Source organism: Anoplopoma fimbria, chromosome 17 (genome assembly GCF_027596085.1).
Source record: "Anoplopoma fimbria isolate UVic2021 breed Golden Eagle Sablefish chromosome 17, Afim_UVic_2022, whole genome shotgun sequence".
Classification (NCBI taxonomy): domain Eukaryota; kingdom Metazoa; phylum Chordata; class Actinopteri; order Perciformes; family Anoplopomatidae; genus Anoplopoma; species Anoplopoma fimbria.
The window spans coordinates 1,693,982-1,756,335 of NC_072465.1; the positions used below are offsets into that span (position 1 = coordinate 1,693,982).

The 62,354-nt window shown below is 38.0% G+C and overlaps 2 protein-coding genes and 2 non-coding genes across 5 annotated transcripts; 1 reads left to right on the forward strand and 3 right to left on the reverse strand.

Moving 5' to 3' along the window:
* Positions 1-3,519: 3,519 nt before the first annotated feature.
* trnar-acg (transfer RNA arginine (anticodon ACG)) lies at positions 3,520-3,592 on the reverse strand. The gene has a single exon. It is a non-coding gene; the product is annotated as a tRNA-Arg (tRNA).
* Positions 3,593-5,423: 1,831 nt separating this feature from the next.
* trnar-acg (transfer RNA arginine (anticodon ACG)) lies at positions 5,424-5,496 on the reverse strand. Its single transcript has one exon. It is a non-coding gene; the product is annotated as a tRNA-Arg (tRNA).
* A 526-nt stretch (positions 5,497-6,022) lies between these two features.
* Positions 6,023-17,694, forward strand: ccdc3b (coiled-coil domain containing 3b). The gene is made up of 3 exons (XM_054617374.1): positions 6,023-6,530; positions 11,881-12,055; positions 15,950-17,694. Exons 1-3 carry the CDS (start codon positions 6,166-6,168, stop codon positions 16,241-16,243), a joined length of 834 nt encoding a protein of 277 aa, XP_054473349.1. The 5' UTR covers positions 6,023-6,165; the 3' UTR covers positions 16,244-17,694.
* Positions 17,695-25,747: 8,053 nt separating this feature from the next.
* Positions 25,748-58,521, reverse strand: camk1b (calcium/calmodulin-dependent protein kinase Ib). 2 transcript variants are annotated; one of them, XM_054616289.1, is made up of 12 exons: positions 58,454-58,521; positions 52,492-52,605; positions 37,725-37,856; positions 33,870-33,944; positions 32,472-32,610; positions 32,242-32,368; positions 31,822-31,897; positions 31,528-31,640; positions 30,369-30,447; positions 30,062-30,149; positions 28,882-28,981; positions 25,748-28,656 (listed from the first exon to the last, which is right to left on the reverse strand). In XM_054616289.1, the coding sequence occupies exons 2-12, from the start codon at positions 52,575-52,577 to the stop codon at positions 28,559-28,561; spliced, it is 1,113 nt and encodes a 370-aa protein (XP_054472264.1). In that variant the 5' UTR covers positions 52,578-52,605; positions 58,454-58,521; the 3' UTR covers positions 25,748-28,558. The 2 variants fall into 2 exon arrangements, with proteins under 2 accessions (XP_054472264.1, XP_054472262.1); XM_054616287.1 differs by lacking the exon at positions 58,454-58,521 and adding an exon at positions 56,430-56,454.
* Between the last annotated feature and the right edge of the window lie 3,833 nt (positions 58,522-62,354).

The following is a 62,354-nucleotide window of genomic DNA, read 5'->3' on the forward strand; positions in this document are numbered from 1 at the left end:
TCATGCTGGTCACTTGATACCTGCAGCAGGTGCACTAAGTAAAAAAAGTGGATGTAAATGGCCTCCTTTTACTCTCTCTTCTCATGGCAAGCCTGGTATGTAGGAACACAGTAATGGTGAACGCCTCAGTGACTGGCCTGATTGAGTTACAGCTTATGCCTGACGAACAGAGGAGTGCTTCTCCAGCCTTGAGTCGAGGTTCTGGATGTGGTCATTAATCGTACTTTCGTGTGGATAGAATATCCCTCTGTGCAGAGAGTGATGGCCCCCTTTCAATCAAAATCTTCCTGTTGACATAATCTATAGTTACTGACACTACACTTGTTGTGAAGATGTGATCCTGTAGAGAGAGTAATTCTGTGAAGAATACAAGTCCGGATGCATATTGGTAGAATAGATATCCGCACACTTAAATCTATGCAGAGAACACACAGACTGGATGCTCATTAAAAAAAATCAAACTTGTGCTTTGAAATGTTATTTTATGCTAAAAAGCTTGACTTGAATATGTTTAACGAGGAACTTTGAGAGATAAAAAATGTACAAAAAGAACGCAAAGTATCTAATAACATCGATTATTAGATAAAAGCAAACTAAGACTGTTTGTATGTAAAATCAATGTATTTTCAGTTACATGTTTGAAACCCTCTATTGGAATTAAATGTAAAAGAAAGTACCATTTACTGAAAACTTACATAATTTACCTCGTCTGCTTCCATCAGTTCTCCAGCCTCGCCGACCTCTCTGCTGCAGCCTCCAGGAAAACACTCGGACTCACGCTTCTCTCTTGTTTTTTGAAGGAAGTCCGTCGCTGTGGATTTTCTCAGCAGCGCTGTCACATAAACAGGTGACACAGATGCATTAATTCCCCAAAGGATAGCAGAGAAGTTGCATTATCTCTTGAACAACGAGGTCATGCTGTGTCATAAAAACATCTCACCTCCCTCGCAGATGTAGGGGATCGTGAGCATCACAGTCAGCAGTGTTGCAGCCATGTCTTCATGCAGACTCTTCGTCTCTCACACACCTTTGAGTTTTGAGCCCACATGAAGCTCATGGCACTCTGTGTTTGTCACCTGATAAATCCCCACGCCCACCAGCTTTATCCCAAAGGGACACCAGCCAAAGGACGGACTTGTACTGAGCAGTGGGGGCTGGAGGGAACAATGTGTGAGTGTGTGAAGAACACATTTTAACTACATGTACTGTGTTTGAAGGCCTTGTGAGAGTGATGACAAAAAACGTTTGTGTGTTTGGAGAGGGCAGAGTTCCTGGACAGATTTTAGTCTGTCATTTTTTTCTAATTTTGGAGAGGATTAAAAATGTAGGGACTTTGTATTTGCTGTGCTTACTAACTTTTCTTGATGGGCTTTGATTCATTGTGACTCACTAACACGGCGTCCAGACAATATAAAAAAAGTGTAACCTTTTACAAGACCAACAGTGCCTGCACTCGTGTTGAAGGTTCTGCAAAATCATGCTTTCTATATGAATGATGGTAGAGAAACAAATGATTAAAAGTTAAGTGCATTTGAAAGGATTGACAAGAATATATCTTAATAATAGAGACCAACTGCACTGTAACGCTCAAGGCATTAAGGCATTGATGCTTGGTGATGCTGCCACCTAGAGGTGTATTTGTTTCATATCAATTGTACTATGACTGAATGGGAGCCATTTTTGTACAGTCACGATGAGGCTGCCGTGACATTTACTGATGTATTCAAACCTACATGATAAAAGCCCATTTCCTCTTCAGCTTAGTGAGTCACGTTCCACGATCTAATACATTATGCTATGAAAAAGTAATTACAAAAGTCGTCTTTACAGTGTAGTATTTCTCCTTTAACTGATGTGACAGATTTGAGTACTTCTTCCACCACTGGCCTACTACACAGTTTTATGTCATTTTAATTAGTGACATAGATATTTCTTATCTAGACATGTTAAATGTTCATAAGGAGTTAAAACAAGAACGAGCGAGATTCGATATGACCATCTGAGGGTGAACTCCAGGCTTGTTGATATGTTAGAGAGACCAATGTGCTATAATGAAAGTAATACTAGTGGGGAGGCCTCTAGCCCTTTTGATGAAGGCAGAGGACTGGTAACATCGTTCTATTACGGCAGGATGTTTGGTCATCATATATTGCTGCTGTTATTATAAGTAGTCTTATTATATGAATCATTTATGTCATATACATTGAATGTGTTGTATCTCTGTTATGCTGCTCATTCTGTACACATGACATCTATTGCATTCTGTCCATCCTGGGAGAAGGATCCCTCCTCTGTCGTTCTCCCAGAGGTTTCTTCCTTTTTTCTCCCTGTTAAAGGGGTTTTTTTAGGGGAGTTTTTCCTGTGCATGTGAGGGAAGGACAGAGGATGTGAGGGTCTAAGGACAGAGGATGTGAGGGAAGGACAGAGGAGGTGAGGGTCTAAGGACAGAGGATGTGAGGGTCTAAGGACAGAGGATGTGAGGGTGTGAGGGTCTAAGGACAGAGGATGTGAGGGTGAGGATGAGGGTGTAAGGACAGAGGATGTGAGGGTGTAAGGACAGAGGATGTGAGGGTCTAAGGACAGAGGATGTGAGGGTGTAAGGACAGAGGATGAGGGTGTAAGGACAGGGATGTGTAAGGACAGAGGATGTGAGGGTCTAAGGACAGAGGATGTGAGGGTCTAAGGACAGAGGATGTGAGGGTGTAAGGACAGAGGATGTGAGGGTGTAAGGACAGAGGATGTGAGGGTCTAAGGACAGAGGATGTGAGGGTCTAAGGACAGAGGATGTGAGGGTCTAAGGACAGAGGATGTGGACAGAGGATGTGAGGGTCTAAGGACAGAGGATGTGAGGGTCTAAGGACAGAGGATGTGAGGGTGTAAGGACAGAGGATGTGAGGGTCTAAGGACAGAGGAGGTGAGGGTCTAAGGACAGAGGATGTGAGGGTCTAAGGACAGAGGATGTGAGGGTCTAAGGACAGAGGATGAGGGTGTAAGGACAGAGGATGTGAGGGTTAAGGACAGAGGATGTGAGGGAAGGACAGAGGATGTAAGGAAGGACAGAGGATGTGAGGGTGTAAGGACAGAGGATGTGAGGACAGAATGTAAGGACAGAGGATGGATGTGATTGAATATTCAAGAACTTGACAAACAAAATTGTGAGCAATATGGTCTAAGGACAGAGGATGTGGGGTGTAAGGACAGAGGATGTGAGGGTGTAAGGACAGAGGATGTGAGGGTCTAAGGACAGAGGATGTCGGATTAATGTGTTCATGTGCACAGATTGTAAAGCCCTCTGAGGCAAATTTGTAATTTGTGATTCTGGGCTATACAAAATAAACTGAATTGAATTGAATATTCAATAACTTGACAAACAAAATTGTGAGCAATATGATGTGTTTGATAGGTGAGAAAATAACCTCCTAAATATGTAGGAATGACAGCTCCTTATGACTTTTCTAGGAACAAAATGATAAAAGGTAGTGACAGAATGGTCATCGTAGCAATAAAAAAAAAAAATGACGAACCAGCCAGGAGTCGAACCTGGAATCTTCTGATCCGTAGTCAGACGCGTTATCCATTGCGCCACTGGTCCCTGGGAAGGCAAAGTGCGATTATTCCCAGAGTTCTTGACTGTCAGGAGCCTAATGACATGGTACACACAACATATAGCCCACAGTTTATTACCAAATTATTGAATATATGAGGAAATCCACATGGATTAATGTGTTCATAGAACGATGGTGTCAGTCCTCTGCCTTCATGCAAAAGGCTATGCAACAATAAAGAAAAACAGTCAATAGAGGTCCCCTCAAAGTGAATAAGAACTTACTTGATTGGACTACATTATAGTGCATTAGTCTGCGTATGATACCATGAATTGTCATCTAGAAATATGAATGTCATCAACTCAAATGAAATAGAAATGTTAATCTCAATAACTTTTATTTTATTTATGCCTTTCATTATTTTTCAATTAGTTACAAATTATTTTTATTATTGGTATCATCATCATCATGTTGTTGTTGTTGTTGTTGTTGTTGATGAAAAAGAGGAAACCGGTTTGGAAGTTTCTTTGTTGTTGATTTCTTAACTGTGTTATTTATGTTTGCACTTTACTTTTCTTAACATTACATTTTATTGCACCTTTTAGTTTATTTATGCCTTAAGTCATTTATGTTACACTTTATTATTATCATTATTATTGATGTAATTGTTATTGTTGTTGGTGTTCTATATTATATAAAACTAACCTCTCTGTGTTGATAACTTCATCATCTTCTTCCTATTTCCTATTATCTATTATTTTTTAGTTATTACAACAACTTCACTATATCTACTCAAGACAGGATTATCTGAACTCAAACTATTTAGATAAATAATAATAATCCTCATATTTGTCACATTTGCTGTTTGCATAATCATCACACAAGGTCCTTAGTTTTGGTCTGCAGGCTTTTTAAACAGTAACTTAGTACATTTACCCAAGTACTGTACGAAGGTACAATTCCCCGGTACATGTTTTTTACTTGTGTAATTACATTTTATTCTACTTTATTCTTTCTAGTCCAATGCACTTCAGAGGCAAATATTATAATTTTTACTCCACTCCATTTTTTGATGTGTTTAGTTACTTTAAAGATTCAGACTAAATAATACAATATATAAAAATAAACTTTCCACCAATGCTTTAACATAGGCCTACTTAACATTTCTAGTTTATTTGAGTTGATGACATTCATATTTCTAGATGACAATTCATGGTATCATACGCAGACTAATGCACTATAATGTAGTCCAATCAAGTAAGTTCTTATAAGATAAGATAAGATAAGATAAGATAAGATAATCTTTATTAGTCCCGCAGTCCCGCAGGGGAAATTTGCAGACTTACAACAGCATAGAGTAAAGTGCACACAAGAGACATAGTAGAAGAAGACAAGATAAAAATAAGAAATAAAAAATGAAAAATAAAAATAAAATTATAAAAAGTATTATAAATAAGCAATAAAAAAAAACAGTAGAAAAAACAACAATAACTGAAATATTATATTTACAGACAGAGAAAAAAACAACAACTATTTTAACTTTTTTAACTATTATTGCACAGTGTAATGTGTAATTATTACACATTACATTACACATTAATTATTATTGTTATTCACTTTGAGGGGACCTCTATTGACTGTGTTTTTCTTTATTGTTGCATAGCCTTTTGCATGAAGGCAGAGGACTGACACCATCGTCCTATGAACACATTAATCCATGTGGATTTCCTCATATATTCAATAATTTGGTACTAAACTGTGGGCTATATGTTGTGTTTTATAGTTGAGAAAACAATCTTGATCAGCTGTAGTATTTATTGACGGTTTACTATGACTTCTCTAAACGAAAGAAGTAGTGATTCAGCAATGATGAAAAGTCGAGCCAGCCAGGAGTCGAACCTAGAATCTTCTGATCCGTAGTCAGACGCGTTATCCATTGCGCCACTGGCCCTGTCTGTGTGATCGATAACACCACTGTCATGACTCACAGGTGTCCTTAGAATAGCTTTTACATAAATGTAGTTGTTTTTGCAAACTGTCTGGTTTCTATCAGAGGCTCTGGAATATATCAGCCTGCCATAGCTTAATAATAAACATTAATAAACATGATGCACATTTTTCTGTTTTACACATTTGCCTGCAGAAAACAGGGAAAACAGGGAAAACCCCCCAAAACATCTTAAGCAAAATGAACTCAACCACAAAGCCTGTGTCCATATTGCCACTAGAGGGTACCAAAGATTTATTCAGAAGTTATTGCTTGCTGTAGAGCCTTTAAGATGTTTATTTGTTGCATTAAATGCCACATAATCTCACAAATTTGGAGCTGGGGGATTTGATGTTTGAGAAAGTTTTCTTTTGATAAAGTCACCCACATGCATATACTCTTTCTTCTCTCAGAGGCAGGTTTGTGAAGGGGATGCTGGTTTATGAATGGGCTGATCCACTGATTGCAGGTATTGTAGCTGGAGGAGGGAGCAAGGAGCAGAGCAGTCACCAACTATGTTGTGTATCACCTTTGTTTAAACTCACCTACTGTGAGGACCAGTTTAATCAGCATCGGTGGAAGTATGTGCAGGGAGTGAACTTTTTTTTTCTTTGTCGTGATTTCATCCAGATCATGTGGATTATATTGGCGTTTCTTCTGGCAGGGACAGGTCCTGATGGGAGCTGGGGATGTCAGCTTCCTCGGGACTGGAGACAGCAGACAGAAGCGTGCCGTGCTGAGCTGGCACAGATCATAGTATTTGCCAAAGTGTTGGCTCTGCACAAGGAGTATTACAACGTCTATGACAACTACCTGCCCGTCCAGCCGTCCGACACAGAGCTGCTGTTCTCGGCAGAGATTGAGCTGCTGTGCGACCAGGCTTGGGGCAGCATGCTGGAGGTCCCTGCCGGCTCCAGGTTCAATGTCACCGGCCTGGGCTACTTCCCCTGCTTCTCCTACAGTGTCACCAAGAACAACAACTATTACTTCTTTCTAAGGTGAGTCTCCCGTATGTTCTCTATTGATTTGATCATTTATTGTCTCAGATGCATTAAGGTCTGAGTGGAGAGTATAGTATGTATATATATATATATAGATAACTATATATATATATATATATATATATATATATATATATATATATATATATATATATATATATATATATATATATATATATATATATATATATATATATATATATTATACACAGACAATAAATACACATATATACAACTACACAGACAATAAATATACATACTATACAACTACACAGACAATAAATACACATACTATACAACTACACAGACAATAAATACACACACTATACAACTACACAGACAATAATATACATATATATACATACTATATAACATATATCTCTCTCTCTCTCTCTCTCTCTCTCTCTCTCTCTCTATATATATATATATATATATATATATATATATATATATATATATATATATATATATATATATATATATATATATATATATATATATATATATATATATATATATATATATATATATATATTGTATAGTATGTGTATTTATTGTCTGTGTCTGTGTAGTTGTATAGTATAGTATGTATTTATTGTCTGTGTAGTTGTATAGTATGTGTATTTATTGTCTGTGTAGTATTGTATGTATATTGTATAGTAGTGTATTTATTGTCTGTGTAGTTGTATAGTATGTGTATTTATTGTCTGTGTAGTTGTATAGTATGTGTATTTATTGTCTGTGTAGTTGTATAGTATGTGTATTTATTGTCTGTGTAGTTGTATAGTATGTGTATTTATTGTCTGTGTAGTTGTATAGTATGTGTATTTATTGTCTGTGTAGTTGTATAGTATGTGTATTTATTGTCTGTGTAGTTGTATAGTATGTGTATTTATTGTCTGTGTAGTTGTATAGTATGTGTATTTATTGTCTGTGTCTGTGTAGTTGAGCTGCTGCAACACTTGAATTTCCCCATGGGGATCAATAAAGGAATATAATATATATATATATATAAAACAAACTTTTTACATATTAATTCCCAACAAAAGAAACTGTTCATTTAGACTAGTTAGGCTTTGATTAGTAGGGTATAGTTTTGGTAAAAGGGAGGCCTCTGACTGGTCAAATCTTGGTAGATTCTTGGTAGCTATAGAAAACGCGATTGACTCTCACTTCATGGCTTTTAGCTAATTCTTGCTAGTGACAGCCAATCACCTTTCCGTTCACTCCCATAAATCTACCAAGAATTGACCAATCAACGTCTTCGAGCTCATGGAGATAGGCGGTGGTTGCCGAGAATGGCCGAACAGTATTTAACTGAATGCCATGCATCATTGATTATTATATGGTTAAGATAAAACTTTATTGATCCCTTGGTTGAATTCACCAGCTGCCTGGCAGTATATATAGTAAAGGAAGAGTTCCGTCTTTACCAGCTGCAGAATTAAAGTGATAGTTATATATATTATATATACATATTAAACTGAATGGGCCAATGTCCAGAATGAGTTATTTTACTTTTTGTACTTTAAGTACATTTTGAAGCTACTACTCATTTAAATAGAATACAGAACTTTTATTTGTAAGAGAATATTTGTGAGTTTCCCACAAATGCATCATTGTGGCGGCTGTGGCGTAGTGGAGAGCAAGGTAGTTCTCCAATCAGAGGGTCCGGTGGTTCGATACCCGGCTTTGGCAGTCGATGTGTCCTTGGGCAAGACACTTAACCCCAAGTTGCTCCTGAAGGCTTGCCATCGGTGTGGACTGGATGATGAATGTTAGTTAGAGTCTGATGGTGGCACCTTGATGGTAGCCTGTCATCAGTGTGTGAATGGGTGAATGATATGTAACATACTACTGACTGTAAGTCGCTTTGGATAAAAGCGTCTGCTAAATGACTGTAATGTAATGTAATAATCAGGGTAAGGTTTCAAGAATATGAATATTATCCTGTAGGCTGAACGTTTTTAAACGTGCGTCTATGTGACTGATGCCCAGAGATATCATGACATGGATGACCCTCTTACACCCTCTTGTCCATCTGTGTTTGTCTTTGCTAGTCAATATTTTCTGTTTAAGAGAAAATATAAAGTTTGCAGATATGTCTCTTGATGTTTGAGAATCAGGCATTTATAAACCCATTTACCTTTACCCAGCAAAGATGACCTTCTAAGTTAATGATTTGATAATGACAGATTATGAAGGGGAAACTACATACAATATCTCAATCTCTATCAACGCTACATAAATGCACATACATCATCAGTCCTTCCAGCACACAAGAACTATCCAGTGATTAGTTAATTCAACTTATGCATCCAATCAGATTCATCATCATTTGTATTAAAGGATTGGCATTGTTGCTGTTATTCAATAATGAACAGTTGAAAGGAGACAGAAAATAAGGAGAGAGAGAGGTGGAATGACACCGGTTGAACCGGGTTGATGTTACCATCATAGTATAGCATATGTGTCTTAGCCAATTGTCCACCAAGACACCGTAGTAATGTATTGTTTATGAGTGTAAAATCCATAAACTCCTCCTGGCCATTCTTACCAATGAAAACTAGTAGCTCTTCAGACCTGTGCAGAGATCTGTCAAGGAACTAAAGACTCTCTGAGGATTCAATCAATCGTTGGCCAGTAAGGAAACATTCAGCAGCCAAAAGTGGAAGATTTGAACCATCCCACATGTTTTAATCAGCATCTGTCCATGTGATACCATATTGATGTCAGGTTAATAATATATTTAATAACCTGCCAAACGTTCCACTCAGATTTCAAAAAAGTATGTGGCAGGTTAATTCTTAAGTGTCTGTGTTGGACAGAAACAACACTGTTACTCAGGAAACGTTGCATTCCAGCCAGTGTAATTACAGAGCCAGACATTTCCCAAAAGCTTGAAGGTAAACCCGGTCGGTATAGGACCACCAATTGTCCTTCTGAAACACGCCAGTTTGCCACTCCATGAAGGGGACGTGTGCTGACAGGCCTTACCAATATTTCTCTCTACTCTGCTTTTTCTCTCAAACAGATGAAGAGTTAGATATTCAGAGGGGGGGGGGGTACTGAAAAGCATTCCTGAAGTTTAATGTTTGGGCTGTCCCACATGAGGGTCTGCCGCAGGGCCAACATCAATAGTATTCTTTATAGCATATGTCACACTTCATATGAGCAGAATCACTCTCACATTGTGTGATCGTGTATTGTCTGATGATGGCTAAATTACTTTGATGATGATATCACTGGCTTTAGTTAAGTACACCTCCAGGGATGACGTTACGGTCCCCTGTTGTGATGTATCCGGACATAATCCCCATAATCAGCCAGGGAGACCACCATCGGAAAACTTCCTGAAGCTAAAGTCACAACCAAGTTGTGTTTAAGTGCAGACCTGATGATGATTAAGAAGAAATGATTGCTCCAGTTAACCAAAGCAGCAATCTTTTGCCAGAGGTTAGCAGGGATATAATGGAGAGAGCCATTCCCCAAAAACCCTCATGCTCATTTTCCTTTCCAGGAGCCCACAAGCATGTAGTCCTATGGGAAACAAGACGTGGTTCAGATGGGTATTAAATACTGTTTGTGTCCAACTTGAGGTTTTAGGAAACTATTAAGATATTAACAAACTAGGCCATTGGTCACATTAAGTAAAGGCAGACTAGTCAGCTTCAAGCTTCAAAATTCATGACAGGGTATTTACTGACGTATTTCATACGGTAAAACAAACTAAATCTCTTGAGCTTGTTCTTACCACATACCTTATTTGAGGTATCTAAACAAAACAAAGACTAATTCCTGCAGCACACTGTTAGCGAGCTTTAGAGGTGCTAGTAGGCAGATGCTGTTACTTTTGGGCAGAGCCAGGCTAGCCGTTTCCCCTGTTTCCAGTCTTTATGCTAAACTAAGCTAATCAGTCTGCTAGTTTTAGCTTCATATTTAAGCAGTATTTTTTTTGAAGGATGGTGACGGCATAAGCTGCCCTACTCTGCCTCTTATTGGCTTCCTCATATACCAACTCTAACCAATTTCACTGCTCCTTACCGTATATGGGAATAATATAAATCTTCTCATCTATGTCTGATGAAAAAAGCAAATAAGAGTATTTCCTTAAATATTGGAACATTTACTCATTTAACTTTTCATTGAGCTACTGGTATTGAACCGTGTAGAGATGTATCACTATTCATATTAGACTTTCATGAAAATTGAAAGAAATTACATACAACAAGTTGTCTTTGCATGTCTCCACTCCACTGTGGCATTCTCACTAATGTGAGATTCCTTGTAATAAAACTAAAATGTGTTGTTGTGGCAACTTTGCAGTCCCAGATGCTGTGTGAGCGAGCCAAAACTAAAAAGTTCTCATCGCAGTATCCAGTAAACGCCTATTTCCTGTTGTAAAAGCCCCAACAACACTTATCTCAGACCAAAATAGTTTTGCCAATCAATCATGAGCATTACTTCCCAGGACAGGACAAATCTGAGGCTAGCATGGAGAAAAATGCAGCACTGGATCTCCCTCAGGACCTTTAAATGAAATAGACTGACTGCTTGAGCCATGAGTTCAGTGTAAAAAACTTGGCCTATATCTCCCAACTTCCATAAACTGTCACAGTCAAGGTTTTGTTATATGTTGAGGATATGTGTGTATGTACCAACAATTCAATTATTTCAATAAATTGTAAAATATACAATTTCACTATTATGTTTAATTATGTTTACATCATTGTAGAGTCAAGACCAGTTCCTCTTGATCCACAATTTCTTCTGACCTCCTGGTCACTGTGCTTGCACCTGACCTTTGACCTCTTCTGTTGAAGCAAAACATCAGCTTTCTTTGTGCTCACTCAACATGCACACTCACCCACACAAACACACAGTCTCTGAGGGACAACCAAACTTTAGATGTCCCTCAAGGGATGCAAGATGGAATCCAGATGTACAGAAACCCGCTGCTTCAGGACTTCCCCCCTCACACACTTCATGTCGTAGGAAAAGATATGAAACGTGCACAGTAAATCCCTTTGGCTTGTAGTTTGCTGGCTTGACTCATCCACATAATGCTTGAATTTGCATAAAAGTAAACCAAGCAAACAATTCTCCAAATATATTTTCTTTTCTCTTTCTTTACTATTGACATATGTTTGTCAACTTCATAGGATAAATAGGAAAAACCTGTCCTTTGCTTCAATTGGAAATCCTGATGATATGAAGATTCAGTATGACATATTCTCGTCCCTGAAGACTTCTGTTTGTGTGTATCTGCATCTGCTTCTATTACCATATGTTAATTTCTTCCTTTGTTCTCAACCACATGAATACAATCCTCCTTTTATTCATGCAGGATGGATGAGAACTACAATATTATCCCTCATGGAGTGAATTTCCAGGACCCCATCTTCCCTGACACCGTGGAGAACCACCGCATATTTGCCAGCCTTTTCCAGTTTGCCAACTGCACGTCTGGTACCCAGGTCCACAGCTACACCCCGGAGTGGGAGGCTCAGGAGGACAGCCGGGTATGTAGCCCATCAGAACCACCACCACAAACCAGCTCAGAGTGTTGTTTGCCTCTTTTGAAGAGGAGATAATGATAAGGACATCTACTTTGATTCAGTTGCTGCGGATTAATGATGCTTACACAAATGGTTTGGGAGAAGAGGGGAGTGAGCCACAATAGCCCAAAGTACTGTGGCGCACACATAAAAGGATTCAATATTACATCCTGTTGTTTTCAAAGGAGAAATTCCCTTGAACAGGTTAGATACGTCTTAATACATGGAAAACCAAACACATTTACTGAGGTTTTGGCTACGCAGAGAAGCCACAATGTTTGAAGGCAAAATCTACTTTAAACAGCATTGTTTTTGCCAGCTCTTTGGCAAACCATTTTGTTATTTAATGTATATTCTTATGACCAGAGACGACAGCTCTAATGTATAATTGAGTGATATCATGTGGTGACATATCCAGTGCAACTACAATGTTCTTTGATAACTCACAAAACACTAAAGTCAGGTTCTGGTGTCAGTCCATCAGAATTAAATATGAAGTGCTGTTTAACACGGATGTTCAACAATGAAGAAAGTTTAAATTCATCACAGAATAAAGAGTCATCTTTATAAACCAGAACACAATTGTAGCCACAAGACATGATGAATATTGAGTAAAGATGATGACATAGATCGCTTTTCTTCGGACTGGGAAAAACAACTTTCCACTTCTTCAATTTATATGATCAATGCAATAATTATATGTCCCTCCTCTGAGGATTACTGAAAAGAAATCAGAAAACAGGCCATGGGTAAAGATAATGAAAACATGGTTTATATTTCCATTAACTGCAGACTTTTGGGTCAGGTCTGTGATTATAATTACAGAGCAACATTTAGATATCATTGCTGCTTTCTTACATCATTCTTGTTATTAGATTTCCTCCTCGCAAAATACAAACAGACTTTGTTTTTATAAGAACTTAGCAACCATTGTTTAGACAACCAACCTACACTCACATCAGAACAGATGATGCCATTCGCATTCTGTAATCCAGTGTCATCCAAAGTAAATCAGAAAGCATGCAGTCTTCTTAACGGTTACGCCAAGTAGTATCAGCCAAAGAAAACATTATTTTAACCATTTTCCCACACTGCTATGGTCCCAACACTATTGCTGAAATATTAGCTTGAAATTACTACAAACACTGTCCTGACCTGATGGATATCAAGGCAAGACTGATTGCTGCACCTGAAAATTTCAGCTTCAGTGAACATGGTCCAACTAAAATGTGTCTCCTTTTCCTCTGATGTCAATCACTGCTCCTCTGAGATGGCACTTAGTGAAGGCTTCAGTCTTGCATTAAATATATGTACATGCATAGTTTTTTTTAAAATAAATGTCTGTCAGGAAGTTAGGTTTAGGCAACAAAACCACTTAGTTAGTTTTAGAAAATAGCATGGTTGATGTTAACTAGGATGAAAACCTGATGGGTATCGAGGGTGTGCCACAGGGATCCACTTTGGGGCCTGTCAAAAACTTGGGATTTTGAGTTTCGAAAGACGTTGTTGTTTACCAGGCAGGGGTGATCTAACAAAAGTGGTTTGTAACAAAGTTCATGCTGGAAAATGAAGGAAACAATGTTTTGGGAGCGTGAAACATACCCTTCTGTGTGGTACAATGCAACATGTTCTCACTTTCCACTTCTGTTTTCAACAACGTGGTTAGGTTCAGGCAACACAACTACTTGGTAGTGTTTAGGAAATTATCATGGTTTCACCCCAACCTCCTCCCTATGTGAACTGTATTGCTCTTTATTCTGTGCAACATAACCCTCCTGTCTTAACTAAGGCCACATGGAGTGTCATAGTTTGATGCGTGAGCCCACTGACTAAGCTGCCTTACTGGATAAGTTGGGGCTGAGAACGGGACCGTTTCTGATCCAGTTTTATCAACCACTAAAATATAGCAATTTTTCTTTTCATACACTGCTCTACAAAATGTATGTTGTTTTTGAGGTCCAGAGGTATATGCACATCTCCTTTCACACAATACAGTATCTTACGTAAACTGTAACAGAAACCTGACTTTTTGTACTGAAACATAAAAACAATGCTTCCCCATGAGTTGTAGAAAGCATTAAGGAGATATGATTCATATATATATGTGACTGTGTCCATCTAGAAGTTCTTAGACTATTTTAAAACTATCACTCTTAATTTTATGACCGGAGGCAATTTTAATACAAAACCCTTGTTGGAGACTCGCCATGTCATATTTCTTATTTGCTGCTCTGAAACTCTGGCCCATACCTGACCTGATGATTGATTAATGCTTATGAAACAATATATCAGAACTAATGTAGGAAAGAGATATTTTCTTGTCACTGCTGTGATCTACATATATAACTGCTTTAATTGACTCTGATACATTTATGATGCTTTATCGTCTGCTATTCTGTCTGTTTAGGACTATGTCTGTAGTTATTATTCTATGCCTCCATGCAACTGTAATTAGCTTATATATCAAGCTCTATTCCAGACATGTGGTAAAAAAAAATGTTTATTATAAACCCTACATTTCCCAAGGGTATAATACAACTGTGCCCTTCTTGTCTCTCGGCTTGAATGTAAGATTGATAAAACATAAAAGCTTTTTCATGAACAAAATATGTCTTCCACACAGAAGCAGGTTTATATTGTATGTGTCTCAGTTTCGACTCCAGACTTTTTCAAGGGCAATAACCTAAGTATTTTTCCACACTGCAGCTTAGCCTGAAACACTATAAATCTGGACATATGAACTAACTGAAGGCATCTTATGTTTGAGTGAAAGTCATACCTGGGTGCACAGAAAGACAGTGATGTGCCATTTTACACATCCTGCTTTACATAACTGGATTCTTCTGCTCCTGAACTTCATCTTTCGCACTATAAAGTTTCATACCCCTTTCAAATCCCTCATGGGACATAAGTAAGAGCACATGGTAGAAATCCACAGCTAATATTACAGCAGGTAATGCACTGAGCAGTGATGTGGGCTGGCAGCCAGCCGCACATTTTTAACATTTCCTCAAAACCTTCAGTGGTTGTTATCTGATGGCAGGGAATATACATCAGCATTTCACGCTGGTCCCATGTGGAAGCATTAGGATCTGCGGAGGAAATCCACACTCAGGCAGACAGGCATGCAGTCAGAGGCAGCTGGAGCTCATTTTGTCACAGAGAAACAGGTCCGTGCCTTTGGATCCTCTGTCGCAAATTCACATGCATGTTGCATGTTGTCTTTGGCTTATGTGAATTGACTACATAAAGATGAGGGCATACAATATGGTAACACTTAAAGTGTTTCCATGAATATTTCCATAGCAAGAGAAGTATGATTTCAAACATACTTAATAATTAATCTCCCTTTCCCCTTCCATTTTCTTTCCTATTTAGGCTACAAGCAGCCAAAAACTTTCTCTCACCTTCTTTGACTCACTCATACACAAACAATAGAATATGCTGAAAAGCTTATGAGCTGTTGGCACCTGGGTTGTAAGCCCAAAGAGCATGCCAGAGTATTCTCTCATATGACTTATTCGAAGGATCAGGTGCTGCATCATAAATGTTACAAAAACATACTAAACCTGACACTATTATTTAGTTACAGGATAAAACTCTGTATATAATTTCATTCAAAAGGCAGAGTGAGATGAAAATCTGTTCGAAATCTCACAGTACATAATCTGATACTGGCCTTCCTCAAGCAAGTAACCTGAAAGTAATCGATCAATGATTTGACAGTTCAGTGTTCAAATGGGTCAGAGTTAATCACGTTCGCCCACTGTGCCCTTGATCAAATGCCCCTCTCACTTTTCAAGACAATTATTTTACTGTAAAAAAAATATATAATAAACAAACCTCTTCTATTCCCAGTTGTTGTGCTCCGCCGTGCAGAAGGCTCTGTTTGAGGAGGAGGAGAGGGTCTGGACTCTTTCCCAGAAGGTGCGCTCTTTGGAGAAAGCCAACGACCACCTGAGGGAAAAGGTGAAGACCATGAAACGTCTGCTACGTCAGGCCCAAAGAGCGACAACGAAGGAGCAGCAGACCCTCAGCCTCAAACAGCTCCACGAGTCAAAGATGCCCCAAACCCACCCCGATCAGGACACTACCCTGGACCAGAGGAACCAGCCACTGAAAAAGGTCCTCTCCAGGACACTTAAAAACTAAACTAAAAATCACCGTGCTAGTCAATTTCAAGTAACACAATTTAATTACATTTTCCACGTCTTCAACCCAATTACTATACTTATTTCAGGACACATAGGGCTTTCACTTGACCGAGTTTGTGTCCCTAGATTAACTAAAGTGAAGGATTATTAGAGATAAAGGATTTAAATGGTTTCACCGGGGTAAGAGATCTTCATCTAAATCTCCTCAACTCTTATTTCACCCCATTATGACAATTTTTCTGAATAACTTTTACCTTTGTCTTTTGTTAGCTTAATTCAGTGGCAGATGCCCTGTTGAATAATATGTGGAAAATGTTAAAGCATTGTTTCTTTCTGTGCTGGACACATTATGAATTGCATGAATATAAGAATTAGTTTGTTACTTCAGAAATACAATCATCAAATTATCCAAATCAACCTGCATCTTTTGTGGGTCCACTCTTGGACATGAAGGGATATGAACATGTCTTTGTCATTATGCTCTGACTGTGTAAATACACATTTAATTAGCTGTGCCAAAGTTTCCAAATATGCAGAACCGAACATTATGTGACATCATTCTTTTTCTACCTTTGCCTGCTTTTCATTTACTTGTATCTATTTATACGCAAAAAACAATACAATTCTTTAAAATCAGTGAATTGTTTCCCAAGAGTGCCTTTTTCCCCGAAGTCTTCCTTTATGTAAATCTGTTCAAACACATTGTACTGAATGAAAGTGTAATTTTTGTATTTGAAATCAGAGTGCTGAGCACTCATTAAGTCCAGCCAGTAAGCCTGGCATGGTACAGGATTGGCTTTTTCTGTGTCAGAAATTAAAGTTTGGCATTTGTTATATTTTATGTATTTGCTTTTACTATACTTTTTGCTTTCCATAAACTACATATGGTTTGCTTTGCCAATGGCATAATCATTTGTATAACAGCTACTGTATTTTTTAGTATAAATAAATGAACTTTTACCAATCATCTCATGTGGTTGTTTATAGTCATCACAGGTGATGTTGTCTTCATAATATGCATCTGTACTGTATGTTACTTTTGAACATATTCACTTTCTGGATATAACATGTTATACATCCACATATAAGAACCTCCTCCAGTCATTATAACATCTAATTCAATTAAGCTCTCAACTTATAAATAACACAATAAAAACAAATATTGTGTAAAGTTGTAGAAGTAACTTCCTGTGCAGAACCGGGATCCCTGGGAAAAGTGATGAAACTCTTGTAGTTGCTGCCTAGAAATGCTGATAATAGTCTGGGTGTATTAAAGACTTCTGTTTTTATGCTTGTATCTGTTGCCTCTTTGATCTTCCCAGGCCTGTCCGATCAGCTACAGTTTCACATAACAATTTGGACCAGTTTCTTGGTTGAGGTGCAAACAGCAATGTAACATTATTTTCTCTTTTCATCCAAAACATTTTTTCCATATAAATATGTCTAGCCAAACACCATAACAAAATGTATTAAATTAAAGGTTTCTAACCTCACTTGTAATGTTTCCTGCTTTCCATGTATTCAAGTCCGAAATGATGAATGCTTTTTGGCATGCACCATGTGTTTGGTGTGATTCAGTGCTAATAAATCAAGTTTTCAAAGAACTGCTGCACATTTGAAAGCAACATAAATCCTTAAGATGAATTGGCCTTATTTTGACCTCTTCTTCTTAAGCTTTTGTCCAGTTTTACATCCGGTGCAGTTTCGGAGAAAACACAGGACCATTTGAGACACAAAATCATCTTGGCAGATGAAAATTTCAACACAAGCTGAACTAAATTTCTTCCATATGGTGGTGTTGTATAAAAAGCTGGGGAAAGAGAGCCAGGGCTTGCATGGCAGGGGGAAAAAAAAAAAAAAAAAGACACATTTCAAACATGTTTTATGTCAGGAGCTCTCTCTGGATTGTTCTGCAGTAAAGCGGACATTCACAAGAGTTCCTCTCGCGCATCATTTGACCTCTCGAGCCAAGACAGAAAGTGTTGCAGAGAACAGCTTCTCGTCTTGTCTCCCCGTTTGCTGTTTCTAGTCCCCGTGAAACCTTTTCATCAGACAAGCTTGCCTGCAGCCAACTGTCAAAGTCCCATGGACCTGGGCCAAAGATGATATACACACACTGCTTTCTCAACATAAACCACCATGCACAGCCAATCTGCAAAACAGATGTCAGGCAGTACGACGGCACAGTGGTGGTCCCTTCCAGGACCTGACTATCTGTGGACATGGTTTATTTATCTAGCCTTGTTTTGTGTTTTCAAATGCTGTTACTTTCTCTGGCTACTCTGGTTTCATTTTTATTTTTGTACTGATAATCCCAGAGCATCTGATTAGTTAATACAGTAAAAAAAAACAGTATTTACACTTCAGTATTTCACTCTGTCTGTCATTCATCGCCCTGCATGAAGAAATCCACCAGAGAGTTTTCTAACTTGAGCTCTCTAACCTGGTACTGACTCCATTGTTTCTGTATAGGTAATTACTAAGGTCTGCACTTCGAGTACGTCATTCCTGTTACATGAAAAAAAAAGACTAAGACTCTACAGCCATGCAAGTGGCTCTACACAGTGGTGCGTTGAGCTAAATTATAATGATTCTGCTTCTTTCTTTTTCCGATAATCAATTTTTGTTTATTCTTTTGAAGATTATTTTTTGGGGCATATTTGGGGGAAGTTTTTTGGGGATACATGACATAATTCTTATCAAAAATAAGAAATGTAATATGACGTTGCAGCCCTGTGTGCAAGTCAGCAATATACCGTTTTTCTCTGAGTCAGTTTTCTCACAACTCTGTAATCTGCTTCACAAAGTTACCCAGCACCTCAGTGAACATGGCTTCGATTTTTGTGGAAACGCTTCCTCAGCGTCTCTTCACACTTGACCAGCCGTACTCTGGCGAGGAGGATGTGATTTTTCCCTGTTGCCTGTCCACGTCTGTATCAATAAGGATGACTGATGTGTGTGTGTTTTCCCTCAGAGAACTCTGCTGTTCCAGACAAACTAAAATCACAATACCTTTCAGCCTCAGCCCCATGCTGTAAACTCAATCTTGAGACTACAGAGAGGGAAATGCAGTATTTGTGGAGCCAAATAGATTGAGGTCAGTATTTTACTTCAAGGCAAGAATAATGACCATAACACCGGATTCGATTTCACAGCCCAGTCATGGCATGCAAAAGGTCACGGTTCACACTTAAGAATTTGGATTTCCCTGTTGTTTTTCAATCTGGGACACGATTTGTCATGTCCATAGTTTCTGACTTAAGGCTCCGACACTCAAATGTTTTTTGTCAGTAGTACTAAGTGTGTTTACATTTAGTTTAGTTCTTCTATCATAAAGGTAAACCGCTGTTCTTACTTTTACAAACAACCTACTTATTTTACCTCCCTCGCCCTCCTCTTCCCCTCCCCCCTTACTTTCTCCCTTCATCCTTCACTAGTAATTATTCCTTTCCTCATCTGGGTTGCTGACAAAGTCCACAAGACAAGCAGGAGGAATTTGACGTCATGTGTTTGATGTTAACGCTGCCAAGCTGTTTTTATATCTAATGGTTAGACCCTGGGATGTTGGGTTTATGTTGCTGTATTTTCCACCCTGACTGTTTACAGCTTTTTTGAGGGATTGTGCAGGATTAGTATTTTTTCTGCATTTGAAAAAAGAGTATCATACAGTGAGGTGACAGTTGAAATTTGTGAATCCACTAGTTGTTTGGGCTACTGGTGATTGGTGTTGCTATCTTTATAAGCACTGAGGTGTTGCATGCATCTCAGATGTGAGTACAGTATATGTCAGTGCTACAGATCTGATCATTAGTATCATTAGCTGAGTTAAAGCTGATGGTGTAGCCAGAGGAGTCTTGAACATCAGATAGAAAGATTTGGTGAGGTAGCTTAACGACTTAAAGAGAGTAAAACTGCTGCAGAATATCGGTCAAATGTAAATTTGTATTGTGTCCAAAAAGTCTGTTCTTGCAGGTTTGAGGTACAGTATGAGTTTGTTGGTGGATATATAATCAAAAGCAAATTATTGCATGTGAAGCAGATAGAGATAGAGAAAAAATGTTAGACAAAAAGAAAATACTTTTTGGTCAACCAGGTGATAGAAAGAAGACATTTTTAGCTTTAAGGGAGCCTTTCCCAGCATATATTGGGCGAGAGAAGGGGTACACTGCACGGGTTGGCAGTGTATCACAGACAACCATTCACACCTACAGAAAATGGCACAAATTAACCACACCTGCATGTCTGGACTGCTTGAGGATACTAGAGTACCCAGGGGAAAGTTTTTTTTATATATTTTTGTTGTTGGTATTTAAAAAAAAAGTGTTTTGAAGTCGATCTATTTGACATGAGTCACCGGGCAGGTTACAGCAGATTTCATTTGCAGCTCAGTTGATCAACAGCACTGTTTGCACCTTGATACAAACCTTTTCCATTTAATTTGATCATAAATTGCTGCCTGAGGAAAGGTTTCAAAAAGCATGCAGTCTTAACATGCACAGTGTGTAAACGATTGGTAGATATGGCTTCACTAAACCAAAAATGTTTGGTGTTTTTTCTCAAGCTGGTTTCTCTAGAGAATGGGAAGGACAGACCTGGAGCAGAATTTGTTAAGTGGTAAAAAATCTTAAAAATAGAGGGTTTAGGGGCCAAGACATATAGGAGGGGGGGATTTAAGCTTGTAGTATATAAACAAGAATGAAAATCAGTTAAAATGAAAACAGATATAGAAATACTAGTGAAAGTAGCTGCTGTGTTAGACTAGTGACCGGATTAGGGTGAATGAACAAATAAATGAATGAATGAATGAAACTGAATTATTACAAAGTCGTTCACATGGACACTCTTAATAATATGTCTCAGAATTCCACTCTGCATCGTGTCTGATGATTGCTTTGATCCTTTGTCAACACAAAAATCTGTCAAATCCCATTCTAGATGTTCAAAGGTGTGGAAACAACAGTCTTTCATGATTTTTCCTCTCCAACCATCGTGCTCTTTTCATGTTTTTTTTCTGACAGTGATTTTCCTTTTCATCTACCGAGGTTGAAGACTACGTGGTCTGAGGGACAGACTCGGGGTTAACTCCCACTACAGGCCAGTATCAGATGTATGACTAATGCAAGTAACATGGACGTCAAGTATCTTGAGATGTTTGACCCTAATTGCAGGCTATATTTTCCAAAAGTGGAAAATTAGTGGCTCTGCTAGTACTGCCAGATACCCTCCATCCTGCTCTTCATCCTGTTTATTATTACCAACTGTGGTTTGCACAGTCATGCAGGACTTTGAGGGTCTGAAACTTTTCATAAACTGCGTTGTTTGGCTCCAGGAACTGCTGCACTCTGAGGATTTTGGATTTGAACAAACTTTGAAGAGCCTTTGAAACATTTTCACTTCATCTCTTCCACTCAGAGTTGCTAAAATGAGTCTCTCACAGCAAGTGAATTGTTCACAAACTGCACGTCACTCATCTCCAGCGTAAAACGAGGGTGGGTGATCTCACTGTGTAGTTAAGTCTCTTTCCCTCCGCTGTGCTCCAGCACCTCAGGGACTTTGACTTGCTCAAACTCAAACAGCCTGCTTCTACTCAGGAACAATGTGAGGCCAAAGGGCCGAGGAGAAATGGAACTGGAAAATCTTTTTACATTAATGATTTTTGTCTGTTTTTCTGTGTTTCGGTCCAAAGTAAATGCTCTGAGCTATCTGACGCTGCATCCAAAACAAATAAAAACATCTCAGTGATTAGGTGTAGAGGGAAATATGACTGTTTGGTATTTTGTTCATAAAGCCACTCTAAATCTTCCAAAACATCTTGCAATTTGTTGGTAAAGGACTTTGTGCCATTGTGCGTGTGTGTTGGCCTGCTCAACACACAGTCTGTGTGTTAATCTGAGTCTGTGAGAGAGTTTAGTCTTATCAAAAGTCAATCAAAGCTTTATTTACTTGTAAACACACTTTTTGGGTTTAGAATCAAAATACACATAAAAGGTCCTCTTCTAGTTTCTATGTCATATTGCACCATACACTGCAAAGTGTCTAGACGATGAGTGGATGTCCTCCTGTGTCTGTGAAAATAAACAGCACATCAGAATAGACGTGACATATCATTGAATTTGTTGTTATCTCCACCAGGAAGGTTATGTTTTCATTTGTTTTTCACTCAGAGTTTGACTAAATTGGCTATTGAGTTGAGCCATGTGCCAAAGACAAATTTGATTGGATTTAGATTCTTTATGAAATAATGGTGAGGAAAAATAATAACTGTTTGAATTGCAGTGTTTTCTATTCCCTCAAATTAAACTTTTCCCAAAGGGCCTCACAGAAGAACAGTCCAGTACAGATTTACCATATTTTACTTAGATAACTTCTGACTGGAAAAAGAGCAAAGAAAGAGTGAAAAGCTCAAACAACTAGTGAAAACTGTCAACATCTATGACAGTACAAATGTTGAAGGACATCATGGATATAATACATAAACCTCCTGAGAGCACTGACAGACAGAAGCACAATAGGTTCCTGCTGACAGATGGGAGGGCAGAGTGTGTGCTCGCTCTTTCACTGTGCAAACTACACATTTCATTTTAAACCTTAACTCAACACTTTGACATAAGGTGAAACAGGTAACCTTGAATAATGCCGGGTTATAAAGAGATTTAAAGAGAGTATAAACAGCATTTAGTTGGTCATCTTGAGAGTCATGTCATCATGTAGTTGACATTGTGGTTTAAAATGAAATGTGTTGACAACTGTTGGATGTATTGCCGTGAGATTTTGTACAGACATTCATGTCCCCATTAGGATGAATTATAATAACTTTGGTATGAGCTACAGCTAAAGTTTGGTGCTAATGTTAACATGCTAACACACAAAACCAAGATTTTGAACATGGCAGACATTTAACCTGGTTAGCATGTTAGCAATCGCATTGTGAACATGTTAGCATGTTGACGTTAGCATTTAGTTTTAAGCCTTACGAGTATGGCTGAGTATGGCTTACTCAGGTATAAATGGCTGAATAAAGGGTATCTGCAAATAATAAATAACAAAAAGACAGTACCTGTTTACCCACTCAAACATTAAGCAATATGCTAGCGATTTTGTTACTTTCAATTGTAACAGCCAAATTCATGATTCTCGCCACACTAGGAATTTGCTCACAGTGCTGGTTAGCAGAAGGTATAAAGCGCTGACACGACTCAGATAAATCAAATATGTAATTGATGAAGTTGTGAGTCAGTCACAGGCCTTTTGGCTTGGCTTGTTTCTCTGTATCAAGTCTCTATTTCACATTCCATGCAAGCATGGGCAATGGCGCTCCATGATGGGAGGAGGATGTGGAGTAAGCACAGTCTTCATCAATGTGCTGCTCCTCTCATCTTGTAGAGGAAATTAAACCCAGGCATGAAGATATGTGTGTTAGCTTTTAAAATGTCTTCTTGTCCCATCCTTCATTTAGTTGTACGTTACTACACGTTGCCAAGTCTCACTTTTGGCCATGTTTTACATAATTCTTTCCACTCTTCCATCTAAACAGGGTCTGAATCCTCCAGCGCTCTCTAGGTTGTGATCCATGCAATTTCTCTCCCATCATTTTGAATCAGTCCCTTGTTCCTGGTTTGACCGCATCATTTTTACTCTGTCTACTGTCTCCTGAATGAGGTTGACCATCAGCTCCTTGGTCTCCTCCATCGCAAACGCTACATAGAGCCAAACCACAAGTCTCAATTACCCAGCATTCCTTGGAGACGAGAGGGGCCTCATGTAGCAGACTATGAAATTAACATTCATCACAAACCTCGCAAGCCACATAACTATTTCATGAGAGCAACATTTGCAGAATTTCAACATTAAGAAAAGTATCACTGCTATTGTATTATTATTCTAACTTTTCTTGCTGGTTTCTTGGTTCTGACAAATGATTTAAGTAACTTAGAAAAAAAACTATCATCATACTATTCTGCCTACAAAGCCAACACTATATTTGTTCAAAAATTTGACATTTATTTTACCACATCAAATGTTTATGATTTCATATAAATATTTATTTTCATGAAAACATGTTAAATGCGCAGTCACAGCTATTAACTACACAGCTAAGCAAGTTTAAAATAAAGGAGCTAGCCACAGCTAGCTTAGCTTAGTTTACAAAAGGCCCCCAAAGCACTTGAAAAATATGCAACTCACTGTGTACTACCTACTGTGTACCTTTACTTCAGAAGAAAGTATTTTAGGCTACTAAATTTACCTGACAGGAATATGTTGGGTCTACTAGTTACGTTGCAGATCCAGATTTGACTCACAAAAAAAATAACAATTATAATATGTGGAATCATTAGTCATCAAACTATCCAGCATCATATTGGAACTGAAAGCTCCACCTTTAACAGAAGCTAAGTTTAAGTACATTGTGCTGATAATACCTCGCTTTCATGCTTCACTTCAAGTGAACATTTGAATGTAGGACTTTTAAATATTTTTTATACCTCTGCTTTTCAAAACATTCCCAATTAGAGAAAGGGTGTCAAATAGTCTGGAGCCCCCGATTCTCCAAACTGCCCCTAAAAAACACACCCAAGTAGGGGTTTCTCACGGCCAGAAGCACCAGTGCAATACTCAGCTATGTACTTTCTAAATAGGCGTATCAGTCACTTGTTTTACATAACCATCACAATTATAAAGTAGTGCATATATTAATGCATTTATTTATTAAGCGGGGAATTTGGCTGGCGAAAACTTTACAACTGTTTAGTATCAAGTCATACACCAACACGCCCAAGTAATGGCTTATACTCACTTTCAATGGTTTACGTTAGTTATACAGTATTCATGTAATGTACTGTATAAGTTTAATATATCCAGCAGTTAAACACAGTTGATGAGCTGCTGTCTGCCAGCTGAGATGACATGCAGGACTCTGTGCAGCAGGGTGGGCGGACCTTCACTGTGGTTGCCTGTTAATTAAAAGTTTATTAATATTGAACGTGTGGCGTGTCCAACTTTTACTAAATTTGATAAAGCCCTCCCCAGCAATACACACACAGACATGATTTGACATTTTGGTAAACTAACATCTTGGTCATTTTTACTGGCATTCACGACTTGGTGTGACACTTTTAAAGCACATATGTTTTAAATTGTTTCATTTGTATTAATTGGTCAATAATTTATTCATTATTTCTTTCTTTATTAATTTGTTTAAAGGTAATAATTAAGAGTAAGAGGAAAACAATTTTTCTCCTTATTCTCTAAGATTTTTCAGAGGGTCTATGTAAATTACTTTTTGTTGAAAATAATAAATATATGAGGTATTATTTCATAAAGACATGAATGAAATCCTACAGATCTGTATTAGTAGCATTATTTCCTGCCCGTGCAAAAAAACCAAATTTGCTTACTGTAAAACATGTATGTGACATGAAATATAAGCTTAAAAATGTCTTCCTTTCTTTAAAAATGAACAAACAAATGGTCTCAGACAGATTATTGATGCATAGACAGGGATTTTAATGTATGTTTCACTTACAAATTGGTTTCAAGCACAAGTCACTTGCTTTCACACTGTGCAGTAGTCACTTTTCACAACCCATGATGCATTGCATCTGTGTATAAAGTAGGTACTGTAACATTTCTTAAAAGGCAACATATTTATGGTACAAATACTCATACAACAAATTCTTATCACACATTGGTTATTCTCTACAAGCGGTAAATGAGCAAGGAGAAAACTTAACACAAATCACTTGTTTATTCTTTGAAATTCATTTTTGGTTTAAGGTTTGTGTAAAAACTTAATTTATTTTGAGTACTCTTGCAATTGAGTGTGCTGAACCAAAAAGAGCTGGAACATGTACATCTTTAATTAATTATCACCAGTAGGCAAATTACAGGAGCTAAATCACACTGCTGGAGATTAATAACAGTGTATGTGGCTATATGTCAAAATAAGCAGAGTTGTTTTTATGATCAGAAGATAAATTGTGATATTGTCAGTCTGCCAACTTTAATACGACTGCAGACAACCGCCTCCACGCCTCAGCTTTCCTGTGCTTGTTTAGGTCTTCCTCTGTCACAGTAATTTATAAAGTACAAACACTTCACACGGAACATCCCAGAGGAATAAATCACTCTTTTAATTACGCTTTACAGTTTGGAGTCACCAGTTAAGTTACAGTCCAAATACATGACAACGTCTATCCAATAGGAATGCAGGATGAAGCTCAAAAATTTGTAAGCAGCAAATTGAAACGTTTATATGACTTTTGTAGCTCTTAAATCATCTGCATGACACACTTTTGAAGAGAATTTTGAATCTGTTCAAAGGGCAAAAATCTCTCCTTTTCCAGCACTCATCTCATGGCAACTGTTGCATCATCACAAGTAGTGTACACACTATTCATTGTTGATCAGGGTATTGACAAGTTCAAGCCACATCATGCAAATCACATCAGTACCAAATGTCTATAGTATCAAAGAGAGAACAAAACAGTTAAAACCAGATCCTGTCAAGCGATCAGCAGATGGATGAAGCTCATTTCGATGGAAGATCACAGCAGGACAGTCCCTCAGTTCATGATTGTATCAAGCCCCAAAATAAAGTATTGAGGATTTGAACAGGCCTGCATTAAGCTCCTTTACATCTGATACTCAACACCATTCTCCTATTCTCCGAACAATTAACATTGTAAAAGAGCCAACTGCTATAAGTTTGTCTATGCAAGTTTTAAAAAGAGTAGGATGAATGAAAAATGAATACAAAGTACATACTCTTCATGCACATACAAACATAAAAAGCACCAATGGATGTACAGTAAAGATGAAGTGAGTCAATCTGATGCATATGCACATTCTTTAATCCAGGTTTCATTTCAAACAGGCTGCATGTGGAGGAAATGTGCCTGTAAAAAAATGTAAGAAGAGAAGGATAGTACAATTACAGTACACAGTGACCGATGCATTTTTGTTTAGGTTTTTTGCATTAACACAATTTACTTAATCCTTTTAAGTAATACTAGTCTTGAGTATGACTAAGCACACTGATCAATTCTTTTTCAGGTTTTTTTTGCACATAATGTACCGTAGGAGTTGTATTAAAATACATGAACACAGTACTTTAATATGCATCATTGAGGGAGCTCGAAAAATATAAATAATATACCCGAAAACCATTTATTTAAAAAAATGAAGCTTGCCAGATTGGTTTTGACAATATTATTGTTTCATTTTGATGTTATTTTCCCTAAGACCATAATGGCAGTGTACAGTATGTACCCAGTCCTGCCATCTGAGATGACAGTACTAAAATTTGAGACAAAAAGACTAAAATTCAATATCAAAGCATTAAATGTGATACATACAAAAGTCTGTGCTGCAAGAAACAGACAAAAAATTTCACACGCTACCCGAAAATAAACACAAACAATCATCCTAAAGGCACCTTAGACAAAGATATATCCCTGTGCTCGAGTGGTTAAAGGGGTTCTGGGTCAAGAAAAGAGAAGGGAGAAAAGCCTTTACCTCACAAAAATCCTAACCTCTGCATTAAAACACTACATCGCCAAAACAAAGGCTACATAGTTGATGGATGTAGTTTTCATTGCATAAACTATTCTGTACTGATTGTCTAAAAAGCGCAACTTAAAGACATAGAATGCAGAGGATTTGACTCAATTTAATTTCAAATACTGAAACATAGTAAATTGCTCTATGCTTTTCCTCCTTAAACACCTTTGCACACAACACTCCATAATTTGCATTGCACTGCGATACTGCATTTTTGCAACAGGGTACATTTCTAAGATAACAAAACATGTGAGGGGAACTCTCTCCTGATCATGCAGATGTTGTCTCTGGATTAAAACTCTACAGCAGGAGGTTAAAAAGACAACAGAGAAATATATAAAACAATAAAACAAACAAAGACACAGGTTGAATCAAAAATCATGAGTAAAAACAGTGTCCAACAAGCTCTGTCCTGCTTCTGCAAAAACAATCCCCCTGACATGCTGGTGGAGGAGGTTATCTTCCCCTCCTTCCTCTGTGTCATCTCCCCATTTCAGCTAATCCCAAACTACCAGCCCAGTCGGTAAAGAAATCCTTCAACAACCTCAAGTCTCCCTACTCCTCCTTTCATCCCATTTTAGGTCTTCCTTCTCAGGCTGGACAGGCTTGCACCCCCTGCAGGCGTGAGGTTGGAATGACACTGTATTCCTAACCAGATAAGGGGGGGAGATGGTGCCTCCAGATCCACAGAGGGGGGTTCAAATTGGAAAGTCGCTGGGATTGATCAGGCAAGTAAGTGGAGCAGGGGCAGGGATCACACCCTGCTGGTCGGGTGGCAGCGAAAGGTGCAGTTGGTCATGGGGTCAGCTCCACCTTCCACGTTTGGGGAGCACCCTCCCTCGCAACAAGCCTCTGAGAGAGAAACAGGACGTTCTATCAGTTCTGTCCCTGTTTTTTCTTTAATCTAATAAACATGCTATACAAGAAATCATAACCGCTGCAGTCAAACATTTTAAAATGTGAATGGCTACAGTAAATTGTTGCTTATTTCATGCTTTAGTTACAGTGTGTGTGAGATAAAAAAAAAAAATACTCAATGGCATGTAGCAGCACTAGTAACTTAACCACGGGTGGTACCTGCATCTTCCTCTGGCAGGGTGGGGTTGAGTCCCTCGGTACTGGTGCCCAGCTGGAGACGCCTCATGTGACGGACCACCGCTGTGGCGTTGAATGCTTGCTGCAGGGGAAGAGACACAAAGGCAATATAACCAGAAAACCATAACATCTCATTCATCTAGACCTGAAAGTTGACCAACTCTTAACCTGACAGCAGCCTAAAGCAGTGGTTCCTGACATTTTCTGCTTAATCACGCTTCAAGGTTAATTTACTGTCATTGTACAAAATAGGGTGGAGCAACAAAATTCAGTTGTAGTCCCTTTATGCTACATTAGAAAAACAGTGTTAAGCATGAGTTGATGAGTCACACAGCCGGAGGAAAGAAGTTGCTCTGGTCGGTCCAACCTGTCTAGCCCGAGAAAGAGGACCTAAACAGGCTGTGGCTGGGGTGGGTTTTATTTTTTAATATCCTTTGAGCTCTTTACTTAGTAGATGGGTACCAAATGATGTTCTAGGCGGAAGCAACTCCTCACAACAGGGTGCACGTCTGTGAGCTGTGAGCTATTAATTTAAAGAGTAATTTTTACCTTCTCAGACTGTTTAATACTTGTGCATTGCCCATTTGACTGACTGCTTGCAGGTTTCTCGAGAACCGCTCAGCCAAACAACTTCACACTTGACACTGCACTTCCTCCGGTCCTCAGCAACACACCCACCAAGTGTTAAGTAAATCGGATAAACGGAATTTGAGAAACACTTACGACAGACATGCATACAAACAGAGACTCCTTCCATTTTAGTTAGATTGTATTTTTCAGAGGCCCTACTCATAAAAAAAACTTGGGTAGCAAAACATTTTTTTAAAAATATTTCCCACACTGGTAATCATCTCAAAACTTCTTGGATTTATCTTGCAACCCTTCAGGGGGTCTCGACCCCAAGGTTTAAAACCACTGCCCAAGAGATATGTTTGCGTCCCAACTCTTTAATGTGTCTAGTAATTTACACATTTTCCATTCCCAAAAGGTAAAATGAAAAAGGAGTGATTCCTAAAGTTCAGAACAAGACCAAAGTTTTTATTATATTATTTCAATGTACTCTAAAAGGCAGAAAAAAGGCAAAAAAAAAAAATCACATGGCATAAATCATGCATGTAAGAAAATCAAAGTGCATCCAAGATAAACTGGAAGTCGGCCTTACCTTCCACTTGCTCTTAGCAAAATTCTTCTTGATCTGAGCACTGACGGACTCGTGGATGTTCTTTTCCAAAGCAGTATCCCCAGCAATCCTGACAAACAGATGAGTAAGCAAACATAAGAGTGTGTTTGCCAAAGCTATAAGTCACATGAAAAGCCGCAGTCATAATCAGTATTTTGTAAGAATCAAGGGCTCCATGATATCCTCAACTGGATTATTTAAAAGAAGTAAATCATTGAAGCTTGAGTATGACGCTTTTGACCAGACGACAGAATGAATGCATCATGATAGAGGAGTATAGGACCAGTACCAAGGGTGCTGCAGGGCCTGATCACAGGTGTATCGTGAGTTGGGGTCTTTCTGCATCAGGTGGACTATAAAGTCTTTAGCTAAAATGAAAGAGAAATGTTAAAATGTTAATATTACAAATGTCAACAGTTACATTGATGTAATAATATTCCATTGCTGTAAATAGGAGAAAACAAAACTTGAGGTAATTCAATGCAATGTTCCAGACAAATTGGCTGCTGTATCAATTGTATAATTTGTTTTAAATGTTGGAAAGATCCTCGTCCAAAGCAGGGAAACGCAAGAGTTCAAGAGCCAGGAAAGGGGTAAAAAAATAAACATGGGATCATTGCCTAGGCCTGTGGGCTAAACACCTGTGAGGTGAAAGGTAGGGATGGATAAAATATTTACTAACTTAGAAAATTTGAGACATCACTCTCTCTTTAGGAGAAAGAGCTTGACTGACTCTGAGAACACAGTGTTGGATAAGAGGTGATATCTGTCTTGTACTTGGCCTCGCTCAAGGTAAGATGTGTCAGGAATGGACACTAACAAGTCCTGGCAGCCTAGTTGTTTTTCCTGCCGGATAAGAAGGTCGATGTGTTGGAAAGTGGAAAACTCCCCTGTTGTACCCACATCAATGTGCCAAACAGCTGTTCAGAGTATTTAGTCTATTTAAAGTGGGAGGTGCGGAGAGGACTTTGCTTAAAAAATGCTTTGGATGAATACTTTTTACTGTGAAGGATTTCATCTTATTACAGTATTTATCAAGGCAATATTGCAAATTGAGATTACTTTAGCAAACATAATTGTACAAGAACATTATCACTCAAAATACATATAATTTCAGCAGAAGTGAATGCAATTTCATTGCATGTAAAAATAAGTTATATATATTAAAAATATATATATATTATGTCATTTTCAGGGATGTTTTCATGCCTGGAAGTTGCATTAAAGAATCCCAGGTTGTTGAGTGTTTCCAGGACATGTGTGGGATGTAGAGTCCACGTTCTACCACACACATACTGTGTGATCTTAAGCATTAAGTTGTGACTGAAAGAAAGGCATCACTGGTATAAACAACAGAAATTCAATTTGTTCCATAAAGCAGCTGAACTTACTCTATTTGCTAAAGAAAGGAGAAAAAATAAAGAAAAATAGCTTAATAAGAGCTGTACCTGAATCAGATATATCATCCCAGTAAGGAGAATCAAACTCATATTCTGCCTTCAGGATCTGTTCAAACAGTTTGGCATCATTCTCATCGTAGAACGGAGGGTAACCACACAACCTGAGGCACACAGTAGAGCACAGATGTCATATTTTCTACTAGGAGCAACCAAGGAGGTTAAAATAATTATCACTGAAGTAATAAAAGCAGTCAGCAAGAAAACAAGGCAATGACTGCATCAATGAAAATACATGTATCCATCCTGTGTTGGGCTGGATCATGTCTTAGAAAGAGTACTCACAGAATATAGGCTATAACACCAATTGACCAGCAGTCCACTGCTTTACTGTAGGGTTTCTGAGCCAACACTTCAGGGGCTGAAAGAAGAAAACAAGGTGATACAAGTACATTAAGACATATATTTACTGTAGAAGTTGTTAATTTTGTATTCGGGACTGTGAGTAAAGTGTTACTGTGGTTGCAAAAGTAATTCACAAAATTTAACTGGATTTTTTTCACTGGGCTAAAATGATTCATGATTTTTAATATCTGTATGAGCCTCCAATAAGCTATGGTGGTTAGATGGTGTTTGATGAAAGATTTTGCATCACAGTGCCAGTCAGATATTGTCATTGGGCTAATATTACATGACTCACGTTTCCCTGCAGTGTAAAACAGATTTATTCTAAGTAGATGTTCAAGATGTCTCTGACTTCTTTACCAACATATCCAGGTGTTCCACATGCTGTAGACATCACACTGCCGGAGCCCTCAATTTTAGACAGACCAAAGTCACTGATCATGATCTTGGAGTCTTCATCCATGCTGTAGTACAGCAGATTCTCTGGCTGCAACGAGGAGGGTTAAAAAACAAAACCAGAGAGCTGATGAGAGTGCCATCACACAAATCATGCAAACTATATCCAGCATGTCTGGTATCTCTGGACTGACCTTGAGGTCACGGTGCACAATGCCCATGTCGTGGAGGTATTTGACAGCATCTAGAATCTGCTGAATGAGCTTACTGGCATCTTTCTCCGTGTAGAAGCCCTTCTCTATGATACGATCGAAGAGTTCCCCGCCAGACACCCTGGACAAAGAGGGAAAGGTTAATTAGTACAAAGATAAAGTATGAAAAGACATGGTGTAAACACCATGTCATGAGGGAAATATAAAATAGAGACTTTGTTAAAGAAATCCCCACTAAACAGAACAGGAAACTTGTTTATTTGCTGTAAATACTGCTGTAATACTCCTTTATGAAATGTACGTCAGTTACACGTCTCTATTAAAAAAATGCGTTAAGATAGAAAGACAAAAGTGTTTTATTGTTGGAGTCAAAAAAGGTCCACCATCGTGTGAATGAAAAAATGTTATGATGGATGCTTGATATTAGACTTAGCAGCCACTAGATGGAGACTTCACTCTGTCTACAGTTAATCTAAAGAGGTTTGTATGAGCCTCCAATATAAACACACTACACACTCAAAACAGACACACCTTAGGAAGGCAAGATGGTGTAATGAAGAAGAAAAACAAGAAATTAAGGAGAAGAAAAATTATAATAATAAAAAGGTTAGAGCTGAGGGAGCGTCTGGTCTTGAGGGGTTTCTCTTTGCAACATATTCTTTGACGTTGTTAGGTCAAGGTAACAATAGATTAGTAGATCCATTATTGTGGTGAAGCACTGGGTGGAAAGAGTCACAAAATGTCCTGCGAGCACACACAATTACTGTTATGAGGGAACACAAATACATTACCGGGGAATGGGGAAGTACTTAAAATAATTTCCCACTAGTCCTTTCTCTGATAAATGTACAGCCATCCTCACTTCCTCTGCCTTTTATGTCTCTGATTTGACGTTGACTGTGATTAATGCATAAATGATTTATGTTTTCTGGAGCCTCGCAGTTAACAGCGCTTCTGATCCTGATCTGTCTTTCTCTCATTCTCTCTCTCTCTCTCTGACATTTCAGGATTTGAGGTGGGTGGGAGGCTGACAGGCTGCAGGTGTGAGGGCGAACTCCCTACTGGTGTTCATGAGTAGGCATAGTACAGTTTTGTGTGTGTGTGTGTGTGTGTGTGTGTGTGTGTGTGTGTGTGTGTGTGTGTGTGTGTGTTTGTGTGTGTGTGTGTGTGTGTTTGTTACAGAGTGCAATTAAATGGCATGTGACGTGCAGCGTGTGGGAGAGAGTTTGAAACACACATCCACGAACACACACACACCACCCACACACACACACACACACACACACACACACACACACACACACACACACACACACACACACACACACACACACACACACACACACACACACACACACACACACACGCGTGAATACTCACAGTTGCATGACAAGGTAGAGGTGTGATTTACTTTCAAAGATCTCTTCCAGAGAAACAATGTTGGCGTGTTTAATCCTGTGAAGAGAGAGAGGGTTCAGACAGTTATTATTATTAACAAATATTGCATGTTTATAACAAACTGGGTCAAGGGTTGCATAATAATACAATTTAATATTAAGCAACAGTGCAAACATTTTTCATCTATTTACCATTTCCTGTCTTTTTACTTACTTCAATGGACTGTGGTGCATAATGCAGCTCATTTGCGTTTCTGCTGGAAGCCTTTTCTAAGATTTGCTCTTCACAAGAGGACCTTTTTTATTGTAAACTAGGGGGATGTAAGGGTCTTTTTGCACCACAAAACAACAATTTTAGGATACAAGAGGGTGTTATGTCTGTTTAAACCTTTCTTTTCGTTTTAAAAAAGATATGTTTTTACTAGCTGTTTCACCTTGGTTTTAAACCTCACTACTTTTTTTGGTATAAGCCAAAAAGTGTTCATAATGTAGTTTACTTAATCTTCCATCAGGTATTTACTGTTGCTTGTGTTTAGTGTGGCTTGTTTAGTGAAAAACATGTTTGTATTTCAAAAAGTCAGGCACAGTATGGGGAAACGTATTGTTTTGTTATCATGCCAGAACTCAGGTATCATATCAGAATTAGAATGAGAAAAAGTCAGATGATACCCAGCCCCAGACCCATGTATACGTACCTTTTGACAACTTAAATACTCTCAATATAAAGGTAACAAACAAAAGTTTTGTTTACATTCAGTGCCTCTCACCACAACACAGTATATGTAGCCTTGAGGTCTAACAAACTACATTTCTTTTCATAAAATGATCTTAATCATTCTCTCTTCTCTCTTCAATATCTGGACTATGAATGTGTGCTTGAAGGTAGGAGGACAAAGACAACACAAAGCCATGTGCCTGAGCTGTACCAGAGGTAACTGTGTACAGTACGAGTCAGCATGAGCTCATGCTGGATTACGCCAATGACTCTTATCCAGATTGTAACAATACATGGACACCCTCATTCATCTGCTTAGCTCAGTGTGGAAGGAGAGATGGACCCAGTGAAGGATGAATGATGGATTAAACCTGCAGAGTGAGCGGACACATGTAAATTGTGTGCGTTGAAGTGTGCACTTACAAATAGTTACAGAAGGTAAAATACGTGCAGTAGAGGTGCATTTCATTTGAAGTTCTGTGCAGGTGTGTTTGTGATGAACTCATGGTGGACAGTGGTCATGGTGATTGTCAGAAAGCTGAAATGTCTATTGAGAGCTGGTGAGTCATCTCAACATAGAAGTCAGGGAATTGGAGGACAGAGGTACAAGCTCTGCAGCTATTAATGACTACATCAGACATCCGGGTAAAATTGGCAGATCTACTGAATCTTTAATCCATATTCTGTTTGGTTTCTCAAATAATAACAAAGATTACAAATGTATTTAAACACAGCCTCAGGTCCTCTGGAATAATATTAATTCTTCTTCGAGTTTTTTCGCTTATATTTGCTTTTGTATTTTCTCACAGCTGTGAGACAATTTTTATTCTATGATGTATTTTCCAGGTCGCTGAGTGGGCTGGCCATAAGACCCATTTGACATTTCATGTTAATACGTCTTTTCAAAGTAGTAACTTCACACCAAACCCCTCTGGCAGTGCTACAAATGAGTTAGTCATGTAATGTGATTAGTCACTGGATTAGTACATGTCTGTGTTTGAGTAAATATTTGGTCTAGATAAAATGTGAAGAGGATGAACAGCCAGCTAACAAATTGGATGAAATCACGTGGCTACAATAGCAGTATATGAAAATCTCAGCATGTTTATTACAGAAGAACATTTTTAGGTGCCAACTGTCTCATGTGGTCAAAAACAAGAGAGCAAGTTTACGTCACTGAAAATTCAGTGTTGTAGGGAGGAATAAAAGAGTAGACGGTCTCATTATATGGCACTATTGTACATTGTTCAGACAAAAGTAGGATTATACTTTGAAATTATTGTTAGTTTGGCTTTGCTTTCTTTTCCAATAACTGGCTGTGATAACACCTTTAACTGGAATGAATAATCTAAAAGGAGGAAATATAGCTTCCATCCGATGATTTCCTGCAAACCAAAAGAAAAGCTAAGATAAAACACTATTTTGTATTACAAATGGTTACAGATGAGAGCAGTGAGACTGAATCCAAACAGTAACATTGTGAACCGTAAAAATCAAAACAATGGTCTAAAAGATTGCAGAGCTGAGGGTGACTTCAGCGTCGGGTGATCAATCTCTGTAGGTTTATCACTATGAGCCACGCCTCTCACATTAAGTGTAGTCATTTGACCCACCATTAAAATGAAAATATTGATTAATGCAGCTTTAAGAAAATACAACTCAGTCAAACCGCGGACTGTCAGTCAGACGTGCTCTGTGAACTGAGGGGGAGTTCAGGACAATGTGTTAAAATGAGTAATGAAACTGAGTCTACACAAACTTCAGGCAAAGCAAGCGAACAATGATTTTCAAGCCAAATTTACTTCATTTTTTAAAACTGTAACTGCTAACAAACCCCCGTCTCTCTCATTCCACCAGCCTCACCTCAGGACGGATCATAGCTGTATATTGGCTGGAGTTGTGTCTCCTGTAACCCAGGCAACAAGAGCTCTAAAAATAACTTGGGACGCAATGTAGATCAGTCATTTTCACCACATCTGAAGAAAGTACGTTCGAACCGCTCCACAATTACAAGGAGTGTTATTGTCACTTGCCTTTGTCTTTATGTAAAAAAAAAACAGGTAGAGAGAAACGTGTGCATGCATTTGATGAAGAGGAATCATGTGTGCTAGATTTTGGAGGCGTGAATGCACCTGGCATATGACTCTGTACTACAAGCAAAACCACTTATATTTGCAACACGATGAGTCTAGAAACAACAGTTACGTTTTTTTGAGGTGTTTAGGGCAAATCACAGAATAAATTGTATGGCACAGTGATCTTTAAGTTGATAATACTAAATAAGTTGAGTGATATATTGTTGTTTTATTGTTGGGTGTGCTTAAGTTAAAGGGTTGCTTCATCCAAATTACAAAAAACATTTTGCAAAACAATAAAAGGGAGGTGAATACTCTTGTGTTTATCGTAACGATGGTCACAGCATTGAATAATTACACGTACACAAACCATTGCAGTAACTTTTTTTCCAGAAACTGCAGATCAGGTTAATCCCATGGATGCATAAAAACAACTGGATAAAGCGTCGGAGGCAGTTCATTCCTATGAAAGTTGCTTAGTTAAATAAGCAAATAAAAGTTTGTCTTCCGAGGAGCCCATAAAGCAAGTGCACTAGCCTTTACTTAACTAGTTCCAATGAATACACTTCACAGTGAGGTCTGTTTATTTCCTGACTAACCAGGACATTGTTTCCTGAAATACAAGTTGGTCTTGAATTTTCTACCAGATGGTTAGATACCAATAGGTGTGTTTTGTTTTCAGTCATTTGAGTGAACTGGCCCTTTCTTCACTGAATATATGAATCCAAATATATGGATCAAAGTCTTACGGTGATAAAGCTCAATATGATGCATTTTAGATGCACCTATTACTACAATATATATTATGTACAACATGTGATATCTAGTAATGTGACACAACTTAAATTATGTAGTAATGGAGATACAGTAAGTTAAAATGTACCACCTTTGTGGCTCGTATTTCGGATGCATGCTAATGCTCGGCAATAATCGGCAAACATGTAAGGTTTGTGGTACAATACCGATTGGCTTAAAAATACATATATATTTTATATGGCATTGCACATCATGTTTTGTAGATTATTAAAGAAATATAGGGTCAACTTACTTGTGCAAGACGGCTATCTCATTCTCAATGCTGTTTTCCTTGCCTTCTAAAGCCTTTTTGGGGATACACTTGATTGCCACCAATCTCTGGGTCCTCTTCTCCTCAGCCAGGACCACCTCAGAGAAAGCTCCCCTGAAACACAAACACACAGGTCAGTTGGTCAGACATCCGTCCATTCATCTTCGTGTGCAGAGCTCTTCACATGCATCTGTGAGATTGTGGAGAGAAAAAAAGGAAACTCCTGCTTTCATGTTAAATTGGCCAAACTTTCGTGATAACTTGGCTACTTACATCTAAGTGCTTGCAGAAATTCGAGCCTGCTAATGCCAGATTGTGTTTATTTTTAACTTCAGCCTCCCACTGAAGTCTTTGGGTTGCTGCTGAGTCAATTTTTGGAGAAGGGACAACTTAGTGAGATGATTTCGAAGCACCAATATCAAATGCTGAGGTTTATCTTGGTGACAAATTTCTGATATTGGCCCAAAACTGTTTTTAATTTAAATGTTTCACTAATGTGATGCTGATACTGGATAGCCACATTATGATTCTGTGTAACATCCTGTGTGGTAACAGACCTCTTTCTTTCTCTTTCTTTTCACAAACTTCGCTGATGTTTAAGTTAGTAATACAACTGAAAAGGTGTCAGCTTAGTTTTGTGCTGTACATAAATGTATGTATGGATCATACAGTTCATCATAGCTAGGTTCAGATATATAATAACCATGAACATAACAGAGCAGCTAGCTCCATGCATTATTCAATTTAAGTACATTTTAGAACTAGTAGTAACATTATCAATTACTAGGCATTTTAACGTATATTTATTCATCTACTACTGCATGTTGTCATATGTGCACAGATAAAACAGTCTTATGCTAGATTGTGACATTATGAAGTATGCACGGCTTCAAGCCCTGCCACCTTTTACAATAAACATCTACATTTCTTCCTCCTTTTCACTCCATGTGTATCCCTGCCAACTAAAATCAATAATGGAAAACAAGTTAAGCAACAGAACTCAAAGTAGAATTATTTTTTTTTTTAGCATTTTCCCATGACCCATTAAACAGCAGAGGCAGACATTTCTTACAAACTCTTGCGTTTTGGACGAGGTCCAGAGATTTATTGACTCAGATCCAAAGCTGAACAGAAACTACGTGGAAACCCAACCCACAATTTCAGGTTTTGAATGAAATTGTGGGTAACACAACTGCAAAGAAGGAAGTAGGAAATATCATTTATAGGAATACTGAATAAGTCAACTGTGAGCAAAGTGTGAAAGAAATGCTGCTGTTGAAGGTAAAGCAGCTAAAGAAGCTACAGTGTAAGTTTCTTATTGTCTTATGTTTTGTGTTTTGGTGTGACAAACTTATTTCTCCATGCAGTTCTTTAATGGATAATTAAGGTCTACAGTTGGAGTGGTATTTATCAAGTCCCTGTAAGATTAGGCAACATTGTGTCTATGGTATGTTAGTGGAAATAACACTCAATCGCTTTAAATGTTTATGTTGTGATGATTATTCATCCAATCTATGTTGCATTTACAGATTACTAAATAAATACTAAATATCATTCTCTGATGAAGTAAACTGTAGGCTTTACCATAACGCAATATCATTTTGATTTGTATGACCACCATTTGACATTTGGTAATAATTCAAAAGCTACCAAATATAAAGGAAGAGCTTTCACACACTGACGGGAAAGATTGTCATGTTTACGACTTGTAAGCATTCACTTCACCAGACAACTCAAGACTGTTGTTTGCTTGCAGTCAAGGCCAAATCTATTTGAGTTTATTAGTTCAGTTCTACGTTTGTGATATAAATGTGCAGCACAGTACATTTATAGAACTGAGGCAATGCTGTCACAAAATGCACTTAACTGCAGGAAGTTAACACTCTTTGTCTCTATTTAACTGCTCAATAGATGCACATCAGATCTTACTCATATTTCCCCTTATGTTTTCCTACCATGCAGTAATTCACTCTTCATCAGCCAATGGTGAACAAATGTTTGTTTTGGAACGGGCTGTTATCTAATCGATATACTAACAGTGCTGCCAATAAATGCTGGCAGAGTCAACATCTTCAAACACGTCTCTGTCTCCTCGATGTGGTAGGAAGGTTGAAAGAAAGTTAAAGGTCCTGCAGTCTCTTGCGTTATCATTGGGAATCATACAAAGACACAAAGACAAGACAACCTTACACCACTAGCTACTGGTGTACTTTAGCAAACTGCTTAATTTAAAAACATCCTGCAATTACGTCATTAAACTGTATGTGTGTTTGGAGGGGGTGGCTGTGGGGGGGTGGTGGTGGTGGTGGCGGTATCTCCTCAGCCACATATAGCCGTATGTGTGGGCAGAGAGAAACCATAATCATCCAGTCACTAGGTTTGTAGATACTTTATCAGCTAGGCCAACAAGGAAGAACTGCATGGTTCCATGCCACAGTGATCACAAAAGAAACTGGATGACCTATAGAACACAACTCCTCTATAAACACCACCCTCTTCAGTGTGAAGCCACTGCTGTCCAGAAAAATCATGCTTAAAATCTCTTGGGCCAACATTTGTTAGAAACACTAAACTGTACTTTAATGATTTTCTTCTTCCCATGACTCAACTGTACAGGTGTTTCACACAATATGATCAAACCTGAATACTACAACCTGATTGATGTTTTGCTCCTCAGAGTGTTCGACTGCTTCAACGCAACTCATATTTGTTCTACAAACCTGTTTTTCAGCTTTTAACTGGAAATGGTCTTGTTTCCTCAGTCAGACCCTGGAAGTGTGTATTTTCTGAAAGTGCACCAAGCACGCAGCATGCACCTTCTGACTTGTAAATGTTTATCTTGGTGCTGCTATATTTACATTGGCTTCATGACCAAACGACTAAGGTGGATTTGATGATTCCATTTTTAATGTCGTACATCTAGACTTGGAAAGTGGCAGCGAGCATTGCTCTTAATCTAGAACAGTTTAGCGATTGCATGGTCGAGGAAAGGACAAAAGAAATAAAGAGCCTACACTCACAGATAAAGGGTCATCTAGTTTATTGCGGGCAACTAACTAACTCGGTTAAAGCTGAAACAATGGGTCCCAACCCAATATTTGGTATGGCAAAACATACACTAGTTACAAAAGTAGTGAACATTGCAACTAGTATTTAAAAACTACTAATAGTTAACTGCATCTTTCTTACAGTACTCATAAATAGATTTAATCTCTGGATCCTTAACATACTTTATCCAGATTGACCTACATACAACTTCTTGGGTGACATTAACCTAAAAAGCTCAAAGCCAACAGAACACTGAACCCCTTTGCTGATCAAAGTAACAATTATCTAGGGAGCGAGGAGTTGTATTCACATCTCAACAAGAATGTAAAACTGTCACAGAAAGGCCATTAGCTTTGGCAGAAATCCAGATGTGTGGAGGAGCTTGTCAGTGCTGCAAATTCCTCTGTATCATCTGGAGGATTTAGTTGACATTCTCCATGCTCCAAACCGGCTCTGGGGATGTGTCAAACAGTGGTTCACACAAACATTGGGAAAATCTGAGAACACTAATGTGTTTTTTGACTATGAATCGTCCCACTGTCCAGTTCTTTCCAGCTGCACATAGTTATCTTGTGAAGTATGGACACACTGACATTTTTAATTATTCCCCTAATTACAGTCAGTGAAACAATGACCCTTGTTCAGCTTGACTTCAGACAATCTCTGTTAGTCAAAAACAAAAGTATTTTTACACCCGACTTCCTGTCATCAAATGGCACTGCAAAATACTTCCTTCTTTCTGAATGTCAGTGACCTGCAGGGTAGCATTTTCATTGTGTTGAGCAACAATTTCAAACACAACACCATTTAAAACAAGTGAATTCTGTACATTGTGGACTATGCGGTACACTCCATAAAACAAGGCCCTTTCGCCCATGATGATGTTTATTCTGTGCGTGATAGCAATAATTATATTAAGCTTTTGGCTCGCAGTGGTCTGCTTAGTTCTACTGCCAATGCCCCTGGCTTACAACAACAGCTCATGCCGAGATGAGAAAGATTTTCATTGGCACAATGAAAAGGAGCGGGAATATAATCATGCTCAATGTTAGGTTTGATATCAATTTTAGAACAAAGAAACTGATAAACGTTTACGAGGGGAAAAACACTGTTGAAGACAACTCTTCCACGCTTAAGCGCCGTCCCTTCTCTCATCTGCTCACTCATCCAAGTGCCTTTAAACAGTCTATATTGTGGAGAGCCACAACATTACTACAATAAGGATTGAACGGTAGAAGATGCCTGTGTCCAGCTGTGGGATCGAGGTTAGTTGATTATGGCAAAAATTAAACTTCTAGTTGGGAAAAAAACCCAAACAAAAGTCAATTTCAACCCTGGCGCTTACACAGTGCAGGTCCAGAAAATATGAAGGGCATAAATGTGATGAATATTTGATGGATGCTGAGTAGTGAGTTTGCTAAGAGTTTAATCCTTGCGAAGGTTTCAACTGGATTATGAGGTAAACAACTCTGTTTGCCGAGCTGTTCCTGTTCCTAGCAGGACATTCTTATCTTCACCATGGGATATGTCCAGGAAGAGGATACACACACACGCACACACGCACACACGCACGCGCACACACATACAGTACCACTTGCCAGCTATTAGCCACTAAACCCTCAATAAAGACATGCTTACTGACACTATCTAAACAGTAGGGCGTGTTCTCACAAATTCACTGTGCAAATACGTTACACAAATGTTTAAATATAGAGAGGCAGCAACAAAATGTAAATGTCCCGAGCCTCAAACAGAGTATAATATTAGCATAGTTAATTCACTCCCTCCCTATTACATCCCTCATTTCTGTCTCTGAGTGAGCTGCTTGCTTAAAATACAGACTTTGCGTTGCTTAGTTTCTGTCACTGCAAGGAACTCTTTCATGTGTGTATCCCACGATGCCTCACTCAGTGCATCAAAGGAATTCATAAACAAGGAAGTAGAATCTCACATGATATCAGGCACGCATTTGTGCTCACAAACACACAGGCACAAAACATAAATACAAATATGTACTAGCGACCATTATAAGATGCCGTAGTTACAACCACACAAATAAAAACCAGCAGAGCTCTGATTATTTCCAAGACCGTAAACATATTACTGACACACTTTTACTTACTGCAATTATCACAAGACAAGATCAACCTACTTTGTCTTTTTACAGGACCCACTCTCTTTATGCTGTAACAGTCTCTTCTCTTTTTATAAAACATTTTTATCCTTTGTTACCATCTACTGGGTTACATAGGTGTCTGTGCCAATGCAAACATGCACAGTACACATGCCGTGTTAAAGTAAACTCAAATAATATCATTGCTGATTTAATTATAAAACAAACAATGAGGCATTCCTCTTATGCTCTGGTGTTTTGAGACTACAGACCTTCCTGCCATGTTCTTTTTTTCCTATAAATCCCGAATTTCTCAAACTCCAACAAATGGAGTCCTGCTTGGTCAAGAAAGTATGTAAGCAGATGACAAAATGGTAACTGTGGAAAGGTCAGAGAGACATAGGGGAGGACCATCTGGTCCAATCAGAGCTGAGAGATACCCAACTGTGATTCTGGCCCTGACACATAAAAGACCATCTTTGCTCTGTGGGCCCTCCAAATATCTACAAAACCAAACCACAATCGCTCTCCTGATCGGAAAATCAACACAATGCATAACAACTTAGTGTAAGCAAGCACTAGAAGCTAGATTAATATACTGTATATATTATTCTAAGAACATGATAATTCTGTTTGGATCCCTTAGTGAAAAGGTGAGATCTTAAAGCTGCTATGATACATATTGTTGTATCAACAATGGATTAAATGATTTATATAAACCCACAGAGAATAATCACCCATCCATCCATTTCCAGTTTAAGTGTGGAGTTTGGCAATGGCGACAGTGACACTGGACTTCCAATATTCCTCCAACTCTTCCTCCCCAACCTACGTCACAAACATTTCTATCCATTTGTAAATCAAAAGCTGGGAATGACTTACAATTTTTCTAGTGCTTAACTATTTGATTTGTAAGTACGTAAAGCTTGGTTGTGTTACGCAATTTTATACATTGTAAAAACACGTTTGAAGTATCCTGACCACTCAGGATAGGTCACATAACTTGTAGTAAACAGGTTAAGTTTGTTTGGTGGGAACAATTTTTTAAGTAGAAAGAGGCTCTAGTACAAACCCTGTTTCTCTACACAAATTCTCAGTCATGTTTAGCTCATTGTTATTGGTGTAATGGCCATTCCGTCTTAACGCTCTCTACAATACAGCTTCTAGTAGCAGAATAGGCCAGTCTTTTCAGCATAATAGCCCAGAAAAACTAATTGTAAACTATCTGCCTAACACCAAAGACAGACCAACTTAGCAAGTAGCTGCTGAAGCATGCTGGACATCTAGTGAGCTAAACACAAATATTGTGAGAAAATGGAGCTAAAAGCAGAGCAAATGACTGACTGAAAATATGTCAGGCCGGAAAACATGCTTCCAATGGGGGGAGGATGTTGTTCTGCGGTAGATACAGGTAATTATGCTGTTTAGTGGCTCAATTAATGCAACTTAACTCCACTTACTGAGGGGAACTGCTTTGAAACACAAACATGTAAAAACAACGTCACTATCCAAATCGTAAAGTAGATTGTATTTTAGCTCCAAAGCAAAGAGCTTGCCTCCGTAAGGATTTCTAGGACCAGTGATTAAAAAAAAAAAAGGGTCTTCCTTAGCCAGTTTTCTGATATGTGGACAGCTTGTAATGAGGAGAGTATGGGCAATAGGGGATTATGAGAATTGCGAAAGACTGTGGGAAGATGTACATGACAAGCCTGCAAGTGTACTTAAAATTGTTAGAGGGGATATATTGCTGTGAACAGATGGAGATGTATAAGTGGGCCAGACAGTGGGACTGGGCATATGTGTGTGTGTGTGTGTGTGTGTGTGTGTGTGTGTGTGTGTGTGTGTGTGTGTGTGTGTGTGTGTGTGTGTGTGTGTGTGTGTGTGTGTGTGCGTGTGTGTGTGTATGTATGTATTCCAGAAACTGCAGGCTATGCCATGCTGAGCTGTGCCGTGCTGAGACGCAGGCTTCTGTTTGAATTAGGTCAGGGCAGGGCTGAAGGGCTGAGGGTGCCATAAGCAGGGAAGGATTTCAGGATTGGGTTGTTTCAAGTTGTCATTTCTCAAAATAAAGGTTAAACTGTAATTGCTAAGAATGGTGAAGTGTCGGAATAAATGTGATTTAGTCTCAGAATGAATCAGTAGCTGACTTGATTTTATATTCTTGTAACGTAGCCTTGGCTGAAAATGTACCTTAAAAGGTTCATGGTTTCTGCACACCTTTGGAGCACAAATAATGTCTGAGCACTGAATCAAAAGTATGTATAGCGGAGACAGAATTATAAGGGCAGACATGGTAAAATGTTATCCTGCATGTGCTTTGAGGTGCAGGGCACTTTGTATACCTCCTTCCCTTTGATGAAGGAAGTTCTTAGCTCTATTATCATCCTACAGCTTGGACACAATCACACCTTATACCAATTGAGAAGCTAAGCAAGGAAAGGAGAAATTATTCACTCATTTCTAGAGAGGCCAGTAGTGTGCATGTGGGACACACTTATAGAGAAACAGAGACATGATTAAAGGAAGATAAAGATGAGCGAAATTGCAATAAGAGATATCCCAGGAATACTATTAATATGACATATATATTTGATATAAATATAATTTAAATCATGGGGAGAGAGGAAGAGTTAGAAAACAGACAGCAAAAGAGAAGCAGAGAGAGAGAGACAGAGATGAAAAATAGATGAAGTGGGACAGCTCTCATGCTGGGAGACTCATCTGCTCTATAAAGGTGGCTGTTTCCTTTTGTCGGGACCACTTTGTTAATCATCATTTTAAATTAATTTGATTCTGACTCAGCACACAATCACTGAATAATGAAGATAAAAGTTGATAAAATTAAGTCGGTCAGGACTAAAATTACCTCAAACCCCTTCTCTGGACTCTCCAGACTCTAAATTATAGAATTGCATGCTGATATTAAAGTGTGGTTACAGATTGATCGGTGGTCACAGGCTGTGTGCCTATTCACCATCTGGAAGTCAGGAAGATAGACATCACAGCAATGAAGCAAATTAAATTTACCAATAGGGATTCAGAGTAAGAATACGTTTGGTGCATCTTATTGGTATTAGGTAATAGTTGCATTACAATTCTCCACTAAATATATAAGTAACATTAGGACTCACTGCATGCTATTGTGTCTTGCACCTCAGTTTATTAATGGGAAACATCAATCATCTGACTGTTTGTACAGTGTGTCATAAAACTCTTGGCATAAGCTTTATTGACAAAAAACAAATTTCGCTGTATTAAGTATCCAATATGTTTGTTGCATTGTTCCAATTTAAAGAGAGCTCTGAGAGAAGAATAAACCTTAGGCAAATTATACATACAGTATCTGCAATATTTTTTCATGTCATATTTTAATCCAAGTGCATTTGACATTAAGGCAGAGTCAAAGCCTCACCTCTTGTCACACAATTTGTAGACTTTCACTAATGCCCCTGCAAGCAAAAGTGCACACACAAACACATACACCCCGATGAGTGTTGCGTTATTGAACCTTTCCACTCAGAAGCAAAGAGCCCTTAAGCTTGAGTGGTAAATTAGCATTAAAACCCATGTAATGTAGCCGAGAGGCACAAGTGTGCGGGCCACAAGTGGAGCAAAAGGTTCCTCTTTGGCTACAAGGTTGTGTCCCAGCCCAGACTATAAATTGTGAATCACAAAACAAGAATAATCTGTGTGGATCCTAGATACAAGATTTTAAACATCAGCATTTGTGTGTAATGAAACTACAACCTAATAAAACCATGGGTATTTCATCTTTGTGGTCTACTTTCAACTGAAAATGGATAAAAAAAAAGCTCACTCTGAAGTCGTGACGCACAAAAAATGCCTGAATAAGGTTTTAATGTGAGGTCTTCAGTCTGTCTAATCAAAAATAACTTGCTTTGTAAAAAGAGAAGATGTGTGATGAATGGGTGCTATGCGTTCATTCAGAGAGGTGGAGAGAGAGAGATGGGAACACTGAAGGCAAAGGTCATATAGAAGAAGAGAACACAAAGAGGAGAGATATACAGAACAACTCTGAACCATCAGTGCCGGAAAAACAGACGGACAACATAACCAAAACAAATGTTGTCTCACCCTCACCCACACGTTAACACGGACACAACTCTTTCCAAATCAATTGTAGCCAATAAGCAGATCATACGGCCAGCGAGCGCAGGGGCTGCTGGGTCACCGTTCGACACGAGTGACAGAAACAGGCGGGGGCCGATCCATCAGCCCTAATGATTTTAGATGATTACACCACGCTCCCCTACGCTTCACTTCCTCCCTCTATACCCTCTTAGTTAAGCAATGTATTCTGGGCTCAAAATGCAGAGAATTTCCCCTTGCTGCTCTTGGCATTCATTCAAATGTCAGAAAAGGCAACATGGCCCCATTTGTGCAATTTGTCAACAGTAGAGAGAAACCTCGAAGCTGCCAGCCGAGTGTGGGAAAGTTGAACTAAAAATGAACAACAACAAAACAAAGAACTTCTGTTTGTTTTATTGGATTTAAGAATATTTCTAATAACTTATTCGCCGGTATGTTAAATCAATACTACAGGACTTACAGATTCAGAGCATATTAATTCCTAATGACTATCTGGCATAGAACTGTGAGCTGGTAGAGTTGTTTGAGATGGACATGAAAGAATTGGTGCATTTCTAAAAATAGTTTGTGCTGTCATGTAGTAGAGTTACAGCAAAATACTGAAAATATCAATATCACTTTTGCAAATAAGTGACCGGTGAATCTATAAGCATGCGTATGCTGGAGAGTGCAGGGTAAATTAATATTTGAAATAAAGCCAAGAGAAGCCAAACTTTCTAAACAAGAAGGTCTGGATGGGTTGGTATGTTTGTGTATGTGCGACATAGTCTAAAAAGGTGTTTTACAATTATATGTCAAAATCTGACATATAACTGTGACATAGAGGTTTTTAAAGTTACCCACAATTTAACTGTAACAGTATATAAATTATACTATTTTTCATGGAAAATAAGTCAGACAGGGGATTAATGGTCTGGCCCTATGCTTAGTTGCATCCTGATCCCTGTTAAGTGAGTGCTTACATTCAGCTAAAAATAAGAACAGGGAGGCAAGACACACTGGGATCCCTGTTCCACACAAACACAGTGTGAAACCAGGGAACAGCTAGAGAGCAGGTGAGAGGGATGGGGAGCTGGATTTGTGACAACAGAGTTTTTGCCTGGGATGGACAGAGAAAGACACACACACACACACACACAGACAGAAAGTGTCTCTGCTATTTTACTGATTTTATGAAAATACCTTTTCCTTTTTAATCTCATTATTACTGGCAATATGGTCTTTGTTACATTCATGTGAATAAAGCAAGAATAAAAATAACTGAGAGTGAGAGAGAGAGAGAGAAAGAGAGAAAGAGAGAAAGAGAGAGAGAGAGAGAGAGAGGGGATAGCTTAACATAAGTAGAAATGAGAAAAGAAGGAAGGCAAAAGAGGATTTGAGTTGATTGCAGTGGCAGTGCCGTTGTCTGTGTGTGCATTATTAATTCCCATCTGTTTTAATTACAAAAACATGTGACAGCAGCTGGGGATTCAGTACCACTAGTATCTGGTTTAAAGTCCCTGTATAACTACTATTTGTGTCACTAAACTCAGACATTGGAAAGGAATAATCAAATGCAAGAACTATTTGTTGTGTTGTAATAGTGTACATAGTCATATGATTACATGATCTGAAAATCTATCTATTACATCAGTGGTGGAAATTAAACTTATTGCCATCACAATATCTAAACACAAAACACAATAATCAATTTGATACTTTGTTTGCAGAGGCACAGAAAGATTTGAATTCGCTCATGTTTTTATTCAGTGATGGGGATATTTGTAGCACCTACAGTACATCTCCTTCATGGTTGAAATATCAGTGAAGGAGGCTCTATAAATATAAGCACATTTATAGAGAAATATCTGCATGTGTGTCATATTTTCTGTATTTTCCTGTAAAAGAGAGAGTGAGTTCATCTCTTGCACAACGCACACATATGCAGCCGTTGGAGGATTATTAATAGCAAATCAAAAACTTTGTTTCCATAGTGACTGTTTGAGTCCATTATGGAAAGTGTCTCCTGTTGTTACCAAGACAACAATCCAGCAATTGCGAATTAATGTGGCGCACAGCTGAGTGATGCGGTGAGCTGGTGATCTCTCCATAAACAAGCTCAGCACCAAACTCGGGGGCAGGTGGAGGACTGAAGGGATGACAAAGAGAGGGTTGAAAGGAAGGGCAAACATTTTCATGTATGCACCCATTAGTTGTACTTATACACTAATACAACTTCACTGAGGCTTGATACTGCTATACAGTATTTACCTGTATATAATATCCTACTTGTGTTTTTATATACAGGGTGCTAGCAAAATGATCTAAACATTTCATGAGTCAGACTTTAAGTTAGAACTAACTAACATAATTACAGAAGCTAGCCGCATTATATCAGCATTGTCATTTCAGTCATCCTTATTAAGTTCTTTAAACTGATTACCACTTGCTCTTTCCAATGCAGTTTATTTCTGTTGAGGCATATGTTTTTAAGAAATGAGTCCCATAAATCTGAAATAATTATGCATTTTTTGGTCAACGCACCTGCAAATTTAGCCTTTGCAGCTTTTCCTTTGAGTGGGATTTGTCCTTTATTAAAGTGTTTACAGAAGAGATACCGACAAGAGAGACTGTAAGTTTCCATCAAGACTTTTGTTGCTATAACTGTAACTGTGAAAGTCACTTGAGTCATTTTCATTCGGTGCTTGCAATGTATTTTCTACTCTCTGTGGATCAGTGACTAAAGAGGCTAAGGATGACTTCCTAAACTCACAATACACGCTTAGGTTTAATCCTGGATTTGGTTTGTGTTCACACATCTTAATCCTGGGCTAACAAGGATGCGGGTGTTTGTAAAAGGTGCATCAAGTGAGACACCTTGAATAAACATCCTGCCTCATGACACTCAGCACCCATGATTAAGGATCATAAAACAGAGAAGGAGGATTAAAAGTTACACTTAACTGCAGTGCACTCTCAGAGTAATTTGTTCTTGGAGAGCAAACTGGAGTCCAAATTGCTTCTGCCAAGGGACTGAATGTATGTAATATTAATGCATATGTTTAAGACACAACTAGATTAGGATTGTCACAGCAAAAAGTCTTGTCCTTAAAATAGAAATAAAACTCATGCATCACAGTACAAAAACAGCCCTTCCCCCACCCAAATGTCAGCTATGCAGACATAAACATTTGACGAAAGAATGAGAAGCTAGAGTCCAAGGTTGGAACTGATGTCATGTAAAACTCATTCTTACGTTGAGCTGCTCTGTGTTGAGCCATTTTTTGTAAATTGTTGTTTAATAGTTGGATCTAGCTGTATTTTGTCTTTGTAATGTCCATTGAAAAGATATTTTAGAATTACGACTTTATTACACAAGTAAACATGTACATCAAGTTTATCAAGTCAGTTTTTGTTAGTCCTGTTTCAGTGGTGGCAATTTATGAGGCTTAATATTAGTGGAGCTGTTTCAATGTGAACTGCATTTCCTTAAGAGGTGTCTCTGATGTTCTGTCTACAATCATTTACTTTCAGGGAGCAGAACATCAGCCTGTCAATATCACGCTTTGTGGATGGTTTGTTGACACTGTGTCGGAGAGATAAATCAAGAGGTTTCTGATTACACAGTGTCAACAAAAGTGAGCATTAGAAGCTTCACATAGATTATATTGCGGTGCTATTCTATTACTGAAGATCTACTGCAGGGTTATTGTATTAATTCGCATTAGACTGCATACACTGACCACACCCAAATAAGCCTGTTTATTTTATGGAAAATTTCCTTCTGATTACCAACAAAATGGTGTTTGGAGTTTTGCCCGTATAAAAATGTCACAAGAATTTGTAATGGTGCTTGGGACTCCTCCTGTACTCAGCATAATTGTACTGGATAAATGAGGAATCTGAAGGAAATAGATAACCAGCATGGAGAGATTGTATTGATTGCTTTAAAGGGATATTGTGGAAGTCTTAATGTGTTTTAGTTAAAACAAAAAAATAGCTGTTGCGCTAATTGTGTAATAAGTGGTGATATGAAAATGCAGGTGCAATTTAATGCCAAAACAAACACAGCACCAAATTGCACTGTGCCACCTGATAATCTTTAAAACAAACTCATCAGCCACTCCACCTACATTGGCAAAAGCAAATCCATTAGGAACCATGAAATTACCAAACTGGGAAAAGCTGCAAAAAATGGCCTGAGAAAAACAGCATTGTTGCTACTTCATAGGATGGTGCCGGCGGAACCGCCTCCAGATCAACTCTGGTAAAACCAAAGAGCTGGTGGTGGACTTCTGCCGGGGTAAACACTGTCCTCCGGAACCAGTGAACATCCAGGGACAGGACATTGAGATTGTGCAATCTTATAAGTACCTGGGTGTTCACTTGAACAATAAACTGGACTGGACTAATCATACAAATGCACTTTACAAAAAGGGTCAGAGCAGACTCTATCTGCTGAGGAGACTGAGGTCCTTTGGAGTGCAGGGAGCACTCCTGAGGACTTTTTTGACTCTGTGATGGCATCAGCCATTTTTTATGCAGTGGTCTGCTGGAGCAGCAGCATCTCAGCGGCTGACAGGAAGAGACTCAATAAACTTGTCAGGAAGGCCAGCAGTGTGCTGGGGTGTCCACTGGATACGGTGGAGGTGGTGGGAGACAGGGCCCCAACAGACCACATGACACATGACACGTGCAATACAATACACTGTGCAATTATAGCCATAATAGTTTTTTTCTGTCTGTAAATATAATATTTCAGTTATTGTTGATTTTCTACTGTTTTTTATTGCTTATTTATAATACTTGTTTTTTATTTCATCTTTATTTTTATCTTGTCTTTCTTCTACTATGTCTCTTGTGTGCACTTTACCCTATGCTGCTGTAAGCCTGCAAATTTCCCCGCTGCGGGACTAATAAAGGATTATCTTATCTTATCTTATCTTATCTTATCTTATCTTATCTTATCTTATCTTATCTTATCTTATCTTATCTTATCTTATCTGTTGGCTTTGCACTGACACAATTACCAAATATGTGCTGCTTGCACCACATCAGGTTCCCATTAGAGCCTGTTATGTCCGATTAAGCATCAAGCTGTTTATCTAGAGAAACTATCAGGAGCAGATAAGTATAAATATAGTATAGCATTGACAAATTAACAAAATACAGCAAAACCTTGTCAGGACTCTTGTTGCACTGTAAGAAATTCATGGCAAGTCCATCCCTACCATGTGGGGTCTATCTATCAAAGACACAGCAATCTGCCAAAATACTTGCATGATAATTCATACAAAAAAAATAAAGTGTTGGTATCAGAAACAAAACAAATACAAATGTTATGTGCTTTATCCATCTAAGAGAACTGTTAAATGATTTGTGTTAAATGCAAAAACACGCACCCTTTATTCAAAGCATGGGTAGGTTATGTGAGTGTGAAAAAGCCATCATACAAAGCTGAAACACAAGTGGTTTAACAGCTGGCACTGACAAACTTACGTTCCCAGGATCTCTTTGAAGTCATACTGATCCTTCACATCTGTGGTCTTCTTTTTCCAGGAATGGCAATCGTCACCCAGTGGCATCTTCTTGGTGTTACGGTCAGAAACAATGCTAGTGAAGAAAAAGAGGATAAGGAGTAGAAGCTCATTAATACCAACAGTTTAACATCTTCCATCCCCTACCTGCAATACACACAACACTGCACTTATTGTGCTACTCACCTTTCTTATATGGTTGATTGTGTTAAAGTGAATAAACATTTAGATTTTTTTATGACTTGGATTAACAACATTCTTTATGTCCTACAGTGTTTGCCACTTGTGATGACACACTAACAGTATGGAATACATGATGTCATGTCTGGAAATACTGACAGAGGCAATTTAAAATACTCAATATTAACCATGTGTAAAAGGCACAAGTTAGAGTTCAGTCCTATTGTTGTGTGAGCATTATTATGTTGTTCTTTGGGTTGATGGCTGGGGCTTGCATTAGCACTTTGGGTGTGTGTTGTCACATAAGGTAGTGAAGGAACTAATTGTTAAGCACAATCGAATCTCATGAAGCCAAAAGGATATCTTCTCTTTCAGGTTTGGACAACGAACTGTCCTAAATTTATCAGGAAATAAATTTACAAACAGACTGTTACAAAAATGTGGCGGCTTTGTTACATAGACAATAGCATGTGTCTCAGGTGATTTAAGAATGCGGTAAATCCTGCTTCCTCAAAAAAACAGATTGTACAACACGGGTATTGACCACAGGCTTCGGCTGCATTTCATCCATTATACTGAAAAAATTGTCATATGAAAATACAGAGTCATTGTTGTTTATGCACGTTTGGGGTGGTTGCTGCAATGTTGTTACTTTGGATGTTCAACATGGCAGACTGTGCAGAAGATCTGGTATAAATGTATGGGTTTACTTTTTTATATTCTGACATGTTATGAAAAGTTTTGTCATGTTCAAAAATCTTTATGATCAGCAAGTATGGAATTTATGGCCGAGAGGGCTAAAAGTCATGGCCACTATCTACTTGGGTAATAAGTAAACTATAGTTTCACACTAGTATCCCGACTGCTGCTGTGGAAGAATGAGTTCAAATTTACATTTGTTCCCTTTTTATACCACAACCAAGCATTGTAAAAGCTGCATCATACCCTGGTGCTTACTTTGTTGTAACAGTGGTCTTGTTAAACCTACAATGATATGAGTGACAATTAAGATGAGCCTCTGTCTGAGGAGGCACAGATGTTACAAAGAGCCAAAACTCAAATGCTTATCTGTAATGTTAACCGATCATGTGTAATACTCAAGAGGTGATTAAAAGCAGTTTCACAAACTATAAAAAGGTGTAAAGCATAAAAACACCCCTTTCCTTTAAGAGTTAGGAAAAGACAAACACTGGTAATTCTTATTTTGTCTCACTTGCTCGTATGTTATTGCAGAAGAAGCTAACATTCAGATGTTTGTTCACACCACACTCTCCCGAGCGGCAGTGATCAGAGGACCCTGCTTTCACAGCCATCATCATCTAAACCCAGAAAGTGCCTTTAACTCAAGACCTGGAAGACTAAAATAGCCCTGTTCATATCAGCATGCCTCACTCCTCTGTTCCTGCTGCCTGCCTGGCAACTTCACAGTCTGTCTGTGTGAAATGATGCAACGTATTGTTCCGGATTGCACAAGAGCAATGTTGTTAAAGACTTTAGATAATGCTACAATTAATCCTAGTCATATTAGTTCAGAGTCATCTAATTTTAATGCTGAAATATTAGTGAGTGGCATTAAGCAATAGACTAGGGTGGGTTTAACACTTCTGTTACCTCAGAATAAATGTTGTTAGGACAGGGCCTCTTCTAGCTGCATTCACTGATTGCTGCACACACACACACACACACACACACACACACACACACACACACACACACACACACACACACACACACACACACACACACACACACACACACACACACACACACACAACACACACACACACAGAAACGTGGTTGCCTTCTCGCCGCCTTCGCTAATGTCAGAAGTCGGCTTCATACATGTTGCCATGGAAACCCAAAGGAGCTGCTACGGTGTCTGAGAGACAACATTGCTTTAATGTCTAACGGCAGGTGGCACGTAAGGTGGAAATCATTATGGTCATTCCGATGGTCGGCTGCAGAGTGTTATGTTTAGTGAAAAAAAAAACCCACACATAAGCATCCGGTGTGTGTTATTGGATATGGATTAGAAATACATATCAAACACAACAAGCAGTGAAAAACAATACAACCTGACCAGGTATACACTACATACAGCATCTTATATAAACTCACTGAACAAGGACACTAAAAGTACTAGGAACAAATTGTACAGCTGAACATTTAAACTGATATCATTCATTATTTCCTCCACTGCATTTTGCATACCATTTAAAGCAACCAAAGTAAAAGGAAGTATCTCTAAACTTGGCATGATGAAACAGCACACAAAGGCATGTGCTTAGGGGAACCAGTAAGAGGAAGTTCAATCTAAAAGCTGTAAATTGTCCGTAATGGAGCCTCTGTTACTCTAATACCTACTGTAGGGACAAACAAACAATACATACTAGACTGTAACTCTATTCCTCAGCACATCTTCAACTTGACACCGACCTCTTTCTTTGAGAATCGAGGATCCATTACCGAGCATGATTTTTTTATTTTTTTTATGTTTTCATTGAGATAGGTCTGGAGTAGGTCAATGCATACTAATCAATGTCTGATAATTCGAAAGAATACATGAAAGTTTCTGTGCAAAGAATATGGTAGTTGTTGGATGTTCTGTCATGTTGAAATTCTTTCTAATGTCTGGACACGAGATTGAGGACTATGAGATGGTAATGCTTAAACTAACTGTCTAAAAATATGTAGTAATGTATGTATAAATGTAGTAATTGTGCATAATTTATTATTTATTAAGTGCAAGCATCAATCATTTGCTGATTGCAGCTTATTAAATGTGAAGATTTGCTTGCTTTTGTCAGCATTTTTAGCATTTTATAGACAAAATAATGATTTGATTCATTGAAAAGATGCATCAAGAAGGATTAATTAAAATAATTAAAATAATAGCTGCAGCTCTAACCTTAGTATTATATAGACAGGGCATTATGGTACATCTGTTTAGAGAGTAGTAACCTTGAGGCTAAAAATAACTGCAACAGCATAAGACCATATGGAGGAAGCACTGAAACCGGAGAAACAGTGAACACCTTTCACGTACTGCTTGTTTGTAGCATCTCACCTCGCTCATATGGAGATTAATTGAGATTCATGATAATTCATGCACTGAGAATGTGTGATATTGAACATCAAAGTCCTTTTAACATCAAAGTAATTTAAAATCTATGAATTCATCAACCCTTGCTTGTCACTGGTTGTGTTCATTTTAGAAATCGACAGGAAATACCAGCATGCAGCTAAATCTCCTTCAAAAACACTTGGATTTCACATCAATCGCACAAACATCTGGATATGTTTCACATTAGGCAACTTCATATTACATTTCAAATAACTTATTTTAATCAATTGGAGCTTTAAGGATAAAGTTGAGCAAGGGGGTCTGTCAAGAAAATGCTAAAAACAGCAGAACAAGGTTCAAGTTTAAGACAAGTAGGGGCAAATATGGGCAAGTTTCAAAATGCTGGAGAGTAGAGGAGAGAGACACATGCAGGTATTGTATGAGAATGTAGACGGACAAAATCAGCCCCGCCATGTCAACTGATGACATGACTTTTGGCCAAAGGGTGAAGGTAAGCTGCTCAAAATAAAACCCCAAGAAGCAAAAGGATCAAAGAGGTTGGAAATAGGGAGATGCACAATACCAAAACCACATCCTTCACTAATATTTGACATGCAGCATTCATTCTTTACACAAAAGAGAGTCGCTGTACTCACTGGTTTCCCATTCCTGTGATGTGCAGAAGACAGAAGAAACACACAAATGTACACACGACCACAGTTAAACGTGACGAAATGACATGTGGTTACGGTGTTAGAGTGTGAAATTTAATTTGCAATGGTGTCAAAACTTTTTGCAACACTTGCATACACACAAACACACACACACACACACACACACACACACACACAACACACACACACACACACACACACACACACACACACACACACACACACACACACACACACACACACACACACACACACACACATTAAGAACTTGAACAAACTGAGCTCTTGAACACGTCTGGTCAAATCCACTTGTTATCTCTTAACTCGATGGCTCATGTGTCTAAAGTGCAGATAATAAACTAACACTGTTACAAGTTGGCTCCCTTTTTTTATCTTGCATTTACAACTATTATTTTATAGCTCAGCAGACAATCTACGTGGATTTCAAACCTGTGAGAAGATTCTGATGCCAAGTTAAGAGCAGCAACTTATCTCATGTCAACAGACTGCATTCCTGTTACCCTTTTTTGTAATGATTTTAATCTACTTATTTTCAGGGCATTGTTATGATAAGCGCATCGCTGCATATCTGATCTTTTAAAGCTTTCAGAGCTGAAGGAGACCGGATTCTCCTGAATCTGAAATCTGGCCTGAAGACCAAAGCTGAGAATATTTTTCACATCCATCTGCCCAGGTTTGGGATCACATTTCATACAGTATAATACCTTATTGAAGGAGAGTAATCCTTTTACTAACTCCTAACATTTGTTAGCTTAATGGCTTTAATTGTCTCTTACACACAGCTATAAAAAGCTGGAGCCAGCAAAAGAAAAATTCCATTCCCACATTTGGCACAACAACAAAAAATGATTCATTATGTCAAACGGTTGACCCTACGAAGAACCCAGATCTCGGCAAGTGCTCTCTCCTGCGTGCCAAGAGAAACGTGTTGAAAAGCATGAACACAGGGAGCAATTGAGAGGCCCTTTGTGATTTCCTGTTATCGATATCTATTTACGATGTGTAGTAATTGTTAATATTTTAGCACTTTCATCCCAACTGTTTGGCCCACTTATTACTCACATTATTTGGACTTTTTTTAATTTCATGTAGCCAAGAAGGAAGTTTTTTCAAGTGTATGCATGTCTGTGAAGCCTAAGACAAATTTCCATGCAAATTATAATACATCGACCTCATAAACTAACATTGGAATGACTAATCTACACCATTGCTGCCTGGCAGAGGGCTGGCCATAGTACCTATCCAAAACTGCACTGCCCTAGATCCACCAACTCTATGCATCCACCGGCTGCATGGCAAACACAGACAGATTTCTAGCAGCAGTCTAATTGGTCAGCTGGTGTCAATGACGCATAACAAATCTCCTCTTAAAGTGAGCCTATTAGTTGATTGGCTCACTAGATCCCACAGACAGATGAGGTGAGGCGGTATGTGTGGGTGAGAGAGAGAAAGTAGTGAGAAATAAAATAGAGGGAAGAAGAAATAAGGGGTGAAAACTAAAAATGCACTTCATGTCAGACCATACTGTATAAACTTGACTTTATTATTATATTGAGTCAGAGGATGGTTGGAGAAGTCATGCCAGCCATCACTTCAGTGTCTGATCTTCCAAACTGCAGCTTCTGTTACATATCAGTCTGTGAATGACAGCACATCATCATAACCAGACTGGAGCCTCTCCTGTAGTAAGGCTACAGATAGTTTTAAAGTCACCAAACTCACCACACTTGAATTTCCCCCATGGGGATCAATAAAGGAATATAATAATAATATAATAAAAAAAAATCTCCCTCAAAGAACAGTTGTCTCACGTCTCCTTTCCACGGGGTGAGGGTAAAGCTGACGTGAGTGATACATGTTGGTGGAAAATGAGCTGTCAAAAAAAACCCTGGCAGAAAAACACGCTCCAACATAACATCCAGCCTTTGGAGAAACAGTCAGAGTTAAAGTGAGTTTCATGGCAGTGTAGCAGCAGCCGTTCATACCTGGAATGTAACAGTCGGTAAGTGTGTCCAGTGTCCAGTGTCCGTCTGTCCGTCTGTCCGTCTCTACACCTCGGAGCGCTCTCAGACGGGATCTGAACTTGGCAACCTTCACCAGCAGCGCTAGTCCTGACGTCACCGCCAGTGGACCAATCACCGCCCGAGCTGAGGCGCAGGTAGACAGTCCTGCGACGCTATTGGTCACATTACATTACAGTATATTATATTATATTATATTATATTATATTATATTATATTATATTACATTACATTACATTACATTACATTACATTATATTATATTATATTACATTACATTACATTACATTACATTATTATTATATTATATTACATTACATTACATTACATTACATTATATTATATTATATTATTATATTATATTATATTACATTTACATTACATTACATTACATTACATTACATTACATTATATTATATTACATTACATTACATTACATTATATTATATTATATTATATTATATTACATTACATTACATTACATTATATTACATTATATTACATTATATTATATTATATTACATTACATTACAGTACATTATATTATATTATATTATATTATATTACATTACATTACATTACATTATATTATATTATTACATTACATTACATTACATTACATTATATTATATTATATTATATTATATTATATTATATTACATTACATTATATTATATTATATTATATTACATTACATTACATTACATTACATTATATTATATTACATTACATTACATTACATTATATTACATTACATTACATTACATTACATTACATTACATTATATTTATATTACATTACATTACATTACATTATATTATATTACATTACATTACATTACATTACATTATATTACATTACATTACATTACATTACATTACATTACATTATTACATTATATTATATTAGCAGACGCTTTTATCCAAAGAGACTTACAGGAAGTGTATTCAACATAGGTATTCAAGAGAACTACTAGTCACCAGAAGTCATAAGTGCATCTCCTTTCTTAAACAAGCATCTTAAAGCATAAACCAGAGCAAAAGTATAGTGCAGAGGCAAATTACTACGAAAACAATAATTGCAACAGACTAATACGAATATAATAAGTGCTACAAACTACTACGAATAGGATAAGTGCAGTAAACAAATACAAATTCAATAAGTGCAACAAACTAATACGAATACAGTAAGTGCTACGAGGGTATAAATAATGACATTGTTGCCACAATCAAATACGGTAGTGATGAAACGCATTGTCAGTGATTGTAGTGTAATCTATTTTGTTGAGTTAAGGGTGAAGTCTCTGAGTTACCTTAAGATGTCTCTGTGTCTGGGGCTTTTATTGTGAAGGTTAAAACCGAAAGAGAAAGAGGGAAATTGTGGTGAAGTGCACAAACACAACAACAACAAAAAAATATCATACCAATATCAGCCTTTTATATTAGTTAGTTATCATATTAGTACATAATTTGCTGCTTAACCCTTTATACAGCAGCAAGCAAGTACTCTTAAGGATCATTCAATTTCATACACAAAATCACAAAATCCTGTCTGTTATGCATTTTCTTGTTCTTTCATTTCATATAATTTCATTACTTTGTTTGTTTGGCCAAATCCATGTTCAATTGAATCTTTGCTTTGTTTAGTTATCCGCGTCTTTATATTCATCTATTTGTGACGTTGCTTTAAAATAAAGCCTAAAATAAAGCCCACACAATTTCCCTTTCAATTTCCCCTAGCAGGTGCAAACAGACTTTGGTTACAATGCATTTGTGTTGTCTCAGCTTGTGGTGGTCTAGTGCTCCATCTAGTGGGTTGCATGACCCTAAACAGGCAAGGTCAATTCTATGGCAAGTATACGGAAACAATCTGTCCAAAAGTAGTAGTAAAGACATACCCCAGATACTGAGAATCAATTCTGTTGCACTTTTAGGCTAAGTAATCTAAATATTAGTGTTGTGCTATTATAGTTTTTATTTTTATAAATAAAACAAATGCCAACAAGGGATTTATAGACAATCGTCAGTGTTTAAGGTGAAGATTTGCTTTTTTAAAATAAATGTATCTTTAGATCCCATAATTTTCTTAATTCCCATAAATTTGTTGCCTTTTTCATGGCATGGTATTGTGTGTGCTGGCTAAACGAAACGCAACCTTATTAAAATGATTGATTACACCGGTGTATTTATTACACCCAGGACTCTTGCTTTTCCTCTTTTACAACAGTTTTCACAACTGCCAAGATACAAAACTGGCACTGGCGGTACCAGTAGTCTATATATTTATAGCATGCTACAAATTAAAATGTCAAAGACTCTCGATAATAGTGTTTTATACTCAGTACTTGTGATATATCAGTGAGCATGTGTAAAGTTGTGAGGCAAAAATGCCAATTTAGAAGAGTTTATATAGTTTTAAATAAAGTGTTTGCTTTTGGACGAGATGTATGATAATTAGTTTTTGTTTGTGTATTTTTTTTTATGTGTAAAGTTTCGACATAAATGGCCCAGGTTTCAAAAATTGTGTTTTAGCAATTCCAAAAAAAGAGAGAAACATTCAACAATTTGCTTCTAGGATCTGTCAAACATGCAGACATTTTTGATTTCATATTCATACTTATACATTTGTAAATAAAGAACTTCTCAAGTGAAAGCCTTCTTACATACAGTCTACGACAGTGGTTCTCAAATGGGGGTACGTGAACTCCAGGGGGTACTTGAGATTTTTAAAGAATATATTTAAAATTAGCATCCATTCAAAAATCCTTTCAAAATAGTTATTTAATAAATATTCAATAAAATACAAGTGTAAGTTCATGAACTGAATTCAATGCCACAATGCAATCTTCAGTGTTGACAGTTTAATAAATCAGACACTGATGGCAGAGCACTGTGTATTACATCTTTTTTTCAACCAAAAATTCTTTGCACTGGTTAGGGGGTACTTGGCTAAAAAGATATTTCACAGGGGGTACATCACTGAAAAAAGGTTGAGAACCACTGGTCTACGGAATGGCCTATATCAGCTGCTAAACGTTCCTCTGTCCTTCACACAACACTGACGCCCTATACAGGAAAGGACAGAGCAGGCTGTTCTTCCTGATGTGCTCAAGGCATTCTACCAGTCTGTGGTAGCCAGTCTGTCTGTTAGCCAGCACCCTCTTCTTTGCTGTAGTGTGCTGGGGTGGTGGCATCAGGACTGGAGATGCCAACAAGCTCAACAAGCTGGTGAGGAAAGCCAGCTCTGTAGCTGGACAGTCTGTGGGTGAGAGGAGGATGAAGGCCATACAATCCCTCTCACCCTCTCCATGTATGTGCCATATTTACCAAAGTCTGTGTAGTTGTATATGTGTATTTATTGTCTGTGTAGTTGTATCAGTATGTGTATTTATTGTCACCATGCAAGTGTATACTGTACATTTTTTTATTTGTAGTTGTTTTTATAGTATGTGTATTTATTGTCTGTGTAGTTGTATAGTATGTGTATTTATTGTCTGTGTAGTTGTATAGTATGTGTATTTATTGTCTGTGTAGTTGTATAGTATGTGTATTTATTGTCTGTGTAGTTGTATAGTATGTGTATTTATTGTCTGTGTAGTTGTATAGTATGTGTATTTATTGTCTGTGTAGTTGTATAGTATGTGTATTTATTGTCTGTGTAGTTGTATAGTATGTGTATTTATTGTCTGTGTAGTTGTATAGTATGTGTATTTATTGTCTGTGTAGTTGTATAGTATGTGTATTTATTGTCTGTGTAGTTGTATAGTATGTGTATTTATTGTCTGTGTAGTTGTATAGTATGTGTATTTATTGTCTGTGTAGTTGTATAGTATGTGTATTTATTGTCTGTGTAGTTGTATAGTATGT

Bases quoted from the DNA above. Each gene is read 5' to 3' on its own strand.
- ccdc3b (XM_054617374.1), top strand. From the start codon at position 6,166: ATGTGGATTATATTGGCGTTTCTTCTGGCAGGGACAGGTCCTGATGGG. The intron at 6,531-11,880 runs GTGAGTCTCCCG...TTATTCATGCAG, and splicing joins AACTATTACTTCTTTCTAAG to GATGGATGAGAACTACAATA. The intron at 12,056-15,949 runs GTATGTAGCCCA...TTCTATTCCCAG, and splicing joins AGGCTCAGGAGGACAGCCGG to TTGTTGTGCTCCGCCGTGCA.
- camk1b (XM_054616287.1), bottom strand. The intron at 32,611-33,869 runs GTGAGTATTCAC...CTCTTTGTCCAG, and splicing joins CTCTACCTTGTCATGCAACT to GGTGTCTGGCGGGGAACTCT. The intron at 32,369-32,471 runs GTCAGTCCAGAG...TCCTCGTTGCAG, and splicing joins TTGTGCACCGTGACCTCAAG to CCAGAGAATCTGCTGTACTA.